Source organism: Triticum urartu, chromosome 4A (assembly GCF_056163025.1).
Source record: "Triticum urartu cultivar PI428250 chromosome 4A, HENAU_Tu73, whole genome shotgun sequence".
In the NCBI taxonomy this organism is placed as follows: domain Eukaryota; kingdom Viridiplantae; phylum Streptophyta; class Magnoliopsida; order Poales; family Poaceae; genus Triticum; species Triticum urartu.
In genome coordinates this window covers 146,956,040-147,027,603 of record NC_141876.1, presented here as the reverse complement: position 1 = coordinate 147,027,603, position 71,564 = coordinate 146,956,040, and the positions used below count along the sequence as shown (strand labels likewise).

At 46.3% G+C, this 71,564-nt stretch overlaps 3 protein-coding genes and 6 pseudogenes across 3 annotated transcripts; 4 read left to right on the top strand and 5 right to left on the bottom strand.

Moving 5' to 3' along the window:
- The first annotated feature begins 4,328 nt into the window (after positions 1-4,328).
- Positions 4,329-6,399, top strand: LOC147975178 (uncharacterized; annotated as a pseudogene).
- A 37-nt stretch (positions 6,400-6,436) lies between these two features.
- LOC125554663 (meiotic drive suppressor JIEYAO-like) lies at positions 6,437-20,725 on the bottom strand (annotated as a pseudogene).
- Positions 20,726-26,167: 5,442 nt separating this feature from the next.
- LOC125553837 (oxalate oxidase 1-like) lies at positions 26,168-27,179 on the bottom strand (annotated as a pseudogene).
- Positions 27,180-39,460: 12,281 nt separating this feature from the next.
- On the bottom strand, positions 39,461-40,515 carry LOC125553720 (oxalate oxidase GF-2.8-like; annotated as a pseudogene).
- A 4,089-nt stretch (positions 40,516-44,604) lies between these two features.
- Positions 44,605-45,629, bottom strand: LOC125551638 (oxalate oxidase GF-2.8-like; annotated as a pseudogene).
- A 3,513-nt stretch (positions 45,630-49,142) lies between these two features.
- On the top strand, positions 49,143-50,173 carry LOC147975177 (oxalate oxidase GF-2.8-like; annotated as a pseudogene).
- A 5,106-nt stretch (positions 50,174-55,279) lies between these two features.
- On the top strand, positions 55,280-57,802 carry LOC125553839 (indole-3-acetate beta-glucosyltransferase-like). Its single transcript, XM_087519613.1, has 2 exons — positions 55,280-55,938; positions 56,384-57,802. The coding sequence occupies exons 1-2, from the start codon at positions 55,309-55,311 to the stop codon at positions 57,275-57,277; spliced, it is 1,524 nt and encodes a 507-aa protein (XP_087375739.1). The 5' UTR covers positions 55,280-55,308; the 3' UTR covers positions 57,278-57,802.
- Positions 57,803-61,505: 3,703 nt separating this feature from the next.
- On the top strand, positions 61,506-65,331 carry LOC125551641 (uncharacterized). Its single transcript, XM_048714911.2, has 3 exons — positions 61,506-62,055; positions 64,041-64,101; positions 64,966-65,331. The coding sequence occupies exons 1-2, from the start codon at positions 61,525-61,527 to the stop codon at positions 64,059-64,061; spliced, it is 552 nt and encodes a 183-aa protein (XP_048570868.2). The 5' UTR covers positions 61,506-61,524; the 3' UTR covers positions 64,062-64,101; positions 64,966-65,331.
- A 183-nt stretch (positions 65,332-65,514) lies between these two features.
- On the bottom strand, positions 65,515-68,560 carry LOC125551640 (uncharacterized). Its single transcript, XM_048714910.2, has 4 exons — positions 67,864-68,560; positions 67,048-67,149; positions 66,142-66,414; positions 65,515-65,857 (listed from the first exon to the last, which is right to left on the bottom strand). The coding sequence occupies exons 1-4, from the start codon at positions 68,392-68,394 to the stop codon at positions 65,666-65,668; spliced, it is 1,098 nt and encodes a 365-aa protein (XP_048570867.1). The 5' UTR covers positions 68,395-68,560; the 3' UTR covers positions 65,515-65,665.
- Between the last annotated feature and the right edge of the window lie 3,004 nt (positions 68,561-71,564).

Genomic DNA, 71,564 nt, shown 5'->3' with positions numbered 1-71,564 from the left:
GGTAGGGGGGTTGCTGTGAACCAACCTGTGGTTGGATGGTTAGAGGGACTGTGGTATCCCCAGCCCACCAGAGTTCAAGTCCTGGTGCTGGCATTTATTCCTGTGTTTATTTCAGGATTTTTGGCGATGTGCATTCAGTGGGAGGAGACGTTCCCGTCGACGACGAGGTGCCTACGGTGACTTCATAAATTTCAAGATGATATGCTGGCTCAGTATTTCGGAGGTACTCATAGGGGTAGGGTGTGTATGTGTGTACGCGCGTTCATAGGGGTGAGTGTATGCGCGTGTATATGAGCGCTTGCGTCTGTATCACGTTCAAAAAAAGGTAGGGGTTGCTCATGATGCTATATTCAGTATACAAACCAAATTCATAGCATGTAGCACTCAAAGCATATATGCAAGGCATTCTGAGTAAATATTTAGAGCATAACCTTTTTTGGAGCATATAAATGATTATTCAGATCATCCAAAATCTAGAGTATGTTTGCTACAACCAGAGCATGTTTTTCAATCAAAAATTGTAACACGTAGCATGTAGAATAACACAGATTCAAGTTGCAACTTTGTGGAATTTTCTAGAGTTTATATGCAGGTGCCGATCTTCAAATCAAATCTTTAGGAAATTTCGGAAACCTTGAGTTTGAATTTTTTGTAGTTTGTAACCCATCTGTTTTTGCAGGTAGGTGGTGCTCATGAACTAAAATAAAATCAATGCGGCAAAAGTGCCAAAGAAGGCGTATAGGGTCTTGGATTTAACTAAGTAAATCAAACTCATCTCTGCCCAACAGTGTTGCATGCTCGAAGATAACAGTCGCCCCGCATAGCGACTCCAGAGGCCCCTCCTAACTCTAGCCTAGTTCCCCATAAGGCCATCTCCTGGCCGCTGCCGCCGCCGGCACCGGCGGTGGTGGCGGCGCCTGTCTCGCCGAAGGCGGAGGGCAAAGGAGGCATGCGGTTGCGGTGAACCTGTGCGGAGATGCACGGCGGCGGACGCGCGCGGAGGTGGCCGGTGGAGGTGGGAAACGAGGTGCGGCGGCGCTGGCGATGGTGGATCGGATATGGTCGGCCGTCGGCGGCGCCATGGAGTGCGGCGGTTGATCTAGGCCCGATCTGGGCTGACGGCTACACGCATCCACATCGAACTCTGCTGTTTCAGGCGGCATCGTCGATTGGGAGCATGCCAAGTCTGGATCCGATCTGGATCTAACAGGCTATGCTTCTCAGATCAGGTTCGACCGTGCGACCTATCTATGCCAGAAGACCAGCGCGCCGTTCGTCTCCTGCTCCGTTGTCGGGCGGCAGCGTGGGGGCTACGGGCTCGGCCTGAATAAAGGTGGTTTGGCCTTGTTATTTTTCGAGCGCTATGTCGTCGATCTGCTTCGTACAAGCCTCCTCGATCAAGATGCCGACGAGTTCCGGTCTTCCTCTCGGTGATTCCGCCGTTTGGCACATGGGGTCACCAGATATCTAGATTGGAATCGATCCGGTCGTGCATTCCCTTATATTCGGACAGTGTGGCTTCATGAGGGAGTGACGCGAAGCTTCGCTTTCGTGACGGCGCCATGGGACATGTCTAGATATAGATTTCCATGGTATTGACAGAGGTGGAGAAGGTCATGGTGACTATGATCGGAGGTTTGTCATGGTGGAGAGGTGCTTTGGTGGCGATGAAGAATGGTGACACATGTTTTTCCTGTGTGTCGGATGTTGATCACTTGCATCAGCAACTTGGAAAGAGGGGGTGGCAGCACAGGTGGACTACATTTTTGGTGGTGCTTCTTGAGTACCGAGTCGCGAATTCCAGGATGAAAACTAAAGGTCTGGCCTTCGCTGGTTGTGCCTGGCAATGGCCTTGTTGAAGGCATTGTTTTGTGACCTCGGACTTTTTTCAGGGTGAAAACTCAAGATCTTTGATCGGGCGATGACAACGTGTGTGCTTTGTTTCCTTCCTCTTGTGTGGTCCGGATGTTGTCTTCGGCGGTGGTTAGAGCGTTGTTGTTACGCATGATTCATCATCGCGACGGGGTCTTTGTTTTTTATTTCTCTCTTTTTTATTTTTTTCTTGGTTTGTGTGCATATTTATTATCTTTGTTGACCCAGAGGCTGGGTGTAATTGATATCTTCACGATATTAGTATATCCCCTTTGTCGAAAAAGATAACAGTCAGGGTCCTATAATGTTATTGTGTTCATTGCAGCATGGATTCACCACTATCGACGACGTGCATATCTGAAAGTACTCGCCGAGCAAGGGCACCGGAGCTCGTCCCGACAGCGGAGCTTGAACTGAGAGCCTGAGATCCATGGCACCTAGTAGCTTCTAACAGAGATAAGACATGACTGCATCAATTCCAAGTACGGGGGGTTTGTTGGGGAGCTCGACGTTAGCTCTGCCAGCTGGCGGACGCAGATCTTCGACGAATCCGGACGCCCAGGGGACGGGGCGACACAAACGCAGCTCCCTCTCTCGATAGTTGGCGGGGGAAGGACACAGACATGGCAACAAGATGCAACCATTTTTGCATGTTTGTTCTGCGGGACCCCAAACATATCAGACTGTACAGGGTCGCTAGATCCTGGCTGAGACATGATCGAACGATTTTTTAGGCCAGTTGGTCGGCCTTTCCGAAATGCGGCTGCTAGGAATCAACTGATTGATTTCCTCGAGAAATCAGTCAGGCCCTGAGCCGTTGAATCCGTCCCTTGCAAGCCGCTGGATTGGTCAACGTAGCAACTTGCACCACAACAGCAGCACCCCCATCGGCAGACCGACCGTCACACTGCAGCTCTGCCACCCACCGGCGTGTTGCACCGCAGCTCCGTCGCCCGCACGGAACACCACACCGTTGCACTGCAGCTCTGGCACCACCGGCGTGTTACACTGCAGCTCCGCCGCCAGCGCGCAACACCACACCCATTGCATTGCAGCTCCGCCGCTGATGCGTAGCACCATGCCTGTTGCACTGCAGCTCCCCACGCCTCACCGACGTGTTGTGCTGCAGCTCTACCGCTCCCATCGGGTTGCAGAAACGGTACCTATTGCGACAACCCCCTTACAGCACTGGCCACGGCTGCGGCGCCGGTATGCTGTGTGGTTGCAACACCTGTTGCAGGTTGCGACGAGCTTTGCGGTTGCAAACGTCCGTGACATGAGCCTCATCAGGATGCTGGCAAGCGTCAGACGTGGCTTACGCCCGTGATCGATTAGTCAGTTGACCTAAGGATTTTTCCTTTCCAAAATCAATTACTGCTGATAAAGTAAAAAAAACCTTAATCACCGATGATTCACTAAAATGTGGTTGAGGCAAAGCTAGGGGTATAAAGGGAAAATCAAGTGAAGTGAGGGTACGAAAGGTATTTCATCTGGGATATGGGGTAGGATTTCACGTCCTAGGGTTGCACATGGCCAAGCCAAATCCCCTCACCACACCCTCTATCCATCTCCTGTCACCACCAAGTGGTTATCTTGGTAAGCTATCAACAAAAATTAAAAATCTATCTCCTGTCACCAGTTTTCCTTTGGCGATCAACTGGAAGTAGAAATAAGCTTAAGATAGGATTGCATATCCAGATTCAAATATCAACTACCTATTTGACCCGTGGATGAAACAATGTCACAAAATTAACATTGGCGAAAAATATTCATCCAATTGACCCTTTTGTGTAGTGCCCGGCAGTTCGGCGCCACACTATATTGTGCAGGCGCTGGACGTCTGGCTAGCGTCGCACCCTAGGCTCGTGTAGCGCCTAGACGCTAGGTGCTACACTGTATGGTGTAGCACCTAGCTCTCAGGAGTTGTACACTGACTTAGCAATTTTCAGATAGCTGGGGTGCGACGTTGTCCAGGCGTGTAGCTCTTGTCAGTCAGACGTTGCACGGTATAGTTTGACGCCTAACTGTTGGACGCTACACAAAAGAGTCAGCTGGGTGAAATTTTTCCGCCAACGGTTCATTTTATGATATTGTTTCGTCCATAGTTCAGAACAGTGATTTTGGCCCCCACTGCCCATGAATGACCCGACCTACCAAACAAGGTACATCTATTCGGACAAGGATGTGCATGCAAGTTGTAGTGGGTTGTTAGATGAACTAGCTGAATGTCGTACGTTGCAACGGAATAAAAAGTTATGTATAAAGACGTATAATCACAAGATTGCTAACTTTCATTATGCGATGTAGTGATAAAAAAATTCCAAGAAGGCTCCTCACGGTTGGACTTAGTCTTGGGAACTGTCTTATCACATGCGTATGCCCCATGCTCCACCAAGAAAATGTATGCACCACCCCAACATAGCTCACACGTCTTTGCCTCTATACCTGTCTATTATATGTCAAATATTTCTTTTTCTAAAAAGTTTCTTGCAAAACTAACATCTATTATTAGGAACTTTTGGTGGACAGGTGTTAGAGAAGATCCATCTACAAAAGTTTTATGTCTAAGAGCTTGGGCTGATATATGTATATTGGAAAAAAGGAAGGTGGCTTAGGTGTCAGAAATCTACAGGCTATCAATCAAAGTCTTATTGTCAGCTGCTTGGAGATTAGCAAAGGAACCTCACGGTTACCTCTTTCTTATCCTCAAGGCCAAATACCACAATGACACATCGATTTGGAGAGCAAAACATAATGTTCCAAAATCAGCCTTCTGGACTCTATTCTTAAGGTAAGACCTCTTCTTATTTCTGCCTCCTTTTATCAATTGGTAGATGGAAGTAGTTCTATATGGAGTACTCCCTGGTTTTCTCAGTGGCAAACTATTTATGATAGTCTTATAATCCACCAACCACCTTACTCTTATCCAGTTGTTGTTAGTGATCTTTGGCTTCCTAATCAGAAAAGTTGGAACATCAATCTTGTCAATGCTCTGTTTCATCCTCATACTGCACAAGCAATACTGCAAACTCCTATTGTTAACACTGTTGGAGAGGACGTGTTAGTTTGGAAGCTAACCCCTGCAGGTGACCACTTTTCGAAAAGTGCCTACAAGCACTACTTCAATAATCTACCACTACCAGCAAACCAGCGGCCAAAATCTGTTCCACCGCAGATTGCAAATCTTCCCAATCAGGTTTGGAAAGACAAACGCATGGAGCCAAGAGTTCAAACTTCCGCATGGAGACTTCTTCGCCGAGCACTTCCAACGGGTAAGCGTGCAAGTAAGTTCTGCAGACATATTAGTGAAAATTGTACTGGATGTGGCAACCACGAAGATAAAATGCACATGCTTTTTCTATGCCCTTTCTCAAAGGCTACTTGGTTTTCCTCTCCCTGGTATATTAGAACAGAAGTTTTGGCTGAACATAATCATTCCATTCCACAAATGCTTAAGGTTTTACTGGATTCTACTCATCCCCATATCAGTGTAACTAGTGTATACACTTTCTTATGGTGTCTATGTAAAGCACGAAATGATGTCTAGTTTGGTAGAAAGTTTTGTAAACCATCACAGGTATATACCTGGTGGCAAATGTGATCCTACAAGGCCCAAAACTAGAAGATGAGATGGCAGGAACTGTTGTTGTACAACCACACAAGAACCGTCTTTAGTTGGAGGACAAGGAATTTTCTGTGATGCGGCCTGGACAAACGAGGCCAATATACAACAATCGCCAGCAGGTATCGGTGTCATCATCCAACTTGGAGAAAAATGGTCATTGTCAGGAACTGCAGGTTTCAGCTATGTCTCCTTGATACGATCCTAAGTAGCTAGCACTCAATTTACTCTCAAATGGTACAAGATCTAGGATACATGTAATTTGGTAGCAGCAAGAAGGGGATTGGGGATGAGAGCCAGGAGATGGAAGGAGATTCATGCCCAACGACGGCCGGTTCAGGTGTCTGTTCTTTGATCCCCTTTCGCTGACGTGATGTGCTTCTCTATATATCAGGTCTTGCCTCCTCGAGTTGGGCCTTGTATCCCGCTTGGGCCTCGTGGCCCGGCCTTGAGCCTCTTTGGTTGGGGTTGATGGAGTAGTTCCCGTGACACTCCTCCGGTGTCATCTGCTCTCCAAGCCAAAGCGTACAAGCTTCTATTGGCTACAATGTTAGCAGATACTCTCCACATCCCGGAACCATGGTACTACACGGATTGCTCCGTACTCGCATGGGCAGCAGCGGCGAGTTCCATCTTTCAAGTCACAAGTCACAAGTCACTGGAACATAAGGCCCATTCTTGCTTCTATACAGGTGTCACCATCTTTTATCCACACCAGAGTAGCACACATCAACATGTGTTTTAATGTCAAAGCACATCATCAAGCTAAGTTAGCGATCAACATTAAAAATAGGCGTCTAGCTTTTCGTTGTCTCTCTTCAGATGCAGGACCTTGTATTGCGAGAGATGTCCTCCCCATGTCAAGTGTGAGACCTTTCACACTACTCTCTGTAAAATGTTGCTAATGGAATAAAGTCTTTTGCTCTTCAAAAAAAACACAGCTTACACTCTCTTTATAAGGGCCTTTTTCCCCTCTGTGCTCTGACAATGGAATAAAGTCTTCGCATTCAATTCACTAGGTTTTATGAACTGCATACATAATATACATATTCAGATTCATCTAGATTAATATATATTATTTAGCTTAAAGCATAATCTGTTTGCTTCCACAAGTTCTGTGTATTTAACTACTCCCTCGTCCCAAAATTCTTGTCTTAGATTTGTCTAAATATGGATGTATCAAGTCACGTTTTAGTATTAGATACATCCGTATCTAGGCTAATCTAAGACAAGAATTTTGGGACGGAGGGAGTACATGTTATGATCTAGGCGCTTCAAATGTAAGAGTCAAGAACTGCATCGCCCATCGGTATATTTAACTACACATCACAGTTATTCAAATTCCAACTATTTCAAATCACTTTAATTGTTTTGTTTTGGTTTCCCAAAGAGAAAGGTGTCAATTTCTTCAGGCTATATGATCCAAATGAAGTTCAGACAAACTTAAAGAGGTTAGTCATAAATTGCATACACCATAAGAATATGGAATTGTTTGTTGAACTACATTGAACTGTCCTCCGGGGCCACAGACAAGTTACTGTAATGAGCTCCAACTCCCTGTTTCTTGGAGGACCTGGAGTTTGTAGGCTAAATAAAGTACCTTAAGCATAAATTTTCAGTCTAACATGAATAAAGAAGGCTCATGTCAACGACCTTAATATACCCCAGCTCCAGCACCTAGAATTTTTGGAGCTGGGAATCATGCCACACAACTGCCACCATAAGAATATGAAAATGCTCATTTCTGCCAATTCATCTGACATGCGTCCAGAAAATAAACAAAGAGAAATAACACAAGCACATGTTCTGTATCCATGCACCATGCAACAACATTAACCAAACACTTGATGTTGATATGGCTGCTAAAATGATATAAGGCAGTGACAAAACCAGAAAATAGACATAAGTGAAGCCAAGAAAATATACTATGCTCATGTCAGATAATATTAATATGGAAATCGAGTGTTTCTGTCACCAATGTTTTCACTATTTATGCATGCATTAAGTATTCATTGTAAGATTCGCATTTCCATGACAAAAATGCATATGGTACTAGAAAAGGAACTAACATGCTCCTCCAGTTGTAGTGTGTGAATTCAATGCAGAAATCATCAATAATTGTATCTATCATGAACTCGTATAGCAATCTCCTTTGCAATATAATAATATCAAGCACTGTCTTAGAAGATAAAGCACAAAAGGTGTTCTTACAGTTTGTTTGTCTGTTTTATGGTGAAGATTAAAGGAAAGAAGTAGCCAAACAGGGGATTTGATGTGGATGAGTATATGGATAACTAATAACAGGCTGGTTTGTTACTAATACTTTTGACATAGAACATTTCATAAAAATAACTATGACAATGGCTTTACTCCTATCAGTTGTTTTCTCTTGTTTCATTATCCCTGCCATCACTTTTCCCGAGTGTTTATAAATAAGAGGGGTTTGAATCTCATTGCATTATATGACAGGCTAAACATTAGAGCAAGACTCAGCTATTCAAGCAACAAACCAATGTGAAGTGGATGGAAACTTTCTGAATCTAAGTAGCATCTTGGGTTTGAGATTTTTTTCAATTAACAAGAACATAATTTAGTGATAAAAATATTAGAGAAAATGTTAAATTGATATATAGCATCGAGCAAGAGAAAAGAAATACGCTTCTTGAAAAAATATTCACAAACTAAAGCATTCTCACACATAGTATCAGAATGTGCTTCCACGAAAAGAAAGACTAGGGCATGTATTTTTTTAAACAACATAACTGACAATAGTAAAAATACAACTATTAAGTAAAAGGCATCTGAGTCACTGCAGCCGCAATATACAAAAATGCTTACCTCAGAATGTGCTTGAATGTATGCAGACAGATTTTCACCGGCATAGGAAATTACATCAACAAGCAGCCATGCGCAATCAGTAAGTGCCTTCCTTTCCTCCAGAAGCTCCGGTGCCATTCCATGTGAACCTTTCTCCCATCTCAAGGAAAATGAAAGCCTCATTATACAGTTACTGATAAGGTCAAACCCATTTTTCTTACTACTGTCATTTATCTTGGAAGAACTGCCCCCACGGATCTGCTCTTGTAGCGACCAGACCTCAAACAGTCTAATCTCTGTGCTCCGGTGTCATCCCTGGATCAGTAATGCTGATACCACACAGTACTCGGAGGATTTATAGCAGAGTAGCAATCACACACTTATTACATCGAGTGTCTCAAAAGAGAACTTATTACAATAAATATGGCTTAAGGCCATCTAATAACGATAACAGCGGAAGGCTTGGAAGATAAGTGAGTCCATCAACTCCAACGGCATCACTGAGTATAGAACCACAACCTAAAAACTCCTTAATCATCGTCTGAAAAGTCTGCAACATTAACGTTGCAGCCCGAGAACGGGTCAGCACATGGAATATGCTGGCAAGGTAACACATAGAGAGTAATGGAATGAAACAACTATACTATATGCATATTTGGCTGGTGGAAAGCTCTATGGTTACAGTTTTTGCGTAAAGCCAATTTTTCCCTACTTCAAAGGAATAAATTTAATTACTATCATGGTGGTTGTTAAACATTGAGAATGGTTGACAGCATTCTCAATCCCAATTAAGCATCATCATTTAACAAACCCAACAAAATTAACTTTAGAGTAACATGTTGAGATTCACATGATAATCCAGGTACTAGATACTCAAGATGTCCATAACCGGGGACACGGCTAACCATGATTAGTTTATTACACTTTGCAGAGGTTTGCGCACTTTTCCCCACAAGACTCGATCGCCTCCGTTGGATTTCTCGCACTACACGGTGTTTGAGAAACGGATGACCGAGACACAGTCTTTCAGAAGCGCTAGCACCTTACGATGGATAGACCGGTACACCTACTTTCCCCTACATCTGCTAGTCTACCCTGTAAGAGTTCGCACGACTTAATCAACTATGCCAGAGCCCATAATGGCTTGTGGCTGCACATGGAAGTTTCTAGTATGAATAATCTCATGATCCCTTTGAGTCTGGGTGGCGGTCCAAAAGAAAAACAGGCAAGTCCTGGAATACCCAGGTGCCTCAATCCACCCAGATGTGTGTTTAGGTTGCCACCCTAGATAAACCATTAATTAACAATCTCACATCTGTCATGGATATCACTCACCCAATCCACGTCTACTAGCATAGCATGGCATAATAAGCAAACGTAGAAATAACTCCCAAAGGTTTGATAATAAATAGGTAATAGGTACTACCTCATCTACTTCCCATCCCACAATTTAATTAGATCCTAATCATGCAATGTGTGAGGATTGATCTAATGCAATAAAACTGGGTTGTAGAAAAGGTATGATCAAAGTGTTACTTGCCTTTCTGATGATCCGCGAAACCTAACGATTCGAAGTAACAGGCGGCGCACTCCGGGTACTCTATCACAGACAAACAAACAAGCATACAATAAGTACTCATCTAATGCACAGGTAAAACTCAAATAGAAGATCTAACCAGAAGTTCAACTTAAGAATCCTGGTTTGCAAAAAGAATCAAATCGAACGAAGCAAAAGAAATCAAACGGCGAAAGAAATCAACTTAGTTCTAGTAATCTGGATCTAAGTCAAATTTTACAGTAGCAAAAACTTGTTTAAGTTGATTATTCGGAAAGAGGGTTTCGAGACGAAACTCCAGGCGCTTGAATCGCCTGATTCCGATAAACGAGCGAAAAGTTATACTAAAACGAAAATCGGATCAGAAATTGCGATCAGAAAATAACCGCGGAAAATCCGACGAAAAAGAAAAACGACGAACAGATTAATCATTAATTAACCTAATCCGAAAATAATTAAAATAATAAAATAATATTAAAATAATAAAAAATCAAAAATAAAACCGACGAATCTCGGGCGGCGTGCAACTCCGGCGAGTCGGCGGCGGGTCCGGCTGCGGGCTAGGGTTTCGGGCGCGGGCGCAGTTATGGGCTGGGGCGCCGGGTGCCTCGCTATTTAAAGGCGCCCCGGGCGGAGTCCCGCTCGGGTACGGCCCATAGTCGGTTTCGTTTTTTTTTATAATTACGCTCGGAAGAAAAATTAAAGAAATACTAAACGAACTCCAAAAATCATGAAATAAATTTTCCCGGGTTTTTAAAATCAAGCCCGATAAAGTGAACATTTATTTGGGCCCAAAATACAACTTTAAAAAACGCATATTTTTCCTAAATTCAATTAAAAATACCGAAAAACTCCCAAATAAATCTTATTTGATTTTTTTATTAAATCCTCAATATTTCTATATTTTGAGAAAGTCATTTTATTCCCTCTCTCATATTTTTGTAATAGAAATAATTGATGATAAAATAAATAAAATCAAATGATCCTGTTTACAAAATTTGAGAAAACTCAAATATGTAAATAACAAAATCCCCAACTCTCTCCGTGGGTCCTTGAGTTGCTTAGGATTTTCTAGGATCAAAACCAAAAGCAAAATAAAATATGATATGCATGATGATCTAATGTATAACATTCCAAATTGAAAATTTGGGATGTTACAAACCTACCCCCCTTAAGATGAATCTCGCTCTCGAGATTTGGGTTGGCTAGAAAATAGGTGACGGTGGTCCTTGAGCAAATCTTCCTCTCGCTCCCAGGTGGCTTCATCCTCCGTGTGGTGGCTGCACTGAACTTTGTAAAACTTGATAACCTTGCTGCGAGTGACTCGGCTGGCAAACTCGAGAATCTTGACTGGTTTCTCCTCATAGGTCAAATTGTTATCCAACTGAATTGCTTCCAATCGCACTGTGTCTCTCAAAGGTATGTCAGCCATCTCCGCGTGACACTTCTTCAACTGAGAAACGTGGAACACATCATGAACTCCTGTCAATCCTTCTGGCAATTCCAACTTGTAGGCTACTTCTCCCATACGCTCCAAAACTCGATATGGCCCTACAAATCGTGGCGCTAACTTCCCCTTAACTCCAAAGCGCTTAATCCCTCGAAGTGGGGATACTCGAAGATAAGCTCTGTCTCCGACTTCGTAAACTGTCTCCTTGCGTTTAGAATCTGCGTAGCTCTTCTGCCTGGACTGGGCTACCTTGAGCCTATCGCGAATCAACTTCACCTTATGTTCAGACTCTTTAATCAGATCTGGTCCAAACAACTGGCGGTCTCCAACTTCGTCCCATGACAACGGTGTCCTGCACCTCCTTCCGTACAAAGCTTCGAAAGGGGCCATCTTCAAACTGGTCTGATAGCTATTATTGTAAGAGAACTCTGCATATGGCAAATTATCGTCCTAACTAGATCCATAATCTAGCGCACAAGCTCTCAGCATATCCTCCAAAATCTGATTGACTCTCTTGGTCTGTCCATCTGTCTGCGGATGAAAAGTTGTACTAAATTCTAGCCTAGTACCCAAAGTCTCATGCAACTGCTTCCAGAACTTTGAGGTAAACTGGGTTCCTCTATCTGATACGATGCTCCTCGGAACTCCATGCAGACATACGATTCTTGTCATGTATATCTTTGCCAACTTAGCACTGGTGTAAGTGGTCTTTACTGGGATGAAATGAGCTACCTTCGTCAATCGATCAACTACAAGCCAAATCGAGTCATAGCCTGAACGAGTCCTTGGTAATCCCGTGATAAAATCCATGCCTAGCTTATCCCACTTCCATTCGGGTATCGGCAATGGTTGCAACAATCCTGCTGGCTTCTGATGCTCTGCCTTTACTCTCTGACATACGTCACAAACTGCTACATACTCCGCAATATCCTTCTTCATTCCGGTCCACCAGAAAATATCCTTCAAATCCAAATACATCTTGGTATTTCCTGGGTGAATCGAATACGGTGAATCATGTGCCTCTTGCAGAATCAACTTTCTGATCTCCGGGTCATTGGGTACATAAACACGGTCTTCAAACCATAGGGTGTCGTGCTCATCCTCACGAAATCCTTTAGCTTTTCCTTGGCTCATTTTCTCTTTTATAGAAGCAATCTCCTTGTCAGATTTCTGAGCCTCTCTGATTTTATCCATCAATGTTGATTGAATCTCCAATGCTGCCACATAGCCTCTCAGAACTATCTCCAAACATAGCTCACGAAGATCCTCGACTAACTCCTTTGGTATTTCTCCCGTCATTAGTGTATTGACATGACTCTTACGGCTCAATGCGTCAGCTACTACATTAGCTTTTCCGGGATGGTAATGCAATCTCATATCATAATCCTTGATGAGCTCCAACCATCTCCTTTGTCTGAGGTTCAACTCCTTCTGCGTGAAAATGTACTTCAAACTCTTGTGATCCGTGTACACCTCACAATGATTTCCAATGAGGAAATGTCTCCACGTCTTCAATGCATGCACTACGGCTGCTAACTCCAAATCATGCGTGGCATAATTCAATTCGTGAGGCTTCAGTTGTCGTGAAGCATACGAAACAACTCTTCCCTCTTGCATAAGCACTGCTCCAAGTCCTCGACGTGAAGCGTCGCAATACCCCTCATAATCCTTGGTTTGATCTGGCAAAATCAACACTGGTGAGGTAACCAAACGTTTCTTCAATTCCTGGAAACTAGCCTCACACTTCTCAGTCCATTTGAACTTAGTATCCTTCTTCAGCAACTCCGTCATAGGCTTCGCAATCTTTGAGAAGTTCTCAATAAACCTCCGGTAGTATCCTGCGAGTCCCAGAAAACTCCGGATCTCTCCAACTGTTGTTGGTGCTTCCCAATTGGTCACAGTGATAACCTTGGTGGGGTCAACTACTATTCCTTCTCCGGATATAACATGTCCGAGGAATCCAACTTCCTTCAACCAAAACTCACATTTGCTGAACTTGGCATATAACTGATGTTCTCTGAGCTTCTCAAGTACCAACCGCAAATGTTCTTTATGCTCCTCTTCATTCTTTGAGAATACCAGAATATCATCGATGAAAAACACAACGAGATTATCCAAAAACTCCATAAACACTTTGTTCATCATGTTCATAAAATAGGCAGGTGCGTTAGTCAGTCTAAATGACATAACGGTATACTCATACAGTCCATATCTTGTGGTGAATGCTGTCTTAGGTATGTCCTGCTCTCGAATCTTCAACTGATGGTACCCTGATCGCAAATCGATCTTGGAAAACACTTTAGCCCCTTGCAATCGATCAAACAGATCATTGATCATTGGTAGCGGGTACTTGTTTTTGATTGTTACTTCGTTCAATCCTCGATAATCAACAACCATTCTTAATGATCCATCCTTCTTCTCCACTAGAAGTACTGGTGATCCCCAAGGCGAAGAACTTGGGCAAATGTAACCTTTATCCAGTAACTCCTTAATCTGCTTCTTAATTTCCACCAAATCTTTTGCGGGCATCCTGTATGGTCGCTTCGATATTGGCCCAGTGCCTGGCAAAAGCTCAATCAAAAACTCAATGTCTCTATCCGGTGGCATGCCTGGCAACTCTTCGGGAAATACATCAGGAAAATCCTTTACCACTGGTACTTCCTCTTGCACAACTCCTGATAAGGAATTTACTTGTGTCCTGTTTGGCGCATGTCGGGATACATACTTGATCCTTCTTCCTTCTGGCGTTGTGAGCAAAATTGTCTTACTGGCGCAATCGATGTTTCCTCCATACATCGACAGCCAATCCATACCGAGAATTACATCCAAACCTTGGGATTCCAGAATAATTAAATCCGTTGGAAAAACATGCCTTCCTATACTTAATGGCACTTGAAAACATCCTTGTCCGGCCATGTACTCTGCTCCTGGAGAGCTTACTAGCATAGGTGTTTTAAGAACCCTAGTGGGCAGGCTATACTTTTCCACAAATCCCCTTGATATGTATGAATGCGATGCACCAATATCAAAAAAACGAGTGCAGTAAATGACTTAACCAAAAACTTACCTATTACTGCATCGGGCTGAGCTTCAACCTCCTCCACATTAACGTGGTTCACCTATCCCCTGTTGAAAGGGTTCGGCTTCTTTCTAGAGCTTCCATTGCCGTTTTGGCCTTCAGGACATTCGTTGGCATAATGTCCGGTCTTGGAACACTTGAAATAGGTGACTTGACTCAGATCTCTCTTGGCTGGGGTTGATGGGGTGTTGCAGTTCTGTCCATTGCTTCCTCCATTCCCATTACCATTCTTGGTGCCATTGTGATTGTGTGAGCTACCTACTCCATGGGTATGCTAAAAATGTCCTCCCGGTCTAGGGGTAAAACGTGGCTTCTGCTGAGCTCCTGAATTATACTTTCCTTGTCCATACTTCCTCTTGCGGTTCTCAATTTGCTGCTGCTTCCCTTCAATCATAAGAGCACGATCTACCAACTCCTGGTAGTTGTTGAAGGTGGCTACCATCAACTGCATACTCAACTCATCATTCAGTCCTTCCAGGATTTTCTCCTACTTAGCTACATCCGTAGCAACGTCATCTGGGGCATAATGTGCTAGCTTACTAAACTCCTCCACATACTGGCCAACTGTCCGTCCTCCTTGGCGCAAGTTACGAAACTCACGCTTCTTCATGGCCATTGCTCCTGCTGAAACATGGGCAGTACGAAAAGCCTGCTGAAACTGGTCCCATGTGACAGTGTCGACTGGGAAGGTGGCTGTGAAATTCTCCCACCATGATGCTGCAGGTCCTTCTAACTGATGTGCGGCAAACTTCACCTTCTCCGCATCTGTGCATCCTGCTGTGGTTAACTCCCTAGCTGTCTTGTGGAGCCAATCATCTGCTACTATCGGCTCGGTGCTACTGGAAAACATCGGCGGATTCAGCCTAAGAAAACGGGCTAAGTGGTCAACAGGTGGTGGTGGTGGTGGTGGGTTGTTGTTGTTGTTCCCCTGATTCTGATTCTGAACTAGCAACTGCATCAAGGTGTTCTGCTGCTGGATCAACTGGGTGAGCTCCGGCGGAAAGGCAAATCCGGGGTCACGTCTCGGAGGCATCTGAGGGTTTAGAAAAAATGAGATATAAGAATAGAGGGGGTCTAAAGAGAAAACACTACTCATATGCACATGAGGCAAAAGCAAACAATTCACTTCATTCAATCAAACAAAGGCATACAATCGATCTAGCTATCGCAAAAGTGCTCGGACTACTAAATTTACATGGTGGACTACTACTACTACTGGTGAGGTGGTCTACTAGAAATATTCTACGGTTGTAGACTCCATGGTATCGGCTCCAGCTTCATCAACATAGTCATCATCGCTACTATCTGCTTCCGAGTCGGTGCCGTCGATGATGATGTAGTCTTCCGGGCTAATCTCCTTGGGTTCTTCGTCTTCATCTACTGGTGTCGGGCCTCCCATAAATATTCCAATCTTCTTGATCAGGTCGTCATTCTTCTCCACCAATACTTCAATTTCGTCTTCATAATCTTCACGTGTAGCCTTGAGTTCTTCCTCCAGTTCCTTGATTCTAGTCTTAGCCTTCTTCAGATCTATCATGTCGGCGCACATCTGATTCTCCTGTCGTCGAATGTGCTGGTTTAATTCCTGGATAAAAGCTGCAATTGATCTATCTTTCCTGGTGTTGATCATCTCCCAGTGTTCATCTTGGCGCCCACAAATCAGGTAGATAGTATCCTTGAGATCCTTGCGGTAGACTTCCCCAATGCGTCCCATGGCGATGTGAGCTGCCATACTCTTTTCTAGACTCCAAGTTGGTGCATCAAAAGAAAACTCTATGGGCTCAGTGACTGGCATGAACGTCCTTCCTGGAACTTGAACTTGAATCATCCAGCGCTCTTCTTCAGGTAAAGTGGCGTTGTAGGTTCCCGTGAAGCTTGGTACTCCTATGTTCAGGTATCTAGTGACTTCCTTCAAGTGGCGTCCAAAGGGTGTATCTTCATCTGGTTGTGTGAACTTATTCCTTGCATCCGCCATCCTAAAGAGTAGAAAAGATGAGAAGTCAGAAGAGAAGAGAGTGAGTAGTGATCTAGGTCTTTTAGCTTAGTGGTCGTGTCCTACAGTCAGCGTGTGCTCTGATACCATCTCTGTAGCGACCAGACCTCAAATAGTCTGATCTCTGTGCTCCGGTGTCATCCCTGGATCAGTAATGCTGATACCACACAGTACTCGAGGATTTATAGCATAGTAGCAATCACACACTTATTACATCAAGTGTCTCAAAAGAGAACTTATTACAATAAATATGGCTTAAGGCCATCTAATAACGATAACAGCGGAAGGCTTGGAAGATAAGTGAGTCCATCAACTCCAACGGCATCACTGAGTATAGAACCACAACCTAAAAACTCCTTAATCATCGTCTGAAAAGTCTGCAACATTAACGTTGCAGCCCGAGAACGGGTCAACACATGGAATATGCTGGCAAGGTAACACATAGAGAGTAATGGAATGAAACAACTATACTATATGCATATTTGGCTGGTGGAAAGCTCTATGGTTACAGTTTTTGCGTAAAGCCAATTTTTCCCTACTTCAAAGGAATAAATTTAATTACTATCATGGTGGTGGTTAAACATTGAGAATGGTTGACAGCATTCTCAATCCCAATTAAGCATCATCATTTAAAAAACCCAACAAAATTAACTTTAGAGTAACATGTTGAGATTCACATGATAATCCAGGTACTAGATACTCAAGATGTCCATAACCGGGGACACGGCTAACCATGATTAGTTTATTACACTTTGCAGAGGTTTGCACACTTTTCCCCACAAGACTCGATCGCCTCCGTTGGATTTCTCGCACTACACGGTGTTTGAGAAACGGATGACCGAGACACAGTCTTTCAGAAGCGCTAGCACCTTACGATGGATAGACCGGTACACCTACTTTCTCCTACATCTGCTAGTCTACCCTGTAAGAGTTCGCACGACTTAATCAACTATGCCAGAGCCCATAATGGCTTGTGGCTGCACACGGAAGTTTCTAGTATGAATAATCTCATGATCCCTTTGAGTCTGGGTGGCGGTCCAAAAGAAAAACAGGCAAGTCCTGGAATACCCAGGTGCCTCAATCCACCCAGATGTGTGTTTAGGTTGCCACCTTAGATAAACCATTAATTAACAATCTCACATCTGTCATGGATATCACTCACCCAATCCACGTCTACTAGCATAGCATGGCATAATAAGCAAACGTAGAAATAACTCCCAAAGGTTTGATAATAAACAGGTAATAGGTACTACCTCATTTACTTCCCATCCCATAATTTAATTAGATCCTAATCATGCAATGTGTGAGGATTGATCTAATGCAATAAAAGTGGGTTGTAGAAAAGGTATGATCAAAGTGTTACTTGCCTTGCTGATGATCCGCGAAACCTAACGATTCGAAGTAACAGGCGGCGCACTCCGGGTACTCTATCACAGACAAACAAACAAGCATACAATAAGTACTCATCTAATGCACAGGTAAAACTCAAATAGAAGATCTAACCAGAAGTTCAACTTAAGAACCCTGGTTTGCAAAAAGAATCAAATCGAACGAAGCAAAAGAAATCAAACGGCGAAAGAAATCAACTTCGTTCTAATAATCTGGATCTAAATCAAATTTTACAGTAGCAAAAACTTGTTTAAGTTGATTATTCGGAAAGAGGGTTTCGAGACGAAACTCCAGGCGCTTGAATCGCCTGATTCCGATAAACGAGCGAAAAGTTACTAAAACGAAAATCGGATCAGAAATCGCGATCAGAAAATAACCGCGAAAAATCCGACGAAAAAGAAAAACGACGAACAGATTAATCGTTAATTAACCTAATCCGAAAATGATTAAAATAATAAAATAATATTAAAATAATAAAAAAATCGAAAATAAAACCGACGAAAAATATATATATATATATATATATATTTTTTATTTTAAAAAAAATCGGCACGGAAGTCGAGGCGGCGACGAACCTCGGGCGGCGTGCAACTCCGGCGAGTCGGCGGCGGGTCCGGCGGCGGCAGCGACGTGCTAGGGTTTCGGGCGCGGGCGCAGTTATGGGCTGGGGCGCCGGGTGCCTCGCTATTTAAAGGCGCCCCCGGGCGGAGGCCCGCTCGGGTACGGCCCATAGTCGGTTTCGTTTTTTTAATAATTACGCTCGGAAGAAAAATAAAAAGAAATACTAAACGGACTCCAAAAATCATGAAATAAGTTTTCCCGGGTTTCTAAAATCAAGACCGATAAAGTGAACATTTATTTGGGCCCAAAATACAACTTTGAAAAACGCGTATTTTTCCTAAATTCAATTAAAAATACCGAAAAACTCCGAAATAAATCTTATTTGATTTTATTTATTAAATCCTCAATATTTCTATATTTTGAGAAAGTCATTTTATTCCCTCTCTCATATTTTTGTAATAGAAATAATTGATGATAAAATAAATAAAATCAAATGATCCTGTTTACAAAATTTGAGAAAACTCAAATATGTAAATAACGAAATCCCCAACTCTCTCCGTGGGTCCTTGAGTTGCTTAGGATTTTCTAGGATCAAAACCAAAAGCAAAATAAAATATGATATGCATGATGATCTAATGTATAACATTCCAAATTGAAAATTTGGGATGTTACAGCTCTTGAGCAGCCAGTAGTAGAACAGTAGACTGGATGATTTTTCCATCCTCAATGTAATTGCAGAGCTCTTGAAGTACATTATTTGTTTTCTCTACAAGCAGTCTAGTTGTGTCCGAGAAGATCTTCTGTAAAACAACAAGTAACAAAAACCTAAGTCCATTTAGCATTCATATGAAGCAAGTAATGTTGAATAATCATTCTATATATCACTGTTTTTCCTCCTATCAAAGTAATTACTAGCAACAGTTTTTGTATATTTTATTGATGAAAATTTATCTTTTACTATAAGAACATACACTGCACATGAAGTAAGAGAAAAAGGATTAACAAATGAAAACTTTACTTTCTTTGACAAGTTGAGATGAAAGAGTGTCCGGTACTTTGTATCACTAGTTTCATTATAACCTATCAGGGGTCTATGGTATGACCATAGTTACTCTTTACGTCATGCTGCAAAAGTAGTAATTCGTATTGGGAGGGAAGTGAAACAGACCATTTCAGGTAGACACAGTAGATGAATAAGCTTGTAGACATAATCCAGATGATTCTGGCTGCGAGAAAGATTGTACTCCAGATTGTCCTCTAGATACTTATGCAGACAAGTATTCTCAACTGCGACATGGAGCGGGAGTAGATTCTCAATGACATCATTGCCAACTGTGCGCACATTGGCTGATGCACCATGGCGTAAAAGCAGCTTGATCATGTCAACAGAGAACCTTTCAGCAGCTTCATGGAGCATGAAGTATCCATATTTGTTTATGCAGTTGGGATTGGCGTGCATCCCATAGAGCTCAGGTGCCATGCCCTCCAATACGACTTTTGCACATCGCAGGGCATTGAAACTGACAATGAAGGTTAAGGTTTGTGCGGTGATGGTAAGATAAGATGACATGCCCTGGCCTTCACAGTTCTCGAAAAATCGGAGGAAGCACCGGACACTATCCTTTACAAGGATGTGCTCCAATTTGGCATATATGTCCAAGAAGGCATCACCCACCCACTAGATGAGTCCGTCACAATTGAAAAAGGTGAAAGGCGTCAGTTATCCAACTAAAAACACCACAAAATAAACTGTCTTTTGGTCTATGGAGGTGCTGACAACAATTGAAACAACAAAATCTTGTAACGCAAGCAAGTTGGTGTACGCTGAAGATAAAACCAAACATGAGGCACCAACAAGGAGAGAAGGAAAAGTAAGGGGATCTAAAGCTAGCATGGTTCAGGCATGCGAATCCAGATGTTCCTATCCAAGGTTCATATATGACAACAACAAACATATTGTTTCAATAGACTTAAGTACCCTATAATATTACAGGGTTAAACAAAATAACTAATGTAATGGAATGAGTCATCAATCAAATTATGTAAATGAAGGTAACACAAACCTTGGGAGCAGGGTCTGGGATGATTATGTCATTTGCCATGGACTTGGCGATCTTAATATCCCTTTCTAGCATAAGCTGAAAGAGAGAATGTCAGGAGTCAGCACTGGAAAAGAAAAAATAAGGCGAGAGGAATATCACACAGATGGATAGTTATCATACCTCCTCAACCTTTTCCAAATCAAAATCCTAAGTGATTTCAAAACAAGGGACAGGGGGCTTCGGATAATCATTTCTTACTGTAATTGCTTTATCCTTACCATTAACGTTATATTTGCTCAGGGCAAGTAACTCGCTTTTCCGCGGTGCATCAAATTTCAATTCCATCCTTTTTTTTGTTTTCCTGAAACAAGGAAGTTTAATATCAAATTATGTTCCAAACAAGATTACTATACGGGGGCCACTGAAATAAATCCAGGATGACCCTGAGATAAAATGAGTCCTATCTAAAATGGGTCGTGGATCACTGAAACATGAACATATGCAGCAAATAGAAAACGATGTATTAACTTCGTGAATCCTGAAATGCAACAACGCTAAATGCGAAATGAAGGGACGCGCAAGTTTCTGAAATACAAGTTGGGCCGGGTGCTAGAAACTCTGGTGAATAGACATTATGGGAATCCAGAAACCAAAAGCTAAATTTGATGTTTCAGTTCAACAAGTATAAACGATAGTCATCACTGGTTAATGACTCCCATGAATAACTGAATTGCCCTTGCTTGATGCCACCTAAAGCACAACGAGACATCTTCACTTGCAAGTAAACAAAAAACAGTAGTCGCATTTTGAGTGTCATATTTACTTCATATAAAAATACGTGATGAATCAGTGTTCTTGTATACAACTCGCAGAGTACATACCCACAGATTAAGTTTTCAGTCCAATGTTCAGAGTAGAGAACCGTTGGAGAAAGTTTATACTCAGATTGGAAACTAGATCAATCAAGAAGGACGCGACAGTGATAAAAATTCATCTAGGGCTTTAGAATCAGCTTTAGTCAACCGTAAACGTATCAGAGAAGGTCCGACTAACAATTTCATCAGTACTCTAGGGCAAGATTCGGCACACACACAGAAACACATACATAACAGATCAGACATCAAACGAGAAGCAAGAGCTGTGCGGCGGGAAGAGCGGTACCTCATTGGCGGCTCGCCGCGGATCTGGAAGGAGGCGACGGCGCGTACGTCGGCCACTCGCCACGCGCCGGCACACTGTATCTGACGGCTAGGAATGGAAGAGCTTTTTTATAGAGACAGGGAGAAGGCCACGTGCGATCCGAAAGGCCCATTGAAATGAGAAACCTGGCCAGACAGGCCGGCGCGCCACGGCCCAGGCACGCCTAATACACGGGCCGTCACTCGTGCCGCACTCCTGGCCCAGGCACGGCACAACAAGGAAACGGGTCAGCCCACTGGCACGTTTAGCCCACTAGACGGCCTGATTTTAGGCTACTCATCATGATAAGTCTTTACCAGTGACAAGTGGAGGGCCTTTCGTGCCTTTTAAACTCTAATCAGTCATCACATTCAAGTGGGATCAAGGTGGCTTCAACGGCTCCGCCGGTGAATCACCTCCTGTTTGCCGATGACAGCCTACTGTTTTTCAAAGCTAGTGCTGAGGGTGCGAATGAGGTATCAAACCTATTGAACCAATATTGTGATGCATCGGGGCAGCGGGTTAATAAGGATAAGTCTTCTATCTTCTTTAGCAAGGGTTGTCCTAACAGTACTCGGGAATTGGTGAAACTGTCATTGCAAGTTCCAAACGAATCTCTAAATGAAAGGTATTTGGGTATGCCGACGGATGTGGGTCACTCAAAGAATGGCACTTTCAAATTCCTAAAGGACAAGATTTGGAATAAGGTGAAGGGATGGATTGCAAAAATTCTGTCAGCGGGAGGAAAAGAGGTTCTTATTAAATCAGTGGCTCAGGCTATCCCTGTTTATTCTATGGCATGTTTCCGACTACCTTGTGGTCTATGTGAGCATATAAACTCTTTGATTCGAGGGTTTTGGTGGGGAAGCAAAGAAGGAAAAAGAAAGCCACATTGGGTATCATGGCAGGTAATGACAAGTCCAAAATATATGGGGGGCCTTGGCTTTCGGGATCTTGAGATTTTCAACTTGGCGTTATTGGCACGACAAGCATGGCGTTTACTACATGATCCATCTTCGCTCAGCGCTAGAATTTTAAAAGCGGTGTATTTTCCCACAACCACTTTTCTTGATGCAGAACTTGGCTCCAATCCATCACAAATATGGCGGTCTATACTGGATGGAAGGGAGGTTCTCAAGCAGGGTGTCTCTCGCCGGATTGGGAATGGTCGTTCAACTCCTATCTAGACTAGCAATTGGATTCCGCATGAACCTCTGCTCAGACCTCTCATGCCTTTGGTCCCGAACCCACCTGAAATGGTGCATGAGCTTATAAACCATACCGAGGCAGCATGGAATATAGATTTGGTACGCCAAGTTTTCTTACCTATGGATGCAGAGGCGATCTTGAGCATTCCTTTGTGCACACGTAACGTTGAGGATTTTTGGGCTTGGCATTTTGAGAAGAAAGGAATTTTCAGTGTGAGATCAGCTTACCGGATGCTTGTTGAAACAAAGATCAGGCGTGAGAATTGGCTGGAGAGAGTGCCGGGGTCTTCTAGTTCAGGGGAAGCAAAGACGTGGACCAAACTATGGAAATTGTCAGTACCTTCAAAACTGAAAATTTTCGTCTGGCGCTTTGCTCACCAGTCCATACCTTCGGCAGATGTCCTGCACCACAGGAAGATGGCGACATCAAGCACATGTAATCTGTGTGGATGCGCCGATTCATGGCGCCACTCACTTTTGGACTGTACAGTGGCCAGATGTACGTGGGCATTATCGGATGCAAATGTGGCTGAACATATGATTTTATGCAGTGATCCTAGGGCGAAACAGTGGCTGTTCTTCATGCATGATTTCTTGTCGCACGATGAATTTACGAGGATGATTGTCACATTGTGGGCCATCTGGACGGCGAGGCGTAAAGCAATCCATGATAACATCTTCCAGAGCCCCGAACAAATCCATCGATTTGTGCAATCCTATATGGCCGAGCTAGAGACGGTTAATGCCAGAAAGGAGAAGGTGCAGCCACCATCAATCCGAGACACGAGAAGGAGCTGGATTCCTCCCTCTTTGAATCATGCAAAGATCAATGTTGATGGTGCTTTCTCACGGAATGGCAGCGTTGGAGCGGCAGCAGCTTTCTGCAGGAACGAACATGGAGATTACTTAGGGGCATCGGTCTTGGTGGCGCCTAATATGACTGATCCGACTGCTCTGGAAGCACTGGCTTGCCGAGAAGGTCTGTCCCTAGCCGCAGATCTTAATCTCTCAAATATCCATTTGGCCACTGATTGTCAGGGACTGGTGGAAGAAATCAAGAATGGATCCAGTGCATTCCATGGGGCGATCATTCAGGAAATTCAGTCTAGGATGATACCTTTTACAAGTTGTTTTTTCTCTTTCGAAAGTAGAACTTGTAATTTTGAGGCACATAGCCTCGCAAAGCACGCCTCTTCTCTAGGAGCTGGTAGACATATTTGGCTCGATCTTCCCTATGATCCAGTCAACATTCCTGTAAACATTTTGCAACAGAGTTAATAAAAAGCGTGTGTTTGCCTCAAAAAAAACCAGTGACAAGCGCAACATATACTTCTCGCAAAAAAAAAGACAAGCACGTATGCTGCCCAATGATATAACATTTTAGATTTTAGGGTTTGAGCTATGGTTAAGGTCCAATTTTTTCTACATCGATACCGAAGGCTCCAAACCTTTTTCTAAATTTAACTTCCAACATCAGAAATTATGCATTTCTCACAATTCATTTGTTAATTTTTAGGCAGTAAATGATTATTAGGGTATTTAATGGATATAATTTAAATTTGAACAACTAGTATATTAAAACAATGCCTACAATTTGGAAGAAAATCATATTTAAATTCTAAAGTACCTTGCATGGTAGGTGTTATCTAAGATATGTATGGAAAACTAAAAAGTTTGTAGTTGGAAAAGTCTTATATTACTTTACTGTGCTGAGGACCATGTTGGAATTGCTCTAATTATGTATACATACGATTGACTCGTTGGTTTGGCGACTTCAAAATAGTACACCTTGTTAAAAATTGTTTTTTTATGAACGGCAACCTAAAATGCCCTTCATTTTCATTAATATTTGAAAGCAGCATGATTTACAAGAATAGGAATTGAATGAACTCGAATACCGACCACCAAAAACTGCTCCTCCCCTACCTGCCTTGAGTCTAGGCATTTCCCATAATTTCGTGCGCAACGGACCGCTCCAGCTACTCCGCTCCGCTCGGCGCTGGAATGCGAAGCGGCAGAATGGCAGCTTCACCAAAATGAACTGCGCTCCGCTCCGCTCCGCCACTTCAGCTCCACGGAGTTGGGAGCCGGAGTGTTCCCGAACAGGCCCTTCATCTCCTCAATGTCCAGATCGGCAACTCTAGAAGCAAAGGAGGTAATGCTATCAAAGACTCTAGAGCTCCTTTCAGGTCAGATTTTCCTCATGCCCGCAATAGAAACTGCCACAATTTACTTGCTATGTCAAAAACAGAGGACCACCATGCACAGACCAAGTCAAGAGGAGAAGAGATCAAAGACCCGATGGCCCTAAAACCCAGAAGCCTAAACCAAACCTCGTGAGAAAAAGGACAACAATGAGCAACTGAGCTCTAGTCTCATGGCTTGGCCGCAAAGAGTAGACTCTCTTTGCCAGCCCGTCTGCAGGGCAAAATCTGTCATGCATGACCAACCAACAAAAGCATTTCTCCTTGGATGGAGCGATGTTCTTGCACAGGGAATTTGCATTGTCTGCCTATAGTGATTAGAGAACCAAAAACAAAGCCCATGTATGCTAAACTCAGCAACTATCATCCATCCACAGTGAGATGGCATGAGAATTTATCCACCTCTGAAGTAAATGTCGACATGTTCTGAATTGCGGCCCACTGGCTGAGATATTCCACAATTGCCTACACGGACAAAGTTCCATGAATGTCACGAGTTCGCACTGAAGTAGTTACATTCACCTCGGATCAAGATCTGATCGAACCCACTCCCTCCATCCAGAGCCATCAGGGACGAAGAGCACGATTAAGCAACTGGAGATTGTGTATACTGACCCCGCCAAACTCGGTCAGTCGACACACTTGCTCCCAGACCACGGGGATGGCTGCCCTTGGCTTCTTCAGATCCACGCAAAAGTAACGCTCTAATGATTTTGTTGACACTAGAAGACCCATTGCACATTGCAGTAGATCCATATAGAGAAAGCATGTCATAAATAGTCATGGCCGAGAGAACCGCCTTGAACAGCACAATCCCCCCTTTGTGGTTGAGCATGGAGGTCCACCATATAACTAAGTGGCGAGCCACTTGACCGAAATATGATGATACACTTCGCAACAAGGAAAAAAATGAATGAAACAAGATAATTTTTTAGTACAACAAAAAATTCGCATAAATCTTAAAGCAACAACGGACGGTGGATCCATGTACAGGATATTTTGTGCATGGTAGAAAAACCACTCATGTTTTTTGCACATTCTTGAGATTGCTACAATACATGGAACATTTTGCATTCTCACAATGTATTCACGTAATTTTGAGAGCATCTTTTCTGAATGATTTCGAGATTGCTCACCATGCCATCATGACGTAAACTTTAGAACATGTTTGACTTATGAAGGTAATGGGAAAAATATACGAAAACGCTAATCATATATTCCATTCAATGAAAAGAACAAAGACGACAATAAAGAGTAGTACATACAATTCCCCATACTGGATCTGAAGGCTAAACCATGAGGCTAACTTATTCAATATTATTAGAACTGCATGTGAGATTAACCAGAAGCTTGAATGCACGTCTTCTGCTGAGAATTATTAAATTTTGCTAGCAAACATATACATTGAATTATATTTTAATCATTTCAGGGAAGGCTCCCAGGAATTAAAACCCAGCGGAGAACTTGGACTTGAGAAGTTCCACAACCCCGGCCTCCACCCGGAGCGCCCTGGTGAGCACCGGCGTTGGGATGGGCGGGTTGGAGCCGAAAAGCGTGAGCGGCACAAAGACGATGCTGGGGTTTTGGCTGTTGAAGGAGACGACCATGGTAGCCTCGGTCTTACCGACGTTGAACTGGAAGTGCATGAGGCCGCGCGGGATGAGGAACGTCTCCCCAGCGCGCACCACCCTGGAGTAGAGCTTGTTCCCCGAGTCAAGGCTGCCAAGGATTCCAACGAGGAGCTCACCTTTCATCACGATGCCGATCTCGGTGGCACGGGGGTGGATGTGCGGCGGGTTGGTGCCCCCCGGCGCGAAGTCCACACGGTTCATCGACACGCCCAGCGTGTTGGTACCGGGCCACTCAGCCACGTCAAGCTCCGTCAGGCCGAGCCGTTTGGGGTGGACGTGTTGCCGGCCTTGGCCAGCTTGGACGAGAAGAGGAAGTCGTCGCCGGCCTCCGACATGGGCTTGCATGGGTGCCCGTTCACCGAGACCGCCTTGCCGCCCAGGTCAGCGACACAAAAGTCCTGGAGAGGGTCAGAGTCGGTGGCCAGAGCCGGACCAAGGAGCAACATGGCGAACAGGCCAGCTATGGTTTTTGCGTACTCCATTGCTTGCTAGGCAACAAATGCAACGAGCTTAGCTAGGGCTGATGAGCTAGAGTTTGCTGATCGAGAGTGTCTAAGGCACTGGTGATTGCTGCTAAGCTGTGATGGATGAGTGGGTAGTGAGGCATATGCAGTCCTTTATATAGGGCATCACGGACGCAGGCATGGATCTAATTAAGTTATGCATGTCGTCATTGCATGCATATGCAAATGGACACACGAGGCAAGGCAGAGAGTTTATTAAACATATAGCGTATTACTTGCGTCGGGATGAGCTAGCTTGTGATGAAAATGGAGATGGGAGCAAGGTCAGAGTCAAGGCCACTGCCGGCTGCTAAGGAAATGGGACCGACGAACAGAGACAATGGGAAGGTGTATCTCGATGGAGTATTGCGCTTGGGGAAACGGCGCGTCCATAATATTCGTGCACACCTCTAGTCGTCAATCATATCAAGTTCCGGGCGTGCACACCGCATGGTTGGGCTTGGGCGACTGCGAGGTGTGTTGTCATTTCAACCCAACTTGCTAATTTTCCTCGCCGAAGCAACAAACGTGCAAGCTATTCTCCTCGATCTGCAACGCAGCCGTTGGGTGGCCGCTGTAGAACATAGGGTTTGGGAAACTAGCTTGACACCCTAAAACAGGGTGTGGCTATCTCATTATATAGATGTACCAAGAGGTACAATACAAGGCCTATACAAGACTACGTATATACAGTCTAACACCCTCCCTCAATCTTAACTATAGCCTGAAGTACAAAGCAAGTTAAGATTGCACCTACAGCCTACAAACTGTGGTTGTGGAAGAGGCTTCGTGAAAATGTCAGCAAGTTGATCTTTTGAGGAGATGAACTTGATACAAAGTAGTCTTTGTGCAACACGTTCCCGAACAAAATGATAGTCAACCTCAATGTGTTTTGTCCTAGCATGAAACACCGGATTAGATGAAAGGTATGTAGCACCAATGTTATCACACCACAGAACTGGAGGATGACCTAGAGAGATTCTCAACTCCCGCAATAAGGACTGTACCCATATGATCTCAGCGGTAGCATCAGCAACTGCTTTATACTCAGCTTCAGTACTGCTACGAGACACGGTGGCCTGCTTGCAAGCATTCCAGGCGATCAAGTTAGGACCAAAGAACACTGCATATCCCCCCCCCCTCCCGTGGATCGCCGATCATCAGGACTTCCAGCCCAATCCGCATCAGAGAAAGCCGAAAGTTCACAAGACGATGCAGACTGAAGAAGCAGACCATACGAAGCAGTGGAAGAGACATATCGCAAGATGCGCTTAACTGCCGAGAGATGAGTGGTACGAGGTGCATGAAGGTACTAGCACACACGGTTGACTGCATAAGAGACATCAGGCCTGGTGATAGTGAGATATTGCTGACCACCAACAAGACTGCGATACTCAGTGGCGTCATCAGCAGAAAGAAGATCTCCATCAAGGGCAGACAACCGATCAGTCACAGACATCGGAGTGATAGCATGTTTGCATTTGAGCATCCCAGCACGGCGCAACAAATCCATAGAATACTTTTTCTGAGTCAGAGTCAACCCAGTAGAGGACCGTGATACCTCCAAACCAAGGAAGTAATGAAGAGCACCCAAGTCCTTGACAGCAACTCCTCACTCAATGCGGACACAAGGCGATCAGCAGCAGCATCAGAAGAACTGACAAGGATGATATCATCAACATAAACCAATAGATACATCGTCACCTCAGGACGCTGAAGGAGGAACGGTGATGTGTCAGCAGTGGAGGGAATAGACCCAAGAGCCCAGAGAACAGAACCAAGGCGTGCATGCCACGCACGAGGCGCTTGTTTAAGTCCATACAACGCCTTGACCAGACGACAGAGATGATGCGGATGTGTAGGATCAACAAAGCCTGGTGGTTGACGGATATAAACCTCTTCCTCAAGAACTCCATGGAGGAAGGCATTTTGTACGCCAAGCTGACGAAGAGACCAACCACGAGTAACAGCAAGAGACAGCAGTATACGAATAGTAGTAGGCTTGATAACTGGACTGAGCGTGTCTTCATAATCAAGACCATACCTCTGCTTGAAACCCTTGGCAACCAGCTGTGCCTTATAGCGCTCAATCGAACCATCTGCATGTCGTTTTACTTTAAACACCCACTTGGAGTCAATGATGTTGAGACTAGAAACCGGAGGAACAATTTGCCAAGTGCCATTTTTCAGCAAAGCCTAAAATTCCTGCTCCATCGCAGCACGCCAATGAGGGATACCCAATGCGGCCTGAAAATGACGCGGCTCAGCCGTCGGATCCGTAGCAGCATGAGCAACACATGCGGCAAGCCACGCCACAGTCCCGTCTGTGCGTTCCTTGGGGCAAAAAACACCAGACCGGCTGTGTGTGTGTGTGGTTGATGAGAGACCACAGCAGGCGGCGCCGGCAACACGGGGCTTGCCACAGGAGACGAAGGTGAGACCGATCCGGGGCTGGAGGAGCCAGAGTCATCAGACCCAGCGCCGGACGACGTGGCCGAGACGGGGCTGCCGAGCCCAGCCGACGACAAGGCCGGCTCGCGAGGATCCGAGGTGGCCGAGGCGGGGCTGGCCAATGTAGCTGCCGTGGCCGCTGGGCCAGCGGTTGCTGGGCCACCTGCCGCTGGGCCAGGCAAGTGCGATGCCTGTGGCGTGGCGGGCAAGCCAGGCGAGCCGGGCGACGGGGCGGGAGAGCCTGGCGGCGGTGCGGGCGAGGCGGGCGCTGCCGACGCCCGCGGGTTGGCTGTGGATGCATCGGGCTGGCGGGCACGACCCGCCATGCATGGGCCATGCACCGAATCATCATGACCATCGTGAGTGTTGTTCATAGCCTCGTCATCCAGGAGTTCAAGACGGGCACCACGTCCAATACCTGCAGCATGGTTAGGAAGCAACACAGGAGCATTTGCAACATCCACAAATTGATCAGGCGAAGGTGTAGCGGAGTGCACAGGTGGTAAACTAATGGTAGAGTGGTTCGGAAGAGCACGAAACGGGAACACATTCTCATCAAACACAACGTCACGAGAAATGTAGACACGATTGGTGGGAACATGAAGACACTTGTACCCTTTATGGAGAGAACTATACCCAAGAAAGACACACTTCTTAGACCGAAACTCTAACTTACGCTTGTTGTACGGCCGCAAGTGCGGCCAACACGCGCACCCAAACACTTTGAGAAACGTGTAGTCTGGGATATCATTGAGTAAGAGTTCAAGAGGGGTTTTCATTTTCAGTAGTCGTGAGGGAAGCCTATTTATCAAGAAACTGGCGGTGGAAAAAGCATCACTCCAGAATCGAAACGGGGCGGAGGCATGAGCTAGTAAAGTAAGTCCAGTCTCTACAAGATGACGATGCTTGCGTTCAGCGGTGCCGTTTTGCTGATGTGTATGAGGACAAGATACGCGATGCGAGATCCCAAGCTTGTTGAAAAACGAGTTGAGGTTGTGATATTCACCCTCCCCCAGTCGGATTGAACATGAATAATTTTGTGCTTAAGGAGACGCTCAACATGTGCTTGGAACTGAATAAAAACATCAAACACATCAGATTTACGCTTGATAAGATATAGCCAAGTAAACCGACTGTAAGCATCAATGAAACTGACATAATAGTTGTGACCACTAACAGACGTTTGGGCATGACCCCATACATCAGAAAACACAAGCTCAAGAGGATGTTTCACAACACGACTAGACTCTGAAAAAGGTAGTTGGTGACTCTTGCCCTGCTGACAGGCATCACAGATAGTTTCAGCACTTTTATTGGATACAACTGGTAGTTCATGGCGATGCAGCACATGACTAACTATAGGAGCAGCAGGGTGACCAAGGCGCGCATGCCAGTGCATAGGCGACACACGAACACCACTGAACACCTGAGGAGAAGACGGCTTAGGAGATGCAGGTGGTGTGTCAAGTGCATATAAGCCATGGCGAAGACGACCACTAAGCAGAACGGCCCTCGTGTCCCGATCCTTGATAAAGAAACGAAAAGGGTGAAACTCAGCAAGGACATTGTTATCACGAGTAAGTTGAGGAATAGACAACAAACTACGCGTAGCAGAGGGAACTCGAAGGACATTGGAAAGATGCAGTTTGCGAAAATTGTGTGCAAGAAGTGATGCCTGACCAACATGGGAGATGCGCATACCTGGTCCGTTGGCGGTGTGCACCTGATCATGTCCACGATATGGTTTCTGAGTGGAGAGCCTACCCATCTTGCTGGTGAGATGATTCGTCGCTCATGTATCCATATACCACGTTGGATCAAGAGAGTAGGACTGGGTGCGCCCGTGCTCGTGCCCCGTCACAGCAGCTGCAGCCTGCTTATCATTCCCTTTTCCATTGTTACCAAGGCCAAGGAAGTCTTGCTTGTAGCGTCTATGGCAGCGAGAGGCGAGGTGACGATCGATGCCACAAAGCTGACAAGCCTGAGGAGCACCGCAACTAGAACAACAAGCAACTGGGCGACTCCCTCCAGTGATGGTCGGCGCGTTGCCCCGCGAGGCCTGCGACGAGGAAGCCGGTGGTTTGCCACCTGATGCGGCCGGCTTCTGAGGTTTGCCGCGTGTGGCGGCATTGGCGGAGGCGAAGCTGGGGGAAACACGGCGCGCCTTGATGCGCTGCTCACGCCCAAGGAGGCGCGCATAGAGCTCACGACGCGGGAGCGTATCCTCTCGACCATGGACGTTCTCAATGAGATTTTCATAATCATCATCAAGCCCGTTAAGCACAAAAGTGGTGAAGTCCTCGTCCTGAAGCGGCTGACCAACAGAGGGCAAGGTGTCTGCGAGGCTCGTCATCTTGTTGAAGTACTCCGTGATGCTGAGATCGCCAAGCTTGGTCTCACCCAGCTCGGTGCGTATAGAGTGCGCACGCGCCTGAGACTGAGAGGCGAAACTAGTGTGGAGGGCCGCCCACGCCTCCCTGGACGTAGCGGCGAAGATGACCATCGACGAAACACTCGGCGTGAGCGAAGACTGGATAGCGGAGAGAATAGCCTGATCCTGCGCCACCCACGTGTGATATGCCGGATGGTGAGAGGGTGGACACGGGATGGATCCGTCGACGTAGCCCTCCAAGTAGCGGCTGCGGAGTAGAGGCAAGACCTGAGCACGCCATGACAGGTAGTTGTCTGGCGCGAGCTTCACCGGCAGCAGGTGCGAGAAATAAAACGGCTGCAGCGCCGCGGTTTGAGCAGTGTACGCCTGCGCCAGTGGGGCATAGGGATCCATGGACAGGGCCATCTCTGGACGAGGGACCATCGCATAGGCGCTAGGGGAGGAGTAGGACCCGGCAGAGGCGGCAGCCAAAGCACCGTGCCCGGGCGCTGCAAGAGGACCGTAGGTGCCCGGCACGACGTAGGGGCCAGCACCCGCAGCAGCCGAAGCACCTTGGTCGGGCGCTGCAGGGGCACCGTACGGCGAGGAGGCCACGCCCCCATAGGACGGCGGCGGCGCCTGGTAGTAGTGGTGCGATGGCGGCGGATGCGGCACCGCCGTGTAGGGTTGCGGCGGCGGCGCAGCATAGGCCGACCCCGGCCAGAAGGATGACGGCGGCGGGGGCGCATCATAGGATGGCGCGGGAGCACCGCACCACGGGTGCGGACTCGGCGGAGGAGGGCCGGCAGGGGCCGGCAGCGCCACGGGCTCGGTCGGGGCGATTGGAGCGTCTGGAGACCCCAAAGCCTCTGGGGAAGTGGGCGGCGACGGCACGGCACCGTACGTCGTCGCGAGGGGGCGGGAGGCCATGAAGGGCGACATCAGGGCGAGGGCTGGCGCGGCGGCGGCGGTCGAGATCGACGCGGCGGCGATGGGAGGTGGTCCAGCGGAAGACATAGTAACCTAATCTAATACATGTAGAACATAGGGTTTGGGAAACTGGCTCGACACCCTAAAACGAAGTATGGCTATCTCATTATATAGATGTACCAAGAGGTACAATACAAGGCCTATATAAGACTACATATATACAGTCTAACAGCCGCCGGTTTATCTGTACTTCTGTACTCGCTGAAGAGACATCTGCTACTAACGTTTGCTAGCGCATAGCATGATCCATCGTCAGACAAGGGAAGCTTCTGGCCGCGGTGTACCTACCCTGGCTCCGGTCTCTCTCGAATAGTTCTCCTTTTGTTTTGTTTCTCTTCTCGATCGACGACTTGTTGCCAATAATGGCACGTTGGCACAGAGAAGGGATTCTTATTGGCTACTGTACTGATCGATCAGTGAGCAAATCAAGTGCAGATATTGGGCCCTGCCTGTCTCCTTGCACTTTAAATATTCGATTGCGGAAGATATGGCGCCAGCAAAACAACAAAACACATGGTTGTCAGTGGCAATCAACAGGGGGTTGTTGCGAGTCAGACTTTCTGACCCTGATCCATCTCTGTCTCCAGTCTTCGGAGTAAGAGCATCTCCAGCCGTTGGCCCCTCAGCAGGTATAAAAGTCGCCGTCTGGAGACGAGTCGACGGTAGAATCGGCGCTAGGGGCGGTTGGGCATCCATCCATCGCCCCCAGGCGGCGATATCAGCCGCGGCCGCTTTTCGGCCCAGATAAATAAAAAAATGGCTCGATATCGGCTAGAAACGGCCCATATTCGGCGTGGTTCGGCGTTGAATTCTCATCATAAATAATTTTTTTATCCCATAGTTTATCACAGAAAATCAAATAATTCAACAAAATAGTGCAACAACAAATAGTTCAATACAAATCATATATAGTTCAACAAATAAAAACTCATATGTCATCACACGTCGAGCTAGGCGTCGCCCTTGATCCTCCATAGGTGCTCCACCAGATCCTGCTACAGTTGCTGATGCACCTGTGGGTTTCAGATCTCCTGACGCATAGTGAGGTAGGCAGTCTAGGTTGCCGCTAGCTGGTGATCAACTTCGGCTAGAGGACCCTACCTGTAGTATGGTTCAGTGTCAAACACTGGCTCTTCCTGCTCGCTCTCGTGGATCATGTTGTGCAAGATGACACAGCAAGTCATGATCTCCCACAGTTGATCTTTCGACCAAGTCTGAGCAGGGTACCGGACAACAACAAATTAAGATTGGAGCACACCAAATGCCCGCTCAACATCCTTCCTGCAAGCCTCCTGCACCTTGGTAAAGTGGGACTTCTTGCCTCCTGACACAACGTTTAAGATAATCTTCACAAATGTAGACCATCTCGGATAGATGCCATCAGCTAGGTAGTACCCCTTATTGTAGCGCTGCACATTGACCTCGAAGTTCACCGAAGGAGAATGACCATCAACAAGCTTGGCAAAGACAGGGGAGCACTGCAGCATGTTGATGTCATTGTGAGTTCCTAACATACCAAAGAAGGAGTGCCAAATCCAGAGGTCATGTGTGGCCACCGCCTCAACTACCGCACTGCAACAGCCTTTGGCGCCTTTGTACATCCCCTGCCAAGCAAATGAGCAGTTTTTCCATTTCCAATGCATGCAGTCGATGCTTTCAAGCATCCCAGGAAATTCTCTTGCTGCATTCTGTGCTAGGATCCGAGCAGTGTCTTCCGGATTGGGTGTTCGCAAGTATTGCGGTCCAAACACTGCCACCACTGCCCGACAGAACTTGTAGAAACACTCAATGGTGGTAGACTCAGCCATGCACCCATAATCGTCGAGTGAATCACCGGGAGCTCCGTATGCAAGCACCCTCATCGTTGTCGTGCACTTCTGGATTGAGGTGAATCCAAGTTTGTCGATGCAATCCTTCTTGCACCTGAAGTAGCTGTCGAACTCCCAGATGAAATTCACAATCCTGAGGAAAAGCTTTCGGCTCATCCGATAACGGCGCCGAAATGTTTGTCGCCATGCAGTAGCCTTCGAGACGATGCCGATTCTTTGCTTTCATCCGCCCACCTCGTCGCGGCTTTTCATTGCTCGCCAGCAGGCCGGTGAGGGCGGCGAGGACCATGAGATGTTCCTCTTCCTGGACGTCGGCCTCGGCTTCCTCCTCCAGCAGCGCGGCGAACGCTTCCTCGTGGTCCGAGTCCATTGTCGAGGCAGGCAAATCGCCGAACACCTTGCAGGCGCGGTGGGCGCGTACCTGCAGCAACACTGCCCCTCCGCGACCGGAAATGCCGGAAAAATCGCCCAACTGGTGGTGGAGGGGCTGCCTTGGCAAAACCTCTGCTCTTTTTCCGGCGGGGACGTGCTATCTAGCGGTGGCGTGCAGTGGGCGGCGCCGGGATCAGCCGGTTGGCGGCCGAGCGCACGGGGGTGGGAGGCGAATCTGGAAGAAAGACTTGACTTTTCGCCTGACGGTGTGGGACAGGCATGCTTTTCCCTTGCGCCGGAGCCCCCTAGCGCCCCCTTTCCCAGTGCGCCGGGTTCTGCCTGCGATCGCCAGGCCCAAAAACGGGCCGAGCTGGCGGATTTCGGCGTCCTGTGGGCGCGACTGGGGCGTTTTTTCGGCGCCGGGGCCGAAAAAGTCGCCCGGGGGGGGCTATTGGGGGCGCGGCTGGAGATGCTCTAACCCCCGGTTCCCGTCCCCCGCGCGCACCTGCATGGCCACTTGTCACCGAATCAACGATCGTCATCGGTCGAGGCATTTCGCTTCTCACTTTCCCCATGTCAACTCAGCTCAGAAGGAAGAACATTTCTATCGATTGTTGCTGCGAGCTGCGCCACCTTTTACTGCAGCCACATTTCCAGATAAGGATGTCAATTTTATCCATAGACATGGATATATTTAAACCTGACCCACATCGATTGGGTATGGGCACATTTTCATGCTATGGGAAATATCCAAATCCTATCCGATTAATCATGAGTAGGGCATGTGTATAATTTTGTGTCAATAGGTACATTCAAATCCTATCTAATTATCTCACCAGTGGGTCACATGTGTTATGAACCCTAAACTACCGCATTATATTATGTAAGCTCTGTTCCATATCCTTCGCTCAATAATGAATTTCAATCTATGGTTGGATGGTTAGGAAAATAATGGTGTTGCCGGCCCACCAAGGTTTATGTCTTAAACTTGACATTGGTGGTCTCATTTTTCTGGATTTAGGTGATGTGCGTTCAGTTGGAGGGGACATTTCCATAGATTAAGAAAACGTCTATGTCGACTTCGTCAATCATAAGATGATGTGTGGACTCGGTCTCTTGAAGATGCTCATAGGGATAGCATCTGCATGCCTATGTATGTATGAGCATATTTGTCTGCACTGTGTTAAAAAATACTCAATTCGATAACCATAGAAATCTCTCGGTTGCTCGCACCTCCATCACACATAAAAAATAGCAATTACACCACCACTCCACGTTTTCCCCTCCAAATTACAACATTGCAAACTTGCAATGCAAGACACCCTCTTATTTTGAATCAAAGTTTGACTACGAATTTATTTGCAAAAGTTAAGTTATAGTATCTCGCAAAAGGTATACTATTAGGACGAGTTCGAGAGCACCGGAGAGGAGACCTGATGCCCCACAGCGCCGCCTAAGAGCTGTGAACCCCACTAGGTTTTCTCTTCTAGCTTCAGCTATCTTTTTATGTACAAACTTCTCTCGCATTATTTGAGGATTTTTCACTTGAAGGGAAAATACCCGTTTTTTCCTAAATTTTCAAATAGTAAGCTATAGCAACTTTGTAGTGTTTTTTGCAAGGCCCCGCTAAATGTCACCTATGTATAATTAAGTTGTTTTAGTTGGATATAGTGCCATTTAGCGGCGTTCTAGCGCTATTTAACTTATTTTGAGTTTGATGCCTTTGGCATAGCTCGCTATTTTAAACTTTTGTTTTTCCTGAAGCCAAAAACACAAAACAACAACTAACACTTGGCACTTCATCAATTTTTTAGTCCAAATAAATCATAAAACTACACATACTTACTTATTTAGTTATATTAAATCATGAAAGCTAATAATCTTATGGGTTCATTTAAAACATATCGATACCACAAGCATATTAATCCATGATGCCGCACAATTATTCATCTCAATTCTGGTGTTATTCATAAAAACACATAAATATATCAGATATGTTACTCATTCATCCACGACGATGTCACAACACAAGCACCTATGCATGAACCTCCTAAGCACGGCAAGCATGAGAAGTAGATGAGGAACGCTCACTGAGAGCGTCCGTTGACGAGGCAGAGAAGTGTGGTGTCATCCGACATGAGAAGTAGGAGGCAAAGGTGGAGTAGAAGAGGTCGAGGAGGCAAAGGCGGGTTGGACTTGGGGACGAGGCATCAACCGACGTCGGAGGTGAGCAGTGACAACGGGGGTGGAGACCAAGGAGGGAGAGGGACACATGATTCAGTAGTGAGCATGGAGACCATGCCATGTGCGGGGGGCACGCGGAGGCAGATATGGTGTGCGGTGCTGGTGGCGGTAGGCGGTAGGCGGCACCAGAGTCAGCATGCTCGATTGGGGGTTAGGACAAGTGATTTGGGAAAAAAATCAAGTCCCGTGCGGGCAGTATATAACAAGCGTAACTCGTCATTGGTAAATCCTTACCAGTGACAAGCACCACATACTTCTCAAAAAAAAAGACAAGCACCACATACCGCTCACTCGTAGAACTTCTTAGATTTTAGTGTTTGAGCTAGGCTTAAGGTCCTTCTTTTTTGAAAAATTGACACAGAAGGCTCCAAACCTTTCCTATATTTAACTTCCAACATCTCGAAGTTCATGTCAAAATTATGCATTTTTGCATTAGTTTGCTAATTTTTAGGCATTAAGTGATCTTTATGGTTGATATATAATTAAAATTTGAACTACAAGTCTATTAAAACAATGCCTACAATTTGGAAGAAAGGTAATATTCAAATTCTTAAGTACCGTAGGTGTAATCCAAGAGATGTATGGAAAATTCAAAAGTTTTAGTTGGTAAAATTCTAACTCTTAGTTGCACTTATTTGTTTTATTTAATTCTAGAAAGGTGAATGAAATACAAAAAATGTAATTTGGCATGGCACCATGATATGACCTCAAGGGGTTGTGTTTAAAATTGGAATCAATTTCACAAAACTTGGGTTGTACATTGTCGAGCAACCGAAGCATCTCCGGGTAAGCATCATATGTTTCAAAGTGGAATTATGAGGTTTGAAGTCAAACTCACTATGGCTTCATCATTTCAACTTAAATTTGTATTCCAACTTGATATTATACTATTATACGGAAATCCTTTTGGTGACCGAGCTCCAATGAGGCCTCCAAATTCAAAATTAAAATTTCATCAAAATTCATATTTTTATGTTTCAAAAAATTCTGAAAAAAACACAGATATACATGAAGGCATAACACACATGTGTGTAAATTTTCAGGGCAAAATACGTTGAAATGAGGGCTGTGCAAAAAAGACAAATCTAAGGCTGTTTAACACATGATACTATTCATTCTCTCAGGCCATGAATTTGTCTTTTTTGTACAGGTCGCAATTCAAGGTATTTCATCATGAACTTTTACACACATGTGGGTTACATCCTTACATATACGCATATTTTTTTCAGAATTTTTTGAAACATAAAATTTTGAATTTGTTTTTTTAAATAAAGGGCTCCATGGAGCTTGGCCTCCAAAACGCCATTCTCACTATTATATACTTATATGCGTTCATTTTGGATCTTGTTATGTAATACTCCGAGTTTGTTTTTTTTGAAATAGGGAGTTAAGGCACCATATACAAAGTACATATGTATAGAAAATAGAAGGCTCCTGATTTTTTTGTAAAAATGAAAATACAAATTTTAAAAGTCCATATCAAAATTAAGCCTCGCTCTGGATTGGTTTGCTATTTTTAGGCATTAAAATGAAGTTATAAATATTGAAGGGATATAATTCAAACTGGAACTACAAGTATATTTAAAAGTGCCTGCAATTTAAAAGTGAAAAGAAATCATATTTAAGTTATGAAGTACCTTGGGAGATGTTATCCGAGAAATGTATGAAAAAAAAATCGAACATCAATTTAAAATCGACCTGAACAACACAATCCCCCCCACTGTGGGTGAGCATGGAGGTCCACCATATAACTATACGCCGTGACCGTGAGCCACTACACTTCGTCACAAGAGAAGAAAAAAAGAATGAAATACTTTGAAACAAGCTAATTTTTATAACAAAAAGAAATAGCATGAATCTCAAGCAACAACGGACGGTGGATCCATGTACGGGATATTCCGTGCATGCTAGAAAAAACACTCTCAAGTTTTATGCACGTTCTGGAGATTGCTACAATGCATGGCACATTTTGCATTCTAACAATGTATTCACATAATTTTGAGAGAATTCTTTCTGAATGATTTCGAGATCGCTCAACATATGCCGCCGTGACGTAAACTATAGAACATGTTTGACTTATAAAAGGTAATCGGACAAATATACGAAAATGCTTATTATATATTCCGTTCAGTGAAAAGAACAAAGACGACAATAAAAAGTAGTACATTCAATTTCTCGTATTGGTTCTGATCGAAGGCTACACCATGAGGCTAACTTATTCAATCTTATTACACGACTGCATGCGAGATTAACCTGAAACTTGAATACATGTCTTCTGGTGAGAATTATTAAATTTTGCTAGCATGCATATATGGAATTATATATTGATCATTTCAGGGAAGGCTCCCAGAAATTAAAACCCAGCGGCGAACTTGGACTTGAGAAGTTCCACGACCCCGGCCTCCATCCGGAGTGCCTTGGTGAGCACCGGCGTTGGGATGGGCGGGTTGGAGCCGAAGAGCGTGAGGGGCACGAAGACGATGCCGGGGTTCTGGCTGTTGAAGGAGACGACCATGGAGGCCCCGGTCTTACCGACGTTGAACTGGAAGTGCATGAGGCCCCGTGGGATGAGGAACGTCTCTCCGGCGCGCACCACCCTCGAGTAGAGCTTGTTCCCGGAGTCGAGGCTGCCAAGGATTCCCACGAGGAGCTCACCTTTCATCACGATGCCGATCTCGGTGGCACGCGGGTGGATGTGTGGTGGGTTGGTGCCTCCAGGTGCAAAATCCACGCGGTTCATGGACACACCGAGTGTGTTGGTACCGGGCCACTCGGCCACGTCGAGCTCCGTCACGGCCGAGCCGTTCGGGGTGGATGTGTTGCCGGCCTTGGCCAGCTTGGATGAGAAGAGGAAGTCGTCGTTGGCCTCCGACATGGGCTTACACGTGTGTGCCCGTTCACCGAGACGGCCTTGCCGTTGAGGTCAGCGACGCAGAAGTCCTGGAGAAGGTCAGGGTCGGTAGCCAGGACGGCCGGAGCTAGGAAAAGCATGGCGAGCAGGCCAGCTGCTAGGGTTTTGGAGCACCCCATTGATTGCTATGCAATAAGCTTAGCTAGGATTGATCAGCTAGAGTTTGTTGATGGAGAGTGTCTAAGGCACTAGTTGTTGCTGCTGCTAAGCTGTGGTGGATGAGTGAATGGTGAGGCATATGGAGTCCTTTATATTGGGGATTGATGCACGCAATGGATGCATGGAGCTAATTAAGCTATGCATGTGCATGTCGTCACTGCATGCACAAGGCAAGGCAGAGAGTTCATTAAAGATATATTACTTGCGTGGCATCAGCTAGCTTGTGATGAAAATGGAGATGGGGTCAAAAGGTCAGAGTCAAGGCCACTGCCGGCTGCTATGAAAATGGGACCAACGAACAGACACAAGGAGGAGGTGTATCTGAATGGAGTATTGCGCTTGAAAACGGCGCGTTCATAATATTCGTGCACACCATTAGTCGTCAATCATGCATATGGGTTTCGTCTAGGCTTATCAAGATCAGGGGCGTGCTGATGGTGAAAGGCCAGGGTCTTCATTCAACAGCAAAAGAGAGAAATGCCAGTGTCCAGGAGCTGCATGCAAAATGAAAAAGCTAACTAATAAGCACAATTGAAGATCATAATGTGCTATGTTGAAGGCCTTGGCATTATTTCTCAGCAAATAAAGTGAGAGACCGCGGTGCAAGGATTTCTTCTAGGTTAATTATGCTTCCTTTTTTTTTTCTTTCCTTTTTTGCATTTCTCGGCTGTCCGTCTCCGACCACCCGCCAGCCGTGGCCGTTTTGTCCATCGTTGGGCTTGGCGAGCGCGACGCGTGTTGGCATTTCAACCTTGCTAACTGGTCTCGCCGCCAGTTTATCTGCTAACGTTTAGCGTATGGCATGATCGTCAGAAATGGGACCGGAGGCTTCTCGCCGCGGCGTACCAACCCCGAACCTGGCTTCTCTTCTTGTTTTGTTTCTCTTCTCAATCGATGACTTGTTGCCAATAATAGCACGTTGGGGCAGAGACGGGATTCTCATTGGCTACTGCTGATCGATCAGTGAGTAATCAAGTGTAGATATGGCGCCCTGCTTGCCTGTCTCCTTGCAGTTTAAATATTCGATCGCGGAAAATATGGCGCCAGCGAAACAACGAAAACATGGTTGTCAGTGGCAATCAACGGGCCTGTGGCGTTGCAAGTCAGACTTTCTGACTGTGATCCATCCAGCGCACCAGCCCGCCTCTCCCTGTCTCCAACCTCCCAATGTACAATATTTATTACATATAACTTATTTTTACTGTTAAAATTCGGCAAAAAAACACGAAACTGTCTTACAAACCTGGATGGGGATTGGGAGGGGGAGTATACGTAGAGTTCTTTTTAATAGATGTTTCTCTACTACCACAATTTAGAATACATTGTTCGGTCTACATATTGTAGGATACTCATCTAGAATAAGGAAATGGGTGATATTTAGTAATCTATTTCTCTCAACATGTACACGTGTCACATGAACATGCAAAAATGTAGGGCGAGAAACCCCAAGTAGTCATGCCTCGGCATGTAGCTACAAGGGTTGCCTTGGGACATAGGCTAATCCTGGCTGTGAGTGAAGCATGACAATTTCAGCAACTGGTTATACCTCCCAACTATGAGAATTTCTCCGAGATGATCTACCAATCAAGAGTCGAAGTAGATGTGCACTCTGAAGTATCCACGAGTTCCGAAGTAGCGATCCGGCAGCACTTCAACGTCCCCAAAAAAGAGCTCCGAGAAAACTAGAGAGCAAGAGGGGAAGCCTAGTTGCATTCACATTTAATTAGGATTTTAATCTAATTAGACCGGCATTAGAGCCCGTCTAATTAGAAGTCTAAACTATTAGACCAATTAGACCGGGATTGGATCGTGGCTTTTTGGCCCACTAGGGGTTGCGTCGGGGCCAACCCAAGAGGGTATTTCTTCCAAAATATATTCTGGATTTTTTGGAAGTTTCTAGAACCTTTGTCTTCCTGAATCCTGCCATATATATAGACCCATTTTTTGACATATTATATCTTTTTGGAATTCCCAAAACACTTTTAGGACCATCCGAAACACTTTCAATGCTCATTCTCTCAACTTTTAGTTTCCATAATAATTACTTCGGAAATAAGCGGGCATGACCCGGAACACCTTCTAATCAATAGTTAACAACAGAATTTGGACACCCTTGTTAACTCCCACATTTTCACAAAGTTCTTGAGCGAACCTTTTGCCCCGGATACTATTCACTCGACTTCCCGAGCTGTTAGCAAACCCTACGTGAGATATTATTGGTATCCCTGTGAACAACTCCTTTATCACTATACCGTTTATACTCGTAACGGTTTTTGTTTTATTTACTCGTATTTGTATTCCCGTATTCACGTGATCTCCACCACATGTGTCTGGTCAGACGATAATGACACAGTCTTGAACACCGACTTGAACAACACAATCATCCCACTATGGGTCAGCATGGAGGTATGCCAGGTAGCTAAACCGCGAGTCACTTCATCGACTAGTGTTTGCATGCCTGCCTTTGTAAGGGCCACTAATGAGAGAGGGAGGTTGAGGTAGTTATTGAGAGGAATGGTGCCACTTCACAAGGGAAAAAAGCAGTGAGCCTTTGCACCTCAGCGAACTCACATCGGATTGGAGCACTGGATGTCTTATTCAAATTTTCCACAAGGACAAATGCTTCCCAAAGAAAACCAAGAATCTCCTTCACCGTAGTGAGCACATTTGGCAAAGACTTGATAAACCTAGCCGCATCATCAGTGAAAAGAGAAAATCAATGCCGAACACCCTATTGTTCCAAACCTACCAATATCTCATTGCTCTCAGATTTCAACACCATGGAATTCATTACATCCATAATTATATAAAAAAAAAGGAGAGGCGACAATGGATCACCCCGGCTGAGCCCACGCACATGCCAAACTATGCTGCTCAGGTGTCCATTGATCAAAACTCCCGTGCTAACAGAAGAAAGCATAAACAAAATCCAAGAGCATCACCTCGCCCCAAAGCCACGAATTTGAATCACATTCAGCAATAATCGCCATGAAACATTGTTGAAAGCCCTCGTGACGTTGCTTCAGTAATACCATAGGAATCTTACTTTGATGGAATAACTTGATAGATTTGCTAACCAACATGAAATCATCTTGAATTGTCAGTCTCCGAATAAAATTGCTTTGTTTATTGGTGATAAGATGAGCCAAAATAGTGCCCAAACGAAGCGCAAGGGCCTTGGAAAAGATCTTGGGATCCCATGGAGTAGACTAACGGGCCCAAAGTCCACAATATGGGTCGCCCCATATTTCTTAGTAAGGAGAGCAATCAAGGTCTTATTGAGAGAATGAAAATTCCTACCATTACCACGAGCAATCTGTTGCATTGCCACCATAACCGCGTCCTTGATAATAAGCTATCAAATCTTGTAAAAGCATGGAAAAAAAGCCCTCTACCCCGGTGCCTTGTCCGGGAAATTGGGATATTGCAATATGGAACAATAAAAAGAAGATGTGGATGCATTTACATATGTGCACAAAGCTTGAACCAATACATTTACAATGCATTCCAATAACTTGAGAGCATGTTTTTTTTTGGAGAAATGATATTCTACCATGTATGAATCCACCATCAGTGATTGCTTTGAGTTTCGTGCTAATTTTTTTGGTTGTTGTTAAAAATTTAAAATATAAAAAAATCCAATGTGTCACATTAGGTTTTTTTCCTCTCGTTTAAAAGTGCATCCTAGTGGTTTGTTGTGTACCATCATTTATCAACAAATGTGATATAAAACAAGTGCATTTTATTTTTGGTGCATACTCAAATAAGATGGTATGCACATTGAAACAAAAAAAAATAGGACACAAGATAAATTTTGACGTTAACCAAAAAATAGCACGAATGTCAAAGCAACCAACCGACAGTGGGTCCACGTATGGGATATCCCATGCATGGTAGAAAAATCATTCTCGTGTTCTTTTTGTATATTTTGGAGATTGCTATAATGCATTGATTGGTACATTTTGCGTTCTGCTTGTAACTTGAGAACATGTTTTCTGAATGATTTGGACATTGCTCACCACGCCGTAGTAGCCTTGGCAAATACTTTAAGGCTTCTTCCTTAGCTTTTCTATATCCGAAGTTGACGTGACTCTGTAGCGATACCTTTCCCTTTGTTGATGTCGACTTGAGAGCATGTCTAACTTAATTATAAAAGGGTAATCGGACAAATATACAAAAAATGATAATTATATATTCCGTACAATGAAAAGAACAATGAAGACAATAAAAAGTAGTACATTTCAATTCCTCATATTGGCTCTGATGACTGAACCACGAGGCTAACTTATTCAATCTTATTACAACTGCATGCATGCTTAACCAGAAGCATGAATAGATATCTTCTGCTGAGAATTATTAAATGTCGCTAGCATGCATATACCGAATGATTTATGATCATTTATGGGCAGTCTCCCAGGAATTAAAACCCAGCGGCAAACTTGGACTTGAGAAGTTCCACGACCCCGGCCTCTACCCGGAGCGCCTTGGTGAGCACCGGCGTCGGGATGGGCGGGTTGGAGCCGAAGAGCGTGAGTGGCACGAAGACGATGCCGGGGTTCTGGCTATTGAAGGAGACGACCATGGAGGCCTCGGTCTTACCGACGTTGAACTGGAAGTGCATGAGGCCCCGCGGGATGAGGAACGTCTCTCCGGCACGCACCACCCTCGAGTAGAGCTTGTTCCTGGAGTCAAGGCTGCCGAGGATTCCAACGAGGAGCTCACCTTTCATCACGATGCCGATCTCGGTGGCGCGGGGGTGGATGTGCGGCGGGTTTGTACCCCCTGGCGCGAAGTCCACCCGGTTCATGGACACGCCCAACGTGTTCGTACCGGGCCACTCGGCCACATATCGAGCTCCGTCACAGCCGAGCCGTTCGGGGTGGACGTGTTGCCGGCCTTGGCCAACTTGGACGAGAAGAGGAAGTCGTCGCCGGCCTCCGACATGGGCTTGCACGTGTGCCCATTCACCGAGACCGCCTTGCCGTCGAGGTCAGCGACACAGAAATCCTGGAGAGGATCAGGGTCGGTGGCCAGGACGGCCGGAGCTAGGAACAGCATGGCGAACAGGCCAGCTACTAGGGTTTTAGAGCACCCCATTGCTTGCTATGCAACTGATCAGCTAGAGTTTGTTGATCGAGAGTGTGTAAGGCACTGGTGGTTGCTGCTAAGCTGTGGTGGATGAGTGAGTAGTGAGGCATATGGAGCCCTTTATATAGGGGATCGGTTCACGCAACGAATGCATGGAGCTAATTATTAAGCTATGCATGTCGTCACCGCATGCATGTGCAAATGGACACATGAGGCAAGAGTTTATTAAACATATAGTAGTGTTACTTGCGTGGAGATCTCACCTTGTGATGAAAATGGAGATGCTCAGGGTCAGAGTCGGGATGAGGTAGCTTGTGATGAAAATGGAGACGGGGCAAGGTCAGAGTCAAGGCCACTGCCGGCTGCTAAGGAAATGGGACCAACGAACAGAGACAACCAGGAGGTCTTTCTCGATGGAGTGTTGCGCTTGGAAACGGCGGGTTTCATAATGTTTGTGCACATCTCTACTTGTCAATCATATGGATTTCGTCTAGGCTTATGAAGTTCAGGGTCCGGCGTGCTGATGGTGAAATGCTAGTGTCTTCAACCACCAAGTCCTTTGCTCCGTTAATGTGATGATCAATCCACCATTATGCTGTTGAAGGCCTTTTGGTACTCCTTCGGCCCCTCTGATCCATACTATCTGTCGCTGGTTTAGCACAAAGTTAGTACTCCATCCGTAAATTAATATAAAAGTGTTTAGATCACTACTTAGTGATCTAAATGCTCTTATATTAGTTTACGAAGGGAGTACTTCTCAGCGAACAAGCGACCATGGTGCGAGCATTTCATTCTGCAAGTACATACACGTAGGTTAATTTTGCATTTCTCGATAGGCTGTATCCACCCATTTTTCTCTGTCGTTGGGCTTGGACGACTGCAAGGTGTGTTGCCATTAATTTCAACCGCGCTGCAAGCTATTGGATCGTCAAGGCAGCCGTTGGGTGGTCGCCGGTTTATCTGCGGTTGTGTACTCGCTGAAGGGACGTCTCCATGCTAACGTTTAGCTAGCGTGTAGCATGATGGTCAGAGGTGGGAAGCTTCTCCGGCCTCAAATAGTTTCTTGTTTTGTTTCTCTTCTTTGTGGCTGCGATCGATCGACGACTTGCCAATAATAGCACGTTCGAGCAGAGAACGGATTCTCATTGGCTACGTGAGCAAATCAATGGCATGCATATCGATATCTCCACACAGCTTAAATATTCGCCAGACGCCAGCCAAACAGCGAAAACATGCTTGTCAGAGTGACTATCAACGAACCTGTTGTGTCCAAGAGTCAGAGTTTCTCTTCTGACCGCGATCCAGCCAGCGCACCGGCCCGCCTCTCCCTTTCTCCAAGTCTCCTGAGTAGCCGGCCGGCTGGCCCCTCCCCCAGTTCACGTCCCAGCATGTCACCGACCCATCAATCATGCATCACCGATCGAGGCCTTCCGCTTCTCTCCATGTCTCGATCGTGTCAACTCGAAAGGAACAGCATTTCTACCGAGTGTTGCAAGGCACCCTCATATTTTATTAGCATATGTGGACATTGTATAGAGACTGTGTCAATTAATTCGAATCAAAGAGAGTGTTAAATTTGTGTTCAAAACAAATATTTTCTTTATACTCTTACACAATTGATTTGTACCCCCTTCGTCCTATAATATAAGAGTGTTTTTTTTCACTAAAACGCTCTTATATTATGGTGGGACAGGGACGTATGGAATACTTTGTTTTATTAGCCAAAGTTCGATCCAAAATAGTACGATGCCTTACAAACCATGATCGAGGGAGTATATGTCATGTAGGCTAGACTGCATTTTACTCGCAAAATCGCTAAAAACTAAACTTTACACCTCCATTGTCCATGGCTTTTACACATCCAAAATTTAGAACACGGTTTCCTGTTTACAAAATTTAGGCTACACATTGCTATTTTTTCAAACACCAATGGCTAGTGGCGAAGCTAGAAGGACGTTGCGTCTGGAACTGTGCTACGTTGAATGATAAACTTTTCTGTTTTTTCTAAATTTTGTATGAAGAAAATCCAAGGGAAATTGTTACTAGGCTTAGGGCTATAACCCTAACTGCCCCAAGCCTGTCTCCGTCACTGCCAATGGCCACCCCCGATTTAGTTCTCATTCTTAAAACAGAACTGACTCGCGCCCTGGTCCGTCAAGCTATCTCAAAATCTTCTTACACCTTGGAACCAACATGTGGTTGTATTTCTATTCCACCAGTGACTGCGTCGATAGCGAAGTCCTTGCTGACTTCGCCATTCTTGAAGCTCCACGATTCTAGTCGTAAGTAGACTAGAATTGTTGCACGCTTACATGCTCACTTATCCTTCCCACCTTGGCATTTTCAGAACATATTGACATATTGCCCACCTCTCTTAATCCTCATAAAACACTAACCAATATTTATAATATCTGCACAAAGATTGCTCGAACTGATATTTTTGCGTGACTCCCTCCGTTTCCAAAGTACAAGTATATTGGGCTTTTGAAAACTCAAACTTCTTAATCTTTGAAAAAAATATTTTGTTATTTTCTAAAGGAAAACACTATCAGTCAGCCGGCGGATTTACAAGCTTGTGTCTGCCGCCTTCATTGAACGCCACGCGTCCCACATGACGTGGTGAACCGTCCCCATGATCTCTGCTTTCTGCAATAACGCCTCTGTTGCAAAGAAAAAAATGCAACAAGACCTCTGTTACAAAAGCAATTAAATTGCAACAAGGCCCCTATTGCAAAAAATATATAACAAGATATCTATTGCAAAAAAAATTGTAGCACGACCTCTGTTACAAAATAACTGTAACAAGATCTTTATGGCAAAAATAAATTTGCAACCTGACATATGTTTTCAAGAAATTTCTACAACCTGACTTGTGTTGCAAAAAATTACTGTAACACAACCTTTGTTGCAGTGGTAGAGGGTGATGCTCGCCGCTCAATCCACCATATCTGACGTCTCGCGAGGTGGCGGATCTTTTAAAAAGATCCGCCTGCCGACGCGTAGCAGTGCCCTTTTCTAAAAGGTGTATTAATCTTTTGAAAAGTTAACAAAATATAATGATGTGTATTGTTTTTTCTAAAAGTCAAACTTCTTAATCTTTCTTAAAAATAAATTATCTTCGATATTTTGAAACGAAGGGAGTATGAATAGTTGTGGGTACTGATGTGACATTTTTGTATGAGTAATAATATGATATTCTTTCACGAGTACTTGTGGTGAACTGATGGTTACTAATAGTTGTGCTTATCCTTCTACGTTGCCATTTTTGCCTGAATTTCGAAATTCTAGACGAAATCAAGATGATTGATGAGTAGAGGTGTACACGAATCTTGTGAACAACTGTTTCCAAGCGCAATGCTCCATTCAAATACACCTCCTCGTTGCTCTGTTCGTAGGTCCCATTTTCCTTAGCAGCCGGTATGGCCTTGACTTCTGACCTTGGGCCATCTCCATTTTCATCACAAGTTGAGATCTCGACGCCAATAATATCAATAACCTCAGCAAAATAACTCTGCTTCCAGTGTTCCCACATGCGGCACATGCAGGCGGTGAAGACATGCATAGCGAGCACCATGCATACACATGCACATGCATCCAGGCCCTATATAAAGGACTCCATATGCCTCATTGCTAACTCATCCACCACAGCATAGTTGCAACCACCAGTGCCTTGGACACTCTCGATCAACAGACTCTAGCTGATCAGTCCTACCTAAGCTTGTTCCCTAGCAAGCAATGGGGTGCTCCAAACTCATAGCTGGCATGTTCACCATGCTCCTCCTTGCTCCGGCTGTCCTGGCCACCGACCCTGACCCTCCAGGACTTTTGTGTGGCCGACCTTGACGGCAAGACGGTCTCAGTGAACGGCCACCCATGCAAGCCCATGTCGGAGGCCGGCGACGACTTCCTCTTCTCTTCCAAGCTGGCCAAGGCCGGCAACACGTCCACCCCGAACGGCTCCGCTGTGACGGAGCTCGACGTGGCTGAGTGGCCCGGTACGAACACGCTGGGCGTGTCCATGAACCGTGTGGACTTTGCGCCGGGAGGCACCAACCCGCCGCACGTCCACCCGCGCGCCACCGAGATCGGCATCGTGATGAAAGGTGAGCTCCTCGTTGGTATCCTTGGCAGTCTCGACTCCGGGAACAAGCTCTACTCCAGGGTGGTGCGCGCTGGAGAGACGTTCCTCATCCCACGCGGGCTCATGCACTTCCAGTTCAACGTCGGCAAGACGGAGGCCTCCATGGTCGTATCCTTCAACAGCCAGAACCCGGGCATTGTCTTCGTGCCACTCACGCTCTTTGGCTCCAACCCACCAATCCCCACGCCGGTGCTCACCAAGGCGCTTCGGGTGGAGGCCGGGGTCGTCGAACTTCTCAAGTCCAACTTCGCTAGCGGGTCTTAATTCCTGGGAGCCAGCCCTGAAATGATCAATACATAATTCCATATATGCATGCTAGTGAAATTTAATAATTCTCCACAGAAGACATGTATTCAAGCTTCTGGTTAAGCTCCATGCAGTTGTAATAAAATTGAATAAGTTAGCCTCGCAGTTCAGCCTTCAGAACCGATATGAGGAATTGAAATGTACTACTTTTTATTGTGGTCTTTGTTCTTTTCATTGAGCAAAATATATAATTATCTTTTTTGCAATTTTGTCATGTTGCCCTTTTATAAGTCAAACATGCGTGGTGCACAATCTTCAAACAATTTATATAACATGTTCTCAAGTTACGGGAATATATTGTCAAAATGTAAAATGTGTCGGTTCAATGCATTGTAGCAATCTAGACAATGTAGTGGGTTTTTTCTACCATGCACAGGGTATCCCATATATATGGATCCATCATCCGTTGTTGCTTTGAGATTCAGGCTACTTTTTTGGTTGTTGTCAAATTGATCTTGTGTCATAATGATTCGGGCTTCTTTTTCTTGTTTCAGTGTATCATCCTATCTCAGTATGTACCAATAATAAAATACACTTGTATTAGATTAGATTTGTTGATAAACGGCGATACACAACAAACCATTATGATACACTTCTGAACGAGAGTAAAAACGTAATGCAACACTTTGAAAGAAGATAAATTTTAACAACAACCCAAAAAGTAAATGCATCCACCTCTTCCTTTTATTGTTTCATAGTGAAAAATCCCAATTTCTCGAACAAGGAACTAGGGCCAGAGGGCTTTTTGGCGTGCTTTTATCAGATTTGTCGATCTATTATCAAGGATGCGCTTATGGCGGCGATCCAGCAGATTGCTCGTGATAATGGTAGGAATTTTCATTCCCGCAATTAGGCCTACATTTCTCTCCTCCCTAAGAAAGATGGAGTGGCCAATATTGCAGGTTTCCATCCCATTAGTCTACTTCATGGGATCCCTAAGATATTTTCCAAGGCCCTTGCACTTTCTCTGGGCCCTATGTTGGATCATCTCATCGCTGATAATAATCAAAGACATCGAAGGTAATTTCATGTTGGTTAGCAAATCTATCAAGTAATTCCATCAGAGGAAGATACCTATGCTATCCCTGAAGCTCGATGTTGTGAGGGCTTTCGACGTTGTTACATAGCCATTCTTGCTGCACAGATGCTGATTGCGGCTTTGGGGCCAAGCAGTGCATACTCAGGGGGGTGCCAGGTGTGCCATGGCACACCCAGATTTTTGGAAAACATTTTTTCACTATATAAAAATTAGCTTATTTTTAAGGCCCATGCAAGCTAATTGAAATAGACTTCAACTTTGTTAAAGTGTGCACACCCTCCATTTTATTTCTAGGTCCGCCACTGGGGCTAGGTGGTGCTCTTGGATTTCGCTTATGCTTTCTTTAGCCGGTATGAGAGTTTTGATCAATGGATACCAGGGCAGTAGAATTTGGCATGCACGTGGGTTCAGGTATGGCGATCCATAATCGCCGCTTCTATTTCTTCTAATTATGGATGTCACGAATGCCATGGTGTTGAAATTTGAGAGAAGCAGCATATTGGGAACTTTGGTGCAATGGTGTGCTCGGCATATGTTATCACTTTTTGCTAATGACATGGCTATGTTTATCAAGCCTTTACCTAATGAGCTCCTTGCGGTGCAGGAGGCGTTTGGTTTGTTTAGGGGATCATCAAGCCTTGTGGCGACTTTGAATAGGACATCTATTGTTTCAGTGCGACGTGAGTTCAATAAGGCACAAAGGATCACTGCATTTTTCTCATACTAATCGCCGGTCAGATTCGATGAAGCCCGGAGGAGTGGTTGCTGCAACCGACGAGGCTCGGACAGGAACTCGTAGGATGCTATCCATCGTTGGGCTTGGACAAGCGAGTGCGATGTGTGTTGCTATTTCAACCTTTGTTTATTTTTTAACACAGTAGAGATATAGACTTTCATCCATACGTAAGTACACTCATCTTTATGCACACATGCACGCATGCACGCATGTCTTATTTCTATGAGCACCATCATGAGACTGAGTTAGCATATCATCTTGAGATTGACGAAGTCGCTACTGACGCCTTCGTAGTCAACGGAAACATCTTCTTTCACTGAACACACATTATCGGATTGCCTAAAATAAGTCTAAGAAAATACAAACGCCAGTATCAAGTCTAGGATTTAAGCCTTGATGGGCTGAGATATAGCCCTCCTAACCATGCAGTCATAGGTTGGTTTCCTATTTCAGCCTTTGCTAATTGGTCCAGCCCAACCAGCAACGTGCAACGCAGCCGTTGGGTGGTCGCGAACTTGACTTATCCGCCGGTTTATCTCTAGTTCTGTACTCACTGAAGAGAGAGAGATCTGCTAATTAGTGTTTAGCGTATAGCATGATTGTACCAACCCTGAACTGAACCTGGCTCCGGTCTCTTTCAAATAGTTTCCTGATTCGTTTCTCGATGACTTGTTGCCAATAATATATTGCACGTTCACGAAGAGAAGGGATTCTCATTGGCTAGTCTACAAGTGAAGCACGCGGCTGATCGATCAGTGAGCAAATCAACGACTGATCATCACAGTTTAATTAAAAATTCATGAGACGCCAGCGAAACAACGAAAACGTGCTTGTCAGTGACGATCAACGAGCCTGTTGTGTTGAGGAGTCAGACTTTCTTTCTGACTGATGATCCATCCAGTGCATGCCAAACATCATTATATGTGTCACGAGATATATGTTCGGTACATATTAGAGATAAGGCTAGGAGGTAGTTGTATGAGATATTCTTATAACCATCTCCTTCTTTCTTCTTTCTTAAGATGTATCTTAGATTCTTCCTTATCTCTCTCTCAAACCGCATGTGTAAAGCCATCTAGGGTTTTGGCTCCCCTACTATATAACATGGACATGTCGCCCTTGACAAGGGTAAGACGTTTACCGCTCGCACATGGTAATCAGAGCCCCTCTTCTTCAACTCATCTAGCTACCAGAACCACCTGTGTCGAAGCCGCACCATGTCTTCCTCCTCTGGCGCTTCCTCCCTGCCTAGTCTCAATGGACAGGTCACCGAGAAGCTATCCCGCACGAAATACGTGCTATGGCGCACGCCGATCATACCCCAACTGCGTGGCGCCTGGGTCTTCGGCTACGTCGGCGGCACCCAGCCGGAGCCGGCAAAGCTCCTTGTCACCACCAAGGAAGGCAAGGAGACTTCAACGCCCAACCCTCTCCACCCAATCTGGGTCCGGGACAACCAGCAGGTCCTTGGCTACCTGCTGAGCAACCTCACAAAGGAGGTGCTCCTCACAGTGACCACGGTCACCACGCCGTCGTGCTGACGAAACCCTCCCTCAACACTCGGCTGGATCGGAGTTCGAGGGACGTTATCGGGCTGAACGTGTGCTGAACTCGGAGGTGCCGTGCGTTCGGTACTTGACCGGTCGGATCGTGAAGACGTATGACTACATCAACCGCGTTGTGCTAACGCTTCCGCTTTCGGTCTAGAGGGTAGGTGGACAACACTCTTCCCTCTCGTTGCTATGCATCACCATGATCTTGCGTGTGCGTAGGAATTTTTTTGAAATTACTACGTTCCCCAACAGCTTTGCTAGCTCGACAAGCTTGGCGTTTGATCTCTAAAACGGATAGTTTGTGTGCACAAGTTTTAAAGGCTATATACTATCCGGATGGTAATTTTGAGGACACCGTTTTTTCAGGCAATGCGTCATCTTCATGGCATGCCATTAGTTATGGTCTTGATCTTTTGAAGACAGGACTCATCTGGCGGGTGGGTAACGGACAGAGTATTCGAGTTTGGCGAGATAGTTGGATTCCGCGTCCCTACTCCTATAAACCCATCACGTTTCAAGGGAGGTGCAGAATTCGTTTTGTCTCGGAATTACTTAACGATAATGGCTCGTGGAATCGGGCTTTACTGCAAAACTACTTTGTACCGGCAGACGTAGCAGAGATAATAAAGATTAGGGCCTCGCCCAGGTTGGATGATGACACCTTGGCATGGGGTCCTGACAAATACGGTATATTTACAATAAAAAGTGCTTATGAACTAGGCTTTGATGAAGCACATAGGGGGTCAGCAACAGGCTCCAGCTACAGACCAGACGGGCGTCGTTCTTGCCGGCAACTAATCTGGTCATCGGATGTTCCCCAAACAGTTCGCAACTTTGCATGGCGAGTTGCTACTAATTCATTGCCAACCTGGAAGAATAAATATGTTTGTGGAATTGAGACTAGCGAACTTTGTCCTATATGTGCCACTGAAACTGAAGATAGTTTTCATGCCCTGCCGATGCACATGGCTGGTGTTTGGACATTGCCAAGTATTTCTACGATGCTCAATACTGGTGCATTAGAACCTCTTCCGAAAATTGAACGTTCTATGCTTCTCATGTTGTTATGGCGGGCTTGGCATATCCGGAATGAGGTGGTACATAATAAACCTTCACCGCCCATGGAAGCTTCTAGTCGTTTCTTGGTGAGTTATCTTGACTCCCTTATTAGCATTAAGACAGATCTCCCTTTAGATAAAAGCAAGGGAAAATCAATCATCACATATGATACAGGCACCAATAGACCGCATGCGTTCATAAGTACTGTACCTACATGGAGAGCTCCAATTGTTGGCTGGGTAAATTTATGTACTGATGGCTCATTTGCGGACGAGGGTTCAGCAGGTGCCGGTGTGGTTTTGAGAGATGATAAAGGTGCTATTATTTTCTTGTCATGCAGGCAACCTTTCTCTTGTCGTGAATCCCTCGAAGCTGAACTATGTGCGTGTATGGAGGATCTGTCGTTGGCTATCCAAAGAACTGAGCTTCCAGTTGCAATCGAGATAGACTCCCTTATTGCAGTGAAGATGATCCAGGCAAAAGAGGTGGATAGATCAATCTATGCATCGCTTATCAAGGAGATTAGATATCTTATGTGCATTCGTGAATCGTGTATCACTCATATCGTTCGTAGCTAAAATAAGGTTAGTGATAGTTTAGCTAAGTTTGCTCGTTTAGAAGGTAGATTCTCGAATTGAGTAATACATTTTTCACCCACAAAAAAAAATGAAACGTGCTGATTTGCACATATTTCCCACGTTTTCCATAAGCAGAATGGCATACATCCGATCAATGCATGGATAAACTCTTTGTCAATACAGGCCTTGTGTTTTCTACTAAAAAAAAGAAGGGAGTTATTGGAATTAATGGTGCCAGAACAGAGCAATAAACCTCCTCCATTTTTCACCATATGCATGTTATTACCCGTCGCATGTTATATAATTGGGTGATCTGATCTGATCCGCGGTAACATTGTCAATTTGGCATTAGCAAGCAAGCAACCAAGAACCAACCATGTCCATGGCCAATGTCTTGCTCGTGCCCTACCCGTGCCAAAGCCACATAAACCCCATGCTACAGTTCGCCAAGAGGCTGGCGTCCAAGGGCGTGCCCGCCGCCCTTGTCGTCACCCGCTTCATCGCCAGAACTGTCCGGTTCGATGCCGGCCCGGTGCGTGTCGAGTCCATCTCCGATGGCCACGATGAGGGCGGCCTCCCGTCGGCGGCAAGCGTCGGTGAGTATGTGGAGAGGCTGGAGTCCAGTGGGTCGGCGTCCTTGGTCGCGCTCATCGAGGAAGGCCACTTCACGCATGTGGTGTACGACTCGTTCATGCACTGGGTGGCGCGCACAGCGTGGGGGATGGGTCTGCCGACCGTACCCTTCTCCACCCAGTCGTGCGCGGCGAGCGCCGTGTACTACTACATCAACTCCGGGCTGCTGGACGCGCCGCCGCCGGGAGACAACGCGGGGGTCAGGAGCGAGCCGTTCGCCGGGTTGCCGGGGCTGGAGAGGTGGGAGTTCCCGTCCTTCGTGTTCCATGACGCGCCGTACCCGGCGCTCACCGCCCCCGCGCTCGCCCAGTTCGCTGATCGAGACGTGGGGGACTGGGTTCTCGTCAACTCATTCGATGAGTTGGAGTATGAGGTAGTAAGATCGAGAAACTTTTTTGGTTCCAAATGCTGATGTTTTTATCCAAAAAAAAGATATTCATTAGTTGCATATTGAAGTTCAGATCAAGAAACATGATTCGTGAAAATTGAACTTTCGGTTTGTGTGGTTTCATTTCTAGCCCCATATTAAGTTGAGCCGCCCTGAAAAAGTTTCCGGAAAGAGCGAAACCTTCAGCAAGAAAGAAACTGCACGTGGGGAAATTTCGAATGAAAATTTAGAAAGTTCTACAGGTTCCATCTTTCTATTTATTCTGGGTTTTCCTTCTTTTTTGAGTTTTTTTTACCTTTTTTTAGAAACTTTTTCTTTTTTTTTCTTTTTGAGATGGATCTTAGGCATATTTGATGGGCTTAACATGTGAGTCACATGAGTTGGGCCTGCATGAGTTGGGCTTAAAGTGGGTTGGTGTTTCTGTTCTCAGGTTCTGGATGGGCTGAAGCGCCACTTCAAGGTCCGAGCCATAGGGCCGTGCGTTCCTCTGCAGGCCGCCGATGATTCCGGCGACGTCGACCGCTTCACCTACGGCGCCAACCTGCTCGACCCGGAGGACACCTGCATCAAGTGGCTGGACGCCAAGTCCTCGCGCTCCGTCGTCTACGTCTCCTTCGGCAGCAACGCGTCCATCGGCACCGCCCAGATGGAGGAGCTGGCCCGCGGCCTCCTCGCCGCCGGCAAGCCGTTCCTGTGGGTCGTCAGGGCCAGCGAGGAGGCGCAGCTCCCGCCCCACCTCCTGGACACCGCGGCGACGGCGTCGGGCGACGCGCTCGTCGTGCGCTGGAGCCCGCAGCTGGACGTCCTGGCGCACCGCGCTGTGGGCTGCTTCGTCACGCACTGCGGCTGGAACTCCACGCTGGAGGCGCTCGGCTTCGGGGTGCCGATGGTGGCGCTGCCGCTGTGGACCGACCAGCCGATCAACGCCCGCCTCATCGAGGAGGCGTGGGGCGCCGGCGTGCGCGCGCGCCGCGACGCGTCCGCGGGCGTGTTCCCGCGCGGCGAGATCGAGCAGTGCGTGCGCGCCGTCATGGAAGACCAGGACGGCAGGGCGGCTTCCGCCCGCGCGGCGGCACGGCGTCTGGGAGACGCGGCGCGGGTGGTGATCGCGCCCGGCGGCGCCTCCGACAAGAAACTGGGGGATTTCTTGGAGTTCGCGTGCGCCGTCATGGACGATGGCGCCACCGAACCTTCCCCTTCCCCGCGCGAGGCCGCGCGTCGGTGGAGCGAGGCCGCACGCGCCGTGGTCGCGCCCGGCGGCAGCTCCGACCAGAACCTGGACGAGTTCGTGGACTATCTGCGGGCTAGCGCCGGGGAGAAGTGAAGAAAGTCTCACTGTATCTGGCATGCATGGTCTCGTCTCGTCGATCTGCATCACTTCGTCGTGGTGTGGTTTCGCTGGAGCTTTTGCATGGAGTCCTTGCTTGCTTCTCGGGGGGCAGGAGCATATGTGCGTCCGGGCCCTTTCTGCCTAGCCCTTCAATTTCCGCATCGTGATCCATGCAAGTAGTTTTTTTCTCCCATATAGAGCATCTCTTGAACTTCAAACTTTGCAGCACAACAAAACCTTCTAACTAGAATGTGTGATGAAACTTTGAGATTTTTTTCGTCCAACATAAATATACAAAATGAGATATGTTTGATTAAAAATATCTTTGTTAGTATTTACTAGCAGATATGCCAGTGGGTTGCAACATGAGAAAACAATCAGATTATGCAGATGTGGTAGAGATAAAAAAAAGTCAAATCAAATGTCAAGATGAGATAAGGACTTTTAAATGTCATTTCATAAACTATGTCTTAATGATGTCATGATGAGATAATGGACTTATAAAAAGTCATTTTAAAAACTGAAAATGTGATGGTCTCATAACGATTTGATTTTGTAAGGCGCCACAACGAAATATATTTTTTTGACTGAGCAAACTGCATTTGATGGACCATGCCTGAGCTAGATTGATGAATAATGTGTCTCGCCTTGACTTAGCGTAACGGTGTTTTCCATAACCTGTAAAATTGTGATACGAGAATATACATAGTTATGTATGGAGGCAAAATAAACATTTAGTCATTTTTATATAGCTTATAAAAACGAACCCATAGTAAGTTGTGTGAATATTTTGGGGCGCGAATATGGAAACCTTTTTCTAACCCGACGCACGGGGGACTAAATAAAATCGTAACACAACCTCTACAGATCCCTTAATAAAACCTCTACGTACGCGGCGGTTTATTTTGTTCGTTATTTAGGGATCTGTTTTAATTTTTATGAATATTTTCAAAAATTTCATGGTCATTTTTTTAAATAACCGAATATGTTTTGAATACGCGATCATTTTTTAAAAATCATGTATATTTTTTATTTCACAGGCATTGTTTATTTCACTTACATTTTTTTGAAATCATGTAATTTATTTATAATATGTGAACAGTTTTTTGAAATCATGAACATTTTACGATTTTTCCATGGAATTTTCAAAACTCACAACTTTTTTGTGAATATTTTCAAAATTTCATTGCCATTTTTTTCAAATTACCGAATATGTTTTGAATACACGATCATTTTTTAAAAATCATGAACATTTTTTATTTCACAGAAATTGTTTATTTCACTTTTTTAAATCATGTAATTTCTTTATAATATGTGAACAGTTTTTATAAATCATGTACATTTTATGATTTCTTGATAAAAAAATTGAAAACTCGTAACTTAAAAAAATGATTTTTTGGAAATCCCCAAATAATTTAAAAAGGAAAACAAAAAACAAAAATGATAAAACAAAAACAAAAAACAAAATAAAAATAGGGGCGTCACGACCGGGCCATTACCGTGCGGGGAGTATGAGACATGAAGAGAAAAGGGGAGGAGTACCACGGATCAAACCCCGCTCTCCCATGTAGCAGACCAGCACCTTAGGGTATCTCCAGCCGTTGGCCCCTCGGGAGGGGCAAAAAATCGCCCCATGGGGGCGCACCGGCACTAACCGCGCACTGGAGGCGTGATGCCCTCCAGTCGCAGTGCCCACGTTTTAAAAAAAAGTCAAATACGGCGCAAACACGACTTAAATTTATTGCAAACATCGGCGAGTTCGTTCAAATTTAAACATACTTTACAAAAAAAGGAAAAACTACCGCGGGCTACCCCCGCCGTCTACCTCGCCGCCCGCCTCGCCGCCCGCCCACGCTGTTCTACATGCCGAGGAGGCGGTAGAACCGCGTGTAGTCACCGCCGCCGTCGTCGTCGTTCCCGCCGACGCCTTCCGCCGTCCCTGCTGCATCCCTCCCCCGGTTGGCGAGGCAGGTTGGACGGTCCGGGGGCGTCGTCGTCGTCATCGCTGTCGAGGACCACGACGCCGTGCTCGTCCTCGCGCCCACGCTTGCGGGCGGCGATCTCCTCCAGGGCCCGGCGCTGCCGGACCATCTCGTCGCGGAGGTAGTCATCCCACGCCCACCGCAGGGCGTCCTCGTCGGAGAAGCCACGCCGGGCTACCTCCTCGTACTCCGCGGGGAGGCTGGGCTCCGGCTTGGGCTTGACGAGGACGAAGCGGCCGGTGGGGGAGGCGTTGTCGCTGATGCGGACGCCGGAGCTGCGGGTGCGCGCGCTGACAGGCGCGCCCTGGGGCTCCGGCTTGACGGGGCGGAGGTGGAGGCAGGGGGAGCCGCCGAACGAGGAGGAGGACCCCCCGGTATCCATGCGCCTGGGGTCCAGGAGCTTCCCCGGCGGCGTGTGAAGGACGGGGGAGCGGGGTACTCGAGGCGCGGCGTGTTGCCGCCCTCGATGTACTCAAGGACGGCCTCCAACGTGCGCCCGGGCATGCCCCACCACCGACGCCGGCCGACGGCATTGAGCCTGCCGGAGGGCTCGACGCCGTTGGTGGCCTCGAGCTGCTCGGCGTGACGGCGGCGGAAGTAGGGCACCTAGACCGGGCTATCGGGATGTACCGTGGCCCCTCCCTCGTCGCACGCGGCAGGGACGAGCAGATGCGTGCGATCTCCGCACGCCGCGCCGCGCTGGTGGGTATCGGGGGCACCGGCACGCCACCGGCGCTGATCCTCCACGCCCCAGGCACCCGCATGTCCGGCGGGACCGGATACTCGGCCTCGAAAAGGAGGCGAGCCTCGCTCTCGTGAAGATGGCGTCGGCCGAAGCCGTTCACCGCCGCGTCGTCGCCTGGGAAGCGCTCGGCCATGGGTGCTGGAGACGGCGAGAGAGAGGAGAGGGAGGAACGAGGACGGCGAGAGAGAGGAGAGGGAGGAACGACGACGGCGAGAGAGAGGAGAGGGAGGAACGACGACGGCGAGAGAGAGGAGAGGGAGGAACGACGACGGCGAGAGAGTGCGAGTCGCCGAGTGCGCTGGGGTGCGTCTTATATAGGCCGAGGCGCCGCCCGTGCGCGAGCCGCCGTGAGTACGCGTGGCGGGTGAGGGAGGGCGAGGGACGCGCGTCATCCGGTCTTCACTGCGCCGCCCGTGAGGCATCAATGGCGCAGGCTGACCGGCGCGGCAGCGCGACAGCTTTGGCATTGATTCGCCGCGGGAAACGAGATGATGAGGACGACGAAGGGGCGAGAAGAGGATAGAGTCGCTGACGCGGCGGGTCTGCGGCTGTTTCGCGCCAAAACAGTTTGCCCCGGCGCCCCGGGCGCCCCCCAGCGCGCCGGGTTCGGCCTGGTTCCGCCGACGCTGTTTTCGGCCCAAGCCGGCGAAAATCGGACTCCTGGGGATGCGACTGAACCGATTTTTCGGCGCCGGCGCAAAAAAAAACACCTAGGAAGGCCTTCCTGAAGGCGCGGCTGGAGATGCCCTTAGCCACTGCGCTGCTTCTGTGCTCACTTCATATAAGTGTATCAGCGTATCTGAACCGAACCTGGCGTGTTTTTGAAAAACGAATCGTTTTCTTAACTTATAGGTGGCATAGTGGGTAATATTTTGTAACTATGAGAATAATTTTAATGGCGGACGACCAGAAGCAATAGTCCTTTTATTATTTGAGAGAGATGTTGGATCAAAAAATCTGAAAGTTTTATCCCACATTTTTAGGTAGAAAGCTTTGTTGTGCTGCAAAATTTGAAGTACAAAACATGTTTTATATGTGAGAAGCAAAAAAAAGAAATTGACATATAGTAAGTTGGTTGTGTAGCGCAGATCTTAAAAGCAACATTGAGTGGCTAGGATAGCGAGGCGAGGGTGCATATGCTAAAAAATCTACATTGTTGTGTGTCGCTATAATCTACTCTTTCCATTCCATATTACTTGTCGCTCAAACGGATGTATGTAGCACCGAAGTACATCTAGGACAATTAATATGGAACGGAGAAGGATGGTTAGGGTCTAAAGCATCTTTCCCCCGTTGTTTAAGCAGAAACGGTGTATATCCCCCAGCGGATCCGAGCCTCCAATTTCGTTGCTTGAAGCCATTTCACGGCTTGGATTGGAGAACCACAATTCGAAAAGCAAACCCAACCAAGTTGACCAAAGGCCATAAAACCCAAACCCATCCGGACTCTTCGAGAGAGAGACGAAAAATAAACGCAGTATTTCTGAGTTTTCCTCTCCCTCCCCCCTCCCCCGATGCCGCCCATCTCCCTCCTCCTCCCCCTCCTCCTCCTCCTCGCCGGCGCGGCGGCGGCGGCGGCGCCGGCCGAGCCCCCGACCCCGACCCCGACTCCCGCGCCGGGGAGGAACAAGACCATCTACGAGCTCCTCCCGCTCTTCGGCCTCCCCCCGGGCGTCTTCCCCGCCAACGTCACCGCCTTCTCGCTCGCCGGCAACGGCAGCCTCGCCGTCGACCTCGCGGGCCCCTGCTACGTCCACTTCGAGTACCTCACCTACTTCGAGCCCCGCGTCACGGGCGTGCTCCGCTACGGCTCCCTCACCCAGCTGGAGGGCGTGCAGGTCCGCCGCTTCCTCGTCTGGTTCAGCGTCGTCCGCGTCAAGGTCGACCTGCCCCCGCCCCCGCGCTTCGTCTACCTCGACATCGGCTGGATCACCCGCAAGCTGCCCGCCGCCGACTTCCAGTCCGTCCACGCCTGCGAGGCCGGCAAGAGGCGGAGGCGGTGCCGCCTCTCCTCCGCGCTCGCCGCCGCCGCCGCTTGGTTCCAGGTCTGATGCACTCCGCCCCTCTGCTCCGTTGAGCTGTTTGATTGAATTCCACGGGTTACTGAATTTTGGTCTACTGGATGGATACTAGCTTTGTTGGTAATTTTAGCCCCGATTATTAGATCATAAATTAAGCTGTCGATTCATCTTAGTAGCACTCTCTTAGTTTCGTGGGCGACTTGTGATCTTTCTAGAGGCTTACTCCAGTGGTAGTTGGCTTTGACTAGATGTACATTTCTGAGGTACTGCGTATTGCTGAAGGAAAAAGAGGCTGACAGTCGCCTCCTGTGTTCGGATTTTACATGGAAAACGATAGATGGGACATAATTAATAGCAGATTAGCATGTGTGGTTGCATCCTGTGCATGTTTTCTAGAGTGGTAGTTGGTTCTGAGTGACTGTACATTTCTAGAGGCTTACTCTCGTGTGGTAGTTGGATTTGACTAACAAGCTGATAACATAATTAATTGCAGATTAGCATGTGTGTTTGGGTAAATTGACCTATCAGTTTATTGTAGCACTCTTAGTTTCGTGGGCTGACTTGTGTTCTTTCTAGAGGCTCACTCCAGTGGTAGTTGGCTTTGACTAACTGTACATTTCTGAGGCATTGTGTATTGCTGTTCGGGAAACAAGCTGATAGTTGCCTCATGTGTTCAAGTTTTACATGGAAAACGAAAGATGGGACATATTTAATTGCAGATTAGCATATGTGTTTGCATCCTGTGCAACTTTTCTGGAGTGGTCATAAACTGGATATCCTATATTGAGAGATGTGTTACACATTTACTTGAAAAGGAAAAAACATACAGTGATACAAAACCAGTAAGCAAGGTTGATTGCTGCTAGAGATGCCAATGAAGTGCAATAAGCAGGTTGACATTCATGTCAGTGCCATTTTTGAACTGTGTATCTTCAATGGTGTTACTGCTTAATATTACTAATAGAAAATTGGCTTTGTACCATCTTAATGATGTGTAAACTGGAAAACACCACTTGAATATGAGATAGGTTGTAGGGCCCAGGGATGCTTGGTTAATGTTACTCTTTAGTTTCGTGGGCGACTTGTGTTCTTTCTAGAGGCTTATTCCAGTGGTAGTTGGCTTTGACTAACTGTACATTTCTGAGGTACTGCATATTGCTGATTGGAAAACAAGCTGATAGGCCTCGCGTGTTCAAATTTTACATGGAAAACGAAAGATAGGGACATAATTAATTGCAGGTTATCATATGTGATTGCATCATGTGCAACTTTTCTAGAGTGGTCATAAACATGATATATTCTATATTGAGATGTGTTACAAATTTACTTGAAAAGGGGAAAAACGGAAGTGCAGAACCAGTAAGCAAGGGGGATTGCTGCTAGAGATATCAATGGAGTGCAATAAGCAAGTTGACATTCATGTCAGTCTTCTGTTTGTGTCGTTGTGCCATTCTTGAACTGTGTATCCTCAATGGTGTTACTGGCTAATACTACTGATAGATAATTAGTTTTGTATACAATCTCAAAGATGTGTATAGACTGAAAAGCACCATTCGAATATGAGGATAGCTTGTAGGGCCAGGGATATATGGGAGTGAAATGTCTCCAACTAGATGATATTTGCGATGGTATTGAGAAATGCCGCTGTAATAGCAACCATATACTAGATGATTATTTTGCTATTTACCCTCTTCGGCCAAAGTTAAATTTGAGGTTGGTCAATGTATGCACTTCTCTTTGACCAGATATATCATTTGATTATTAGGATGAAAGATCTAAATGGTGTGAAAATAGCTACACTCTTTATGATATTATTTCCTGACTTTGACTTGTCTGCACTAATTTTATTTCAAAAATATTGCACATGGCTTGTAGATAATGCGGTTGGTTATACTTGTACATCAAAGATGTAATCAGAAATATGTCTTTATCATGGCACCAGAGTTTCAATGCTCTAGCTGTCTGCTGCATTAACTTCCTGTTTCTAAATATTGTTATGAACCTTGCAGGACTTCTTTGCCCAATTTTAGGGGATGCAGAAGGTCTAATTTTGTGGCAGCATCACACGAGGTAAATGCAGAATTTTACTCTCTTTTCCCGCACCCTTTAGTACAACCATGTAGCTGTTCCAATCATCCCTGTTCATACATTTTGATTTCCATGGATCGTCTTCTGTGCGGCACATGTAGTCTGGGGGTATGCATGTAGCTATGGATCTATTGCTGTGACTGAAGAAACATTTTTAAATTGAGCAAAAAAATATTTCAGAGGCATATGTTTTGTTTTTGCTGCTTCAAAACTACAGAGAACCTTGCAGATTTGCTGGACTCCGTTTCCTCTTGGAAGTCTCGTCATTATGCATTCTTGATCTGATACCCCTAATATAGGGCCTTGCAAGTTCAGTTTAGGTAGCATGCCTTCTGATACTGTTACCTCAAAATAACAAGCATAAAACTGGACATTCCCTCTTCTGGACAAATAACGAGTTTTGGATATCAGTTATTATCCAAAACCTGGTCCGAATGAATCATAATTTATACTACAAATCATGTCTTGTTGCTGGTGAGAGATTTCAGACCATCACCTAGATGTTAGGCATTGAACACGGCAAGTGCAGGATAGCGAGCCGATAATAGCCCAAGGTCACGCCGACAAATTTGGAAAATACCTCTGGAACAAACTAAGAATGTGGCAATGGCCCAGGAGAGCTGTTGATTGTTGGCTTTTTACACCCTTATGTTAATGCTTTACACTTTTATTACAGTTACATAGAGTAAGATTTTTACATTGTTGCTCTTGTTATGTGTACTCCCTCTGTAAAGAAATATAAGAGTGATCTAAACGCTCTTATATTTCCTTACGGAGGGAGTACCTTTTGGTGATTCAGTTAATTTCTGTCCATTTGGACTAATGCATGCTGCCTGCTCTCTGTAGCTTACAGCCTTCTGCGCCCTAAAGGAATTGAAGCACTACACTCCCATTTGTTGATTGTAACACACGGTGTATGTCTACGAGTACTCTGTGCTGCTGTCTGAGCTCTACATTTGTTCGAGAGACGCGCGATCTTAAGAAAGATTTGTATTGGTTATTTAGTCCGAACCGATGATGCTGTGTGCTCCACGCTTCAATACAATAACACTTCTCAAGTGGTCCGCATCATCATTTTGTTGGAGCTTTGGAAGTCTCCACCCAAGTTTCCTCTTTGCGTGCCCCCTCTATGAAAGACAGCAGGAATACATTGTTGTGCTCAGAAACTAAACACAGAACTATATGATATAAGCTTTCAGGCTTTCAGTTTCAGCTTATCCTTTCTGCCATGAACAACCTTCAGTGATGCTGAATATATCTAACCTATGTTACATTGTCAGATTAGGGTAGCAAGTATTCTAGTTTTAATAATTAGAGTGATATCAGATTTCGACCTCGGCTCACGGAGAAGAGAACATGACTCCCTTTTAGCAGCACTGGCACAGATATACAAAATGATACTTCAACATGACCTTGTTCTCCCTGAGTTGCTCTTCGCAATCTGATAATATTGTCAATAAAGTAACAATGCAAGGAGGAGCACAAAGAGCATTCAAACTATTCAGGGTGACTCATGTACATTGGCCTTCATTCGGGTTTTGTGGAATTATGTTGAACTGGGCGGGCGATAGTCCCTGAATACAGAGGAAGAGCCACCGGATGCAGCAGGGGAAGGCGACGATGCTACAAAGTTGCCTGCTGGTAATGATGCCGAGGGGTGGTGTCCTTGATGCTCGGTACCTGCGAAGCGAGATGGGCTTGCTGTAGAGAAAGGTGCTGGACTTCTTGGAGTGTTGCCCTGTAAGATAACAGCTCAAAATGGACAAGCACACGGTTCGATCACAGCGATCATTCATATTCTAGAAACACTTAATTCCACCAAAATGATAAATACAAAAGGGAAATCCAAAACATGTAACAACATTCTGAAGCCTGAGAACTTTAAGAAAATCAGGATTTATTGCTGAAATGAAATTACTAATGTAGAGACTCATTTTCGCTAGCAACTTACGTTGATTCATTAAAGCATCCAATAGCAAAATATAGATTTGAGCTTGAAACATGGCCATTGCGAAAACTTACAGGGTTGTGGTTGCGAGAACCGAATGGAGACCTAGCAAAGGAGGCTGTTGAAGGAGAAATACTGTGGACATGATGCAAGGGGCGCCCAGGAGTGCCCTGGTTGGAACCAGCATCTGACTCCCCAGCAAACTCGCTGAAATTGACATCAACGGTCATTCTCGGCACCTGCCTAGGAACACTTCCATCAGCTGTGTTTTCTGGCGGCTGAGGCATGGCAGCACGCAGCGAAGCCTGCATGCTACGTGTTCTGATTTCTTCTTCGGCATTTAAAATCTGTTCAAACAGCCAAAATCAATCTTCCTTAGTACACTGACTAGTAGTGATCACCGCAGATAATTGTTCGAGAAAAATAGAGCATGCGGCCACCAATACATTTGTACTTATTGTATAACTCTATGCATAAAACAAGGTTACATTGCATATGTGGCAATGTGATACTATAACTTGCGGAATTTGAAAGTCTGATACAAATTCCACCCGGTTCTTATGTCAGTTAACATATATAAGCAACTCCAATTACTTTGCAGAACTCTTCCTGTCCAACGAACTTTGTATAATTCAAATTTGTTGAAGTACTTCATTAGAAAACGGTGCATGTTTAAGCTATGAATTTATTATTTATTTAATCAGTTTCGCATTCAGATGGGATAGCAAGTTTACAATTTTTTGATTCGTATATTTCAAATAGAAGAAAAACTCATTCGAACCAGTGTATTTCAAGTGGCTATTCGAGTAACGATGAAAACAGTCAAAGCCACACACATTACCACCTGAAGTTGTCAACCACCGAATATCACATGGCGTTCAAGGTTCAGTTACTTACGCAGACAGGAACGTAACAGGGGATGAAGAACATAGCAACTTGTTCTGAACCACAAGCGGCAGTCAAAACAATGAGAAAATTACCTGCTTCAGCATCTGCACAAGATCATGCTTTTTCTTACTTAAGGTATCCAGCTTGTCAGTCAACTCTCTCTTCCTTTCTTCAACTCCATCAGGTTGACCCACCTAAAACAGAAATAGGGCTCAGAGGTCTAGATGAAAAAGAGAACAAGCACATATTTGGTGCTCCCAAGCATAATGCACGAAGCTTCCAAGCATAGGCAGTTAGCTTGCAAACAAGAGCAGTATGTGCGGTTAATCAATTCTATTCAGGAATCAGAGAGCACTCAGCAAAATCACCGTGAAAAACTACTCCCTCCGTCCCAAAATAAGTGTCTAAAGTTTAGTATAACTTCGTACTAGAGCTAGTACAAAGTTAAGACACTTATTTTGGGGCGGAGGGAGTATTAAACTGTTGTTCAGCAGCAACCAGTAATATATTGTATTCTCAGGAAAGAGCTGACTGTTGTCCAGTGTAGCTAAGAAGCTTAATTGTTGAGTAGGAGTAAAACTCAAAAGCATCATTAGTTATCCTTACTTATTGGCTTATTCCAACCCAGAAACGGAAGAGACAACCTAGGAATCTCATCCTACTTCCAACAATATGCTAAAAGTCTAGATTCTAAGATAGAAAAGAACCATCACAATACCATGACGAGTAGCAATTCCAAAAATCTACTGTCGGGGCTTCACAAATAGGCATCCACCAATGACATGAATCTAATCTCAAAAAATCTACATGAGTCCCCAAATGAAGGCCATTGTTAGCAGGATGGCAGCTAAAGTTCCACATAGATCAACAGGAAGCTATCAGGAGCCATGAATTACTACGGGCCTCACCTCCGAGTTGGGGTCGAAGCCTTCGCTTTCGCCTTGCCCTTCTTCAGGGTCACCATTGCCGCCGGCATCAGCATCTCCGGCGACCACCTCCCCCGCATCGTCCATTTCCACATCCTCCACCGCCCCCTCCTCCTGCTCCTCCTCATCTCCTTGCTGCTGCTCGTCTTGGCCATCTCCCTCCCCCTGTTGATCCTGCACACCCTGCCCCTCTTCCTCCCCCTGCTGCTGCTGCTGCTGCATCTGCACATCATGCCCCTCCTCCTCCTGCCGCTCGGCCTGATGCTGCTGCTGACCCCCGTCCACCTCCGGCGCCTCCCCCACGGCCACGGGCCCCGCGGCGCCGTCGTCCGGGCGGAAGTTGGGGGAGTTGGGCCGGGGAGCCCCGGCGAGGCGGGAGACGGCGAGGGACCGGCGGTGGAGGAGGCGGCGGAACTGGGACGCGGAGAGCGTGGGTGGGGGCACCGGCCAGCGGCGCGCGGCGTCGTCCCCGCCCCGGTGGAGGTTGCCGCGGTACATCGAGATCGCCACCATCTCTGCCTGGACTGCCCGTGCGGAGTGGGGGCTTCGGGTGCGAGCGCCGGCGGCGGCCCCCGGTTTCGGTGAGCCGCCGTTGGGCCTTCACGGCGGATCTATATTTCGCGTTCTCTCCTTGCGGAATTCGTCGCGGGTGCTGACCAAACTCCGGGCCTTCGGATTAGTTGTCGTTGGGCCCTCCCGGTTTTCTAGCTCATTTACTGTTAGTTAGCTTTGAGTTTTTTCTTTTTGTTTTTTTTAGAGAACAGCTTTGAGTTACCTTTTTTTGTGAGGGGTAAAGCCAATTTATTCATCAAAAGCCACAACGAGTGGGATAATTCAAGATCGTGGGGTTGGGCAAACCAAACGTGACGACCTAGACCTAGAGTAAGAGAATGCTTGACTAAATTATGTGCTTCATGATGGATAGCACGACCTTCGAAAATGTAATTACGATTGAAAAGACCTGCTAAAGATTTAATCTCACTAACTATAGCACCATTCCTTCCTCGGTTCCCTTTTGCGATATCAGTGATTACTTGCTTCGAGTCGGAGGATATAATGAAGTTCTGCAGATTGAGATCCTGCGCCAATGTTAAACCTTCCCGACATGCAATTGCTTCCAGTGGTTGGGTCTTCAACACATGGAATAACCAATGCTGAGCTCCCAAGGAAATTACCTGCATTGTCCCGACAAACTGCCGCTGTCGAACCCCCTCTGGTTGATCTCACCTTCGCATCTACATGGATTTTTGTGTGCCCATTTGGGGGAGCTCTTGGGTAGCGCCGTTCGACAATTGGAACACCTGGTGCACTTCCTGTATGTGTTTCTCTGACCACATTTAGCTCACAGATGAACTTCGTAATGAAGGCATATGTGGCCTATGGTGTTTGGAAAATGCCTTCGTCAATAGCTTTGCGACGTGCATGCCAAACTGACTAGAGAGTGACTGCTAGCAAAATAAATCGCTCGTGGGGCAGCGATTCCATCAACGTAAACAACCGGGTGTTTCGCGTTCGGTTCCATCGTTGTCATCGGGGTATGTGCCAGGTCATCATCAACAAGTGCCCATATGCATCTCGACATCGTGCAGTTTATTAATGAATGCCTCCATGAGTCCGGTGCCCCACATAATCCGCAGAAGCTATCATGTTCCATGAGTCGATGAGCTCGAACATGTTGTGTAGGCAAGTTTAGATAATCTCCAAAGGAACATCGTATTTCCCCTGGTACCTAGGTCTTCCACAAAGTTTTCCAGGCTCCTTCCTTCATTGATGCCCTAGAAGAACCCGGATTTCCTTCGAGCCATGCTTCCTGACGATGACATGTACCTAGGGTAGGGTCATAGGCCTGACCTAGACACCCTACCCAAGGACACTGCCCTAGAGTCAAAGACATTCAAAACACAACAGAAGAAACCGACTGAGTTCACCAAGGAGTGCAATCCACTCGACCTTCAACCTCACTCGGATACCCCAATTCCATTCGACCAAGATGAAGTCACTCGACCATACAAGAAACCACTCGGCATGCAGAAGGCCTAAAGTCACTCAGGATGGCAACGATCAGGCATTCACTCTGTAGTCTTAAAGATCATTTATAGCTCTTTATAGCCGGTGTTACCAGTAATGCCCTGTCTTAATGTACATTGAACCATGTGTAACATGGGATGGCTGGGGTCCTGGCGCACTCTATATAAGCCACCCCCCTCCTCTGGCACAGGGGTTCGCACCCCTGTAACTCTCATGCATAATCCAGTCGACCAAGCCTCCGGGCACCGAGACGTAGCGTTGTTACTTCCTTCGAGAAGGGCCTGAACTCGTAAACCTTGCGTGCACAACTTCACCGTAGCTAGGATCTTGCCTCCTCCTACGTACCCCCTATTCTACTATCAGACTTACTCCCACGATAGTTGGCGCCCACCATGGGGCAGGTGTCTTAGCGACTCCGGTGAGGTTGAAATTTTTTCGATCTCCAGCAACATGGTTTCTGGCGGTGGCTTGGCTCTGGGCCGCGAGATCCGTCTCGGCGCACTCGTTTTCATCGCCGACGACTCCGCCTGGCTCCAAGAGGCCCCTCTCGACGTCGAGGCCCTTCCCATCCATGGGGCGGCGCACTTCCGTGCGAGTGCCTGCGGCGTCCTCCTGCGGCAGCCGTCGACCCAGTATCGGTCGGCTCCCGTATCGTCCACCCTTCCGGCTGTATGCCGCCACAAGCGATTCGGTCGGTCGCGACTTCAGCGGTGGGTGAAGCATGCGGTGGCACGCCAGTCGGACACCCCTCAAGTCACGGCAATCGAGCCCGACGAATCTCTCTACGGACTGTTCGACCCGTGGACTGGTTCTGCTGAGACTTTGTCCGAGTGCGGGAGCAGCGACCCGGCGGCGGAGGTCCTGATGGTCGACACGCCGCACAGCCCGCCTGGTTTCCTCCGCAGTCACGGCGGCGATGGTGGCGGCGGTCCATCGCGTGGTCATGACGAGTATCACCCCGAAGCCCTCACTTCGGAGCAGAGAGATGAGCTGCACCGTCGCAACATAGAGGCGCTCCACACTCCCATCATCGGAGAGGTCTCTGAGGCTCGGGCCTTGGAGACTGCGCGCCTAGCCACTTTGGCTGAGTGCGCGCGTCTGGAGAACCTCCAACATTCACTCGACGAGCGCGCTCGATGACAGATCCCCGAATCCAGTCAACGACACCGACAGTTATTTCCGCTTGAACCTCAGGTATACCGCACTCCGATCTAGAATCTTATAGTTGCAACCCGTATAGCAGAGTCGATTCAGCTGTCCCAATCAGAGGCTGGAAGACGTTTGATGCAGATCTGAGCACTGCTCCGGGCAGCAGGTGAGCAAAACACAGCCGTTTCTCAGTCGCGCAACAAGATCCATAGCAGGTCCGTAGTGGCGGACACAGTCCAGTCGGCCCACAGCCCAAGATCGCCTTCGTGGCGTGAGGGTCATGGTCACTGCCAAGAGCAATACCTAGGTTAGAACCACGAGCAGTATGATCATCGACTCGGTCGAGATGACCGCCGTCGAGTGCCAACGCCCCCTCCGAGGGGCGGATCATAAGGGCCTCGGCCTTACGATGAAAGACGCCCATATGACGACGAGCGAAGGATCCCAGTCGACCAAAGAGAGCCCGGGTTTGATGCAAGATCAATTCTTGTACAAGGTCTGGTCGA

Bases quoted from the DNA above. Each gene is read 5' to 3' on its own strand.
- LOC125553839 (XM_087519613.1), top strand. From the start codon at position 55,309: ATGTCCATGGCCAATGTCTTGCTCGTGCCCTACCCGTGCCAAAGCCAC. The intron at 55,939-56,383 runs GTAGTAAGATCG...TTCTGTTCTCAG, and splicing joins TCGATGAGTTGGAGTATGAG to GTTCTGGATGGGCTGAAGCG.
- LOC125551640 (XM_048714910.2), bottom strand. From the start codon at position 68,394: ATGGTGGCGATCTCGATGTACCGCGGCAACCTCCACCGGGGCGGGGAC. The intron at 67,150-67,863 runs GTGAGGCCCGTA...TTTCTGTTTTAG, and splicing joins GCTTCGACCCCAACTCGGAG to GTGGGTCAACCTGATGGAGT. The intron at 65,858-66,141 runs GTAAGTTTTCGC...GTTATCTTACAG, and splicing joins GTTCTCGCAACCACAACCCT to GGCAACACTCCAAGAAGTCC.
- LOC125551641 (XM_048714911.2), top strand. From the start codon at position 61,525: ATGCCGCCCATCTCCCTCCTCCTCCCCCTCCTCCTCCTCCTCGCCGGC. The intron at 62,056-64,040 runs GTCTGATGCACT...TGAACCTTGCAG, and splicing joins CCGCCGCCGCTTGGTTCCAG to GACTTCTTTGCCCAATTTTA.